This window comes from Lactuca saligna, chromosome 4, assembly GCF_052625555.1.
Source record: "Lactuca saligna cultivar CGN05327 chromosome 4, ASM5262555v1, whole genome shotgun sequence".
Taxonomy (NCBI): domain Eukaryota; kingdom Viridiplantae; phylum Streptophyta; class Magnoliopsida; order Asterales; family Asteraceae; genus Lactuca; species Lactuca saligna.
In genome coordinates this window covers 124,303,919-124,376,007 of record NC_136420.1, presented here as the reverse complement: position 1 = coordinate 124,376,007, position 72,089 = coordinate 124,303,919, and the positions used below count along the sequence as shown (strand labels likewise).

The window sequence follows — 72,089 nt, the reverse complement described above, 5'->3', positions numbered from 1 at the left end:
CTAAGTTCTTGAAGTGTGAGTTTTGGTTACGAGAGGTTCAGTTCCTTGGACACCTCATTAACCAGGACGAGATATTGGTCAATCCGGACAAGATCGAGGTGGTGATGCAGTGGGAGGTTCTGAAACCCCCCTCAGATATTAGGAGTTTCTTGGGGTTGGCAGGTTACTACCGGAGATTCATTCAGGATTTCTCCAAGATTGCGGTACCCCTCACTCGTCTGACGAGGAAAGAGATGGATTTCCAGTGGGGCCCTGAGTAGCAGTCAGCATTTGAGACCCTTTGTCAGAGATTTTGTGAGGCCCCATTTTTGACCCTCCTACAGGGAATTGAGGATTTCATGGTATTCTATAATGCTTCCATCATTGGTTTGGGGGCGGTCCTCATACAGAGAGGTCAAGTGATAGTGTATGCTTTGCGGCTGTTGAAGCCACACAAGAATAGATATCCCACGCATGATATGGAGCTGGGGTAGTGGTTTATGCCTTCAAGATTTGGAGGCCTTATTTGTATGGGGTCTGTTGTACTATCGACATGGATGACAAGAGTTTGAGGCACATTATGGATCAGCTGAACCTGAACTTGAGGCAGCGCATGCGGTTGGACGTAGTTAACGATTATGACTATGAGATCCTTTACTATCCGGGTAAAGCGAATGTAGTGGTGGATTCTTTGAGCCGCAAGTTGGCTAGATCTTCAGATGAGTTATCATGTATGAGGATATCAGTGGATTCCCCACTTTTGGGATTGATTAGGGAGGCACAAGTCGTGGGTATTCGGGAAGAGAACTCGAAGATTGAGAGGATCAAGGGTGATATCTCCAAATTTGTTTCATATAGTCGTGGATTGCTGACTCGTTGTGGTCAGTTATGGGTTCCTATGTCTGGTGGGGTCATACAGATTGTGTTGGAGGAGGCTCATAAGTCTCGCTTTTCTATCCATTCGGGGGCCACCAAGATGTATCGGGATTTGAGATTGAGCTATTGGTGGTCGTGTACGAAGAAGGAGATTGCTTGGTATGTGGAGATGTGCTTAACTTGCAGGATGGTAAGGGTCGAGCATTAGAGGCCGCATGGCAAGATGCAGCCTCTGGAGGTTCCCATGTGGAAATGGAAGTAGATTTTGATGAGCTTCATCACCAAGTTGCTGAGGACGGCAAAGGATTTTGATGCTATTTGGGTCATCGTGGATCGATTGACCAAGAATGCCAATTTCCTGGTGATTCGGGAGAGTTCTTCGGCCAATAAGTTGGCCGATGTGTATATTCGTGAGATCGTTGCTTGCCATAGGGTTTCGGTCTCCATTGTTTCAAACCTTAATGTTCGATTCACCTCTCATTTTTGGCAGAAGTTCCATGAGGAACTGGGCACGAGGTTGCACTTCAGCACAACTTATCATCCATAGACCGATGGCTAGAGTGAGTGGATGATATAGACCCTTGAGGATATGTTGTGAGCTTGTTTCATTGATTTTTGTAGGAGCTAGGACTCCTACCTACATCTTGTGGAGTTCTCTTACAACAACATTTTTCACTCCAGCATTGGTGCTCCACCTTTTGAGCTCTTGTATGGGCGGAGATGTCGTACCCCGGTCTGCTGGGGTGAGGTTGGTCATAGGGTTATGGGGTGAAGCGTGGTGGTCCTTCAGACTACGAAGATGATTCAACGGATCAGGCAGAGATTTCATACTACTCAAAGTCGACAAAAGAGCTATGCTAACCGACGTTGAACCGAGTTGGAGTTCCAGGTCAGCGACATGGTGTTACTGAAGGTCTCACCTTGGAAAGGTGTGACTCGCTTCAGGAAGAGGGGGAAATTGGGTCCCCGATATATTGGGCCATTCCGGATTATTTCCATGGTTGGTACGGTCGCCTGCAAATTGGATCTTCCTAAGGAGATCAGTCAGATTCATAGCATTTTCCATGTTTTGAAGCTACAAAAGTGCGTATTGGATGAGGATGCAGTAGTGTCTTTGGATGATATTCAGGTTGATGAGCACCTGAACTATGTTGAGAGACCAGTGGTTATTCTGGAGCAAAGGTTTTGTGCAGCAAGGAAGTACCTTTGGTAAAGATATGAAGGCAGCATCGAAGGGGCTCTGAGTGGACCTGGGAGCCAGAGGCTGAGATGCGGAAACATTACCTAGATTTTTTTGTTGCAGTAGACTTCGAGGAAAAATTCTAGTTTAAGTGGGGGAGAGTTGTAACATCCCGTGTTTTAGGTATTTTCAATTCCTTCCTTTGATTTTAAAGTTATGTCATTTTGGTCCTTGGATTGTGAAGATCTAGCTCTAAGAAGAACTAGTGGCAAAATGGTAACTTTTGAGCAGGAGATGTACGTTAAGCGTACATGTGAGTACGGTAAGTGTACTAGGGCACACCCTAGTACATTGGGGGTACACGTATGTACGTTGGGCGTACTTATATCCGAGTGACCCCTTAATTTTTAAGGTTTGAGGGTATTTAAACACTTTTATGGATCATTTAGCCTCATCCTTTCAGCCTCCAAGCCTTTGAGTCGTTTTTGGCAAACCCTAACCGCATAAGAGAGTGTTTTGAGCTAAACGTGTGTCCTTTGTGTGCTTAAGGAATAAGGAGTTGCATCAAGGATATTAGAAGGGAAAACAAGCTTGTGGATCTTGGATCATCACCTTCTTGGGAAGCTCCAGAATGTAAAACATTACTATCTTTATTCTTTGTGTGCTTGGATCTCATTGTGATAGTTTTATGATGTTCTTCTTGTCCCAAAAGTTCTATGAAGGGTTCGAAGCCATAAAAATGAGGTCCCTTTAGCTAGTTTGGCTCCATGCTTCTTGTAGAAGGTATTATTGGAGTAATAACATGTATTAAGGACTTTTTTGACATCTAAATTCCGAAATTTGGAGACTTTAGGACTCTGGGGTGTATTTGGACCATGGATCTAAAGTTTGGGCTTAAGTGCTTAAGTCATTAAGCACTTATTGAAGTTTTAGGCTCTACAAGGGTACACCCTGCATAGAAGAGAGTACGCCCTGCATACTCGGTCAATGTCCCCGTAATGTAGTCAATGTGAGGCTTGCATACACTGAGCGTACCTCCAGAGTACCCCCCATATACTCGCATGGTTCAGCCATTTTCGAGTTAACTCTACTGGGTTGACTTGGTTGCCTTGACTTGGTTGGGTTGACTCAGTGGGTTTATGGATTTTCACCAGTTGACCAAGTTTGACCATTTTTTAGCAAGTTTGACTTTTAAGGGTATTTTGGGTATTATTGGGTTTGGATGGAATTGGTCGCTTGATGGTTGTAGGCATTTGAGTTGAGAGCTGAGATTCAGAGTCAAGCCTTATCAGTTATGTGTTGCTTTTGAGGTGAGTTTTCCTCACTATACTTTTGGGTCGAAGGCGCCAAGGTCGGCCCATTGGTTTGATAACATGATATTGTTGATATGTTGAGTATAGGATAGATATGCTTGCTAGTTTTGATATGCTAGTCTGATAGATCTGTAGGAATACTTGTGATACTGTTTGTTTATTTGTATATGATATTATCTGTTATATGTCGATATATTGTATGGGTTGGGTTGAGGTTGTATTGTTCGCGTTGTAGCCAACAAACCCTGGAGCATACCAGTTATGAGTTGAGGGCCAAGTAGGGCATGTCAGACTCATACTGAGGGCTCATGAGCATTCCAGATACGAGCTGAGGGCCGGGAAGGGCATGTCAAAATCGTACTGAGGACTTAGTGGTATTCAGTTTGAGGACTGATAATGCCAGGGAGCAAGCCAGACATAAACTGTGAGTCTAGGGGACAAGTCAGACTTATGTTGTGGACTCAGGGGTAATCCAGTCTATTAGTTGTGGATCCATTTCATGTTGTTATTATATTGGTGTTATTTATAGTGCATTGGTGTTTTAGGGAAACTCACTAAGCGTTTGGCTTACAGCTTTGGATTATGTTTCAAGTACCTCAAAGGATCGCGGGAAGGCGAAAGCGTGATCATGCATCTCCTCATGTTTTGTTTCATGATTTTGGGATTACTCTGATAGTGACATGTTTTTGGAAAACTATTTGTAAACAATGATGATCTTTGGTAGTTATAAAAGTTTAATTTTTTCATGAATTTCATGGATGTTACATTTATTTATAGATTGAAATGAGCATCTCAGGGATTGGAGTCTTTTCTTCAATTAAAAAAATTCAAGGAGATTAAATTTCGAGAAACAAACATGAATCATATATATCAAAACCAGTGGGAGTAACTGGAATGATTGTTTCAATGATAGAATTTAAGAGTTTAAATTTCGAGAATGAGGATGAGCCATATATATGTCAATGCTAATGGGAACACTGTTATCACCCTTGTATTATATATGTAAATATACAATTCATATGAAACGATGTTCTAACTTAGCAAGTGTAACAACTTATCTTAGTTTGGAAGTTGTGTCTCTTTGAAACACATGGGACAAGCAATACGTACCCATACTGAAGGTAAGGATTTGTGGAGATAGACCTGAGTAATTTATTGGATTAAGACAAAGAACATGGAACCTCAAGGAAACTCGGGATGCAAATTTCCAAAAGAGTGTGCTTATAGAAGAATGGCATGACATTGAGCAATGTTAATGTCCTAGTTCTATCGTTGAGCTGGAGAAAATAATTCGAGTCTCACATGCTTTTGGTATGGGATGGATCATATATATATATATATATATGTGTGTGTGTGTGTGTGTGTGTGTGTATGTGTCGTAACGTGTTCTAGAACTAATTACTTGTATGCATTGAGTATGACAAGTTGGATCAGATCAATTTGGTGAGAATCACAAATAGAAATTAAGAACATTCCTAAGTTTCCTAGGAGGACAAAGGAGATGCTATTGTTAGTATGGAAGAGATCAATGTAAATATTAGACTGATGTTAAGTTTCACACTAATAAAGATGATTTTGTTCGCAGTCAAAATTCGTGCTTTTACTGAATGGTGAAGTGTTAGCATGGAAAGAATACAAAATAATACACCATAGTTGATTTAACTTAGAGTATATTGCAATTAGTTATACTGCAAAGAAAATTAGGTGATTAAAAGAGATTTGTTACTGACATTAGTGTTGAAGTTCAATCATTGATGATCATTTTGAAGTTTCTTTGTGATTATAATGGTGAATTTAGATCCAGTATGGATCAAATACACAAGCTCGCATGACACATAATCAATAAATACTAACATCTTTGATAGTTGTTCAAATATGAAGACATCATAGTTAATGAGTTTATTTATTTATCTATAACAACAAACTTACATACCTCCTATTCTACTCCTAAATTTACTCATTTAAAATTCAATTCGAGTTAATGTAATAATAATAATAATAATAATAATAATAATAATAATAATAATAATAATAATAATAATAAGTGGCACATCTTTTATATATATATATTTAGCCAATTTCGTAGTCAAAAAGTAAATTCGCATATGCATTCCTAACCCTAATTTCATAACAAGACAAAAGAGATGCCAAAACCATTTTTGTAGTGGGTCCGATACAAGAACCCAATGGCTCAAAATAACACCATATCAAGCAAATTAGAATTTCGGGATATGTACATGTTTCAATGGTTTTCCTATATGTACTCTATAAAGTATAAACATCAAATAATTTATGAAAATATCTTATTTAATGAATAATAAATGTCCACAGGGTTAAAAAGAATTCATGACACTTCTTTTTGGAATTTATGCCATCTTCCAAATGCAGGCAACTCCATTGTTAAAACAGAGGTACACCAATCCCAAATCGCTTTTTAAGACCCATGCACCGGCTTTCTCTTGACCGGATGACACTTCTTGTTTAGATAACACTTGTTGCTCACATGGCAACTTTACATGAGAACAACCTACATTTAAACATTTCACATTTTATATCGTAAAAATGTGTACAATATGAAATGGTATTTGGCCTTCCACAAGGATATTATATGGTTTTCATCCCCATTAATTATTATGATAAAGTTTAAGTATTATGCAATTTATAAACTAAAGAAACAACACAGATAAATAGCCATAAAAACAATTTCAAAGTAGATCCACAATTTCGCATTGCCCCACGACGAAGCTAGAAAGCACAAAACTATGAATACTTAAATTTGCAGCGGTCCACCGCAAAATCTAAAGAAGGCACAAAACGACAACATATTATGGAAAAAGCAATTATCGGATCAACAATTTTGCTATTGCCCCACGGCAAAAATATGACTATTTTGATACAAAATTTTATTTTTATTTTTGATTATTTTGTAGCGAATGTTTAGCCAACATGACCTGATTTGTCGGAAACTCTCATTTTTTAATAACTTTTATTCAAATTTTACTTGTTTTCACAACACTCAAACAACCTTTTTTTTTTTTTTTTTTTTTTTTTTTTTTTTTTTTTTTTTTTTTTTTTGACATCTACCCTTTAACATGATCATTTGGTTACATTCCGATGATGTGTTTACCATTTTATAATATTAACGTTATTAGTTGTGAAATCTGTATATTATACGGGTTAATTAAAACATAATGTTAAATAGAAGTGATTAAATTAGAAGTTTATTTGAATTTGAAATATGAAATAAATGAAAATTATGGAAAAAAGAAAACATGCAAAAAATAAATTAATTAAAATATTGCGTTTAATTGTTAGACCCGTATACTAAACGAGTTATTATAATAAAATGTTAAATACAAATGTTTAAAGTGTAAATTTATTTGAAATTAAAATTGAAAATTTCAATTTCAAATTTTAAATTTGAAATTAAGTTATTATAGTAGATTTAATTTATGGAAACTAAATTAATGATATAGTGGAAATGAATAATAAAGTAATTAATAAGTGAGAAATTAATATATTTCAAAATTATGACAAAATGACATGTGACCAATTAAATGAGAGAATGACAAATGATAATAATATTTTCATTTATCAGGGTTGATATAATGTTTCATATATTAAATTACAGAAAATTCATAAATCTTACGATTGATTTCTTATATAAATCATTTACAATAATATTTATTATAAAATTGAAGGATGCAAAATTTTCAATTTAGTTAAAACTAAATTTTATTACAACTAGATGTTGGCAATGGGGCGGTTTGGAGCGAATCGATCTTGATCCAAACTCGTTTAACAAATTTCAAAATCCAATCCAAACCCACTCCGTAACCCGTAGGGTTTTGAATAATCAAACTCATAACCTTACACTCGATTGAGTGGCCACGATTTCATACCGCGGTTTTGCCACATGGACCAAGAACACCACCCAGGGTACGGTCAAGGGCGGTTTAGACCTCATAGTGGCTAGAAACAATCGTGGTTTTTGACTGGTGGGTGTGCTTTTGACCATTCAACGGTCCTTTTGTTTAGAAATTAATTTTTTTTAATTTACCCTATATATACTTACATTTTTTTACAAAATTCTCACTCAAATACCATATCAATTTACCATCTTTTCTTCAATTTTTTCAAAATGTCTTCTTCCAAAAGGCCTACCAAAGAAAACACATTCGCTAGAAACACCATAGCCCTAATATCTTCATATGATCAACCGATTTTTTTTGTTTCTGTATTACCATTATGCCAGTATGCTTCCGTATTTTCCACAACGACCAGCACAACCACTACCACCACCACAACCACTACCACAATCCGACTTAGATTTTAGTCTATTTGATTTTTTATCTCAACCTGAGTTTGTTCAACAAACACAAGATCAACCACGTACGGTCGTTTCTGATTTCGAACCGGAATTCGTTGAAGAAATTCAGCGCACTCGAGCAGCAACTAAAAGAAAAGAGAAAGCGCAGGCTAAAGGTTGGGAACCCATCAAAGTGTTAGTGTTGGCACAATCATGGATTGATATTTCAGAAGATGTGACGATTGGAAAAGACCAAAAGCATGGCCATTTTTGGATTCGGGTTTTACATAGGTTCTACAAAGGAATGAACCTTGGAGAGTATCCTGTAAAACATCAAGTGTACTCGAAATCGGGGAAGATGAACAAGGAAGTCATGTTGTTTAATGATTTGTATAGCAACATGAAACCTCAATGAAAAAGTGGAGAAAATGATTATGTGATTTTGCGGAAAGTGTTGAAAGTGTATCAACAAGAAAACTGAAGGCTTTTAAGTTTCTTGAACTTTGGAGTTTTGTTAAATATAACAAGAAATGACAAAACAACAAAACATCAGACGAGCATATCGACAGTGGTTCAAAACGTAGCAGAACATCTGAGTCCGACCACACTACATTAGTTGCTCGTGTTCAATTCGATCTGAACGAAGATGAACTCGTTTCAGTTTCACCACCTTCCCGACCAATGGAAAGAGAAAAAGCAAAAACCAAAGGCAAAGGCAAAACGTCAGATTCAAATGAGTTGAAAGAAATTGGGGCCAATATGAAGGGTATACAAGATGGAATGGACAAGATTTTGCAAATTGCTTCTGAAAGAAAGCTTCAAAAACAAAGGGACAGTGACATAAGAGTACTAGTGGTGGACACGTTGAATATGTTCGGGGATGAGCTTCAAGTTATTTTGGCGATGAATGAGGAAGTAAAAAAACGTTATACCATGATTCTTGTTAATAAACCATCTAGAAGTTTACTCCTCGAGTTCTATGTAAAAATATTTTGGTCTTTGGCTTTTTCTCTTTGGAGTTTCGATTATAATTAAATATAAACTTTAGACATGATAAAATATAAGGGAAATCTGCGAAAAAGTTCCAATATTTTAGGTCAGTTTACGATTTAGTCCCAAATTAAATTTTGTTTAAAAAAAGAACAGATTACCGGCTAAAACTTCGGATTAACCCTTCGTGGCCGGTTTCACAGATTTAGCCGGTATCTCATCTTTTTTCGTTAATTATTCCAAATTTTGGGGCTTTTTCATTAATTAATCAAAATTTTAGGGCTTTTTCATTATTTATTACCAATAAACCAAAATATTTGGACTTTTCTGAAGATTACCTTTAAACTAATATATATTATATGATCTAATTTAATATGTACTATTCCATGTCTTCTTTCTTATGCTCTTCTAGGCTCACCGTGTGTTTTTATCGGTGTCGTCAAACCCAACAACAAAAATCTCACTCACAAGCCTCGTTAACTCCATCGATTTTCCAAAATTATGCATTCATAACTCTATGATCATCTTTCAATCTCCAAATAATGAACGGAGAAAATCCTTGTTGATTACGTGGATGTCCCTATTACCTAACCATGACTTAAATCGTGGTTCCAACACTTGGATGTTCCTGTTACCTAACCATGACTTGAATCCTATTTCGAACCCATATATTATTCACGTTGTCCATAGTGTTGTTCACAACAAAATACGAATCCCGCATGGTTTAACCACAAATACCTTGGCTCAAATCTTACATTACCCTTGCTTCCTTACAATAGGGCTTAAAAACCATGAAGAATGAACCATTAAGCTTAAAAAACTCAACATAGGTAGAAAAATCAACTCGATATTATGTACTGAAAACCATGAAGAATGTTAACTCTAATTGTAAAAAATTGTCAACAAGCTATCCATCATAAACTATTAAAATATTAATTTGGTATACCTACGAGCTACGGTTCCAACACTCGGATGTTCCTATTACCTAACCATGACTTTAACCTTATTTCGAACCCATACACTAATGACATTGTCCATAGTTTTGTTAACAACAAAATATGAATCCCACATGGTTTAACCACTAATACCTTGGCTCAAGTCTTACTTGACCTTTGTTTCTTTACAATAGGTGTAACATCCCGACTCCCACGTATAATATTTAATTAATTTATATTCTTGTTGTCTGATCAACTTGACGAGTTGGAGGCCCCAACTCGCCGAGTAGAGAATGTTAATGGTCGTGTAATTTCTAGAGTCTACTCGACGAGTTGGAGGACCCCAACTTGACGAGTAGGAACTGAGTGTGTAAACCTTAATTTTCAAGGTTTGTGTCCTATTTAAAGGACCTTAAGCCTTCATTTCCGCCTCCCTTATCATCTTAACACTCTGAGAGAAACCCTAATTGAGTTATATGCTTGTAGGAGAGAAAGACGGGCTAATATTGCATATTGTAGTGCATTTTTTAGAAGAAGATTGAGGAGAAAAAGGCTTGGGACGAGAAGGAGATCTTGGATCCATCAATAAGATTGTGTTCCGATCTTTATCAAGAAGTTCATCATTTATTGTTTTTTGTCTTGCCAAAAACTAATGCATTTTGGAAGCCCCAAATAGACTAAAATGTAATAATGACAATTGTTGTGATGTTACGTTTAAGTCATAATGACAATTGGTGTGGTATTACAATAATTATCATTATTACGTTTTAGTCTATTTGGGGTTTCCAAAATGCTTTACTTTTTGACAAAAACAACCAATAAATGATGAATCATGTGGGATTCATCTTACGTTGGGGCTTCTAAAGTGTTGTAAGGAAACAAGGGTCAAGTAAGACTTGAGCCAATGTATGAGTGGTTGAACATGTGAGATTCATCTTCTATTGTTAACAACACTATGGACAACGTCATTAGTGTATGAATTCAAGTCATAGTTAGGTAATAGGAACATCTAAGTGTTGGAACCACGGTTTAAGTCATGGTTAGGTAATAGGGACATCCACGTAATCAACAACGATTTTCTTCGTTCTTTATTTGGAGATTGAAAGATGATCATAGAGTTATGAATGGATAATTTTGGAAAATCGATGGAGTTAACGAGGCTTGTGATTGAGATTTTTGTTGTTGGGTTTGACGACACCGATAAAAACACACGGTGAGCCTAGAAGAACATAAGAAAGAAGACATAGAATAATACATATTAAATTAGATCATATAATATATATTAGTTTAAAAGTAATCTTCAAAAAAGTCCAAATATTTTGGTTTATTGGTAATAATTAATGAAAAGCCTAAAAATTTAATTAATTAATGAAAAAACCCCAAAATTTGGATTAATTAACGAAAAAATACGAGATACCGGCTAAATTTATGAAACCGGCCACGAAGGGTTAATCCGAAGTTTTAGCCGGTAATCTGTCCTTTTTTGTAAACAAAATTTAATTTGTGATTAAATCGTAAACTGCCCTAAAATATTGGAACTTTTTCACAGATTTCCCAAAATATAAACATATAATTCTAAAATTTATACGGGTTATAAATGGATTGTCAGATTGGTGATGATCCATACCCAACTTTTTTAATAAAAATGGTTAGCAAGTACGGATTGTTAACAGGTAAACGAATCAAAAACTATACTCCAAACTCATATAATTTTTAAGGGTTTGGATCGGATCAGGATCAAAACCCACTCCATTATCCGACCTAATTAGTAATTACAACGCTCCATTGTCCGACCTAATTAGTAATTACAACACTCGTCCACATGCAGCATCTTATCTCATCTCATGGTTCAATTTTTCTTTTTATAAAATAGAATCTTTCGGCGACATAAGATGATACAAACTCGAGTATCATTGAATATATTTCATTAGTAAATTAATCATCATTATTTTATTTTTCAGATAACGAATCCAAACTCATCCAGCTTTAAATAAATAAATCGACAATCAACATTTTCTGGCTCCATTTGGCTTTCATGTTCAAGTTGTATGATTTTGATCAAAAATTCTTCTCGCTTACCCTTAAATTGCTCATGTTGTTCATATTTTGTTATTCAGAAGATGAACACTGTTTTTAAGGTATAAAAAATAATTTATTTCCATAACAAAGTCTAAGGTCACTCAAAAGTCAAAATTTACATACAATAATGTCCTCTATGCAATTTCACAATCTTTTTATGTCGACAAATATATAAAAAAAGGACCAATCTTTTTGTACAACTCAAACACGATATTATTAATCAACGCAACAATCCAAGAATTCACTGTCACACCCGAAATCTGTATAATATTTGCAGATTTAAAAGTCATAACCCACTTAATTTGCAATGTACCTTTTTACCTTCTTTTGTAATGATTGACACTACAATGCATTTATCTTTTCTGGAATTAAATTCGCAATAAAAAGTCATTTGCCACTAAAATCAAAACGAATTCATTCTTTTCTGGAGAAATCATGCATATAAAAATGATTGCAACAATATTAATAGATGATCGAATGCCTTAAAAGTCCCAACAATAATTGTAAAGAAAGATGATTTTAGTTTCGTTTGTCCAATCAATCCTTCTTTAAATTGGAGAAACCCATGGATTTCGGAGAATCTTAATTTATCAAACCCAAGATTGATTGATTTGATTTGATTGATCGATCGAATAGTAACACAAAACATTGCTCTAAAAATCAAATTTTTTAATCATCATCATCATCATCTTACACAGTTGTAAATCAAAGGCGTGAAAAGTATTATGGAATGAAGATCAAGACGATGATGAAAAATGTGGACGTGGTGGAGGAGGAAGTAGTTGATGAGTTGGATGCACCTGATTCGCGATGCTATGGTTACCGGCTAAGCCGGTAACAAAAGGGTGACGCAACAGCTGCGCCGCCGTCCACCTCCTCGCCGGGTCCCTCTGTAAACAGCACGCCACAAATTCACGGAACTCACGAGATGCCGTGGGCGGGGCTTCCGGTGGCTGTGACATGCAAATAGCACACATGAGGCTAGCCCAATCGCCTTGTCTTCCCACCGGAAACGGAAAACGCCCTAAATAGAATTCCAAAATGCTAACGCCTAAGCTCCAGATATCGCCGGCGTATCCATCGTATTTTCCGTGATTCAGATCCGTGTTTATTCTCTCGGGACTCATGTAAGCAATGGTACCGACGGATGAATTGCAAGGATCCATGGTTTGTGCTAGGATTCTAGATACCCCGAAGTCGGCAATCTTAACTTGTTTCTTCGAATTTATTAACAGATTGGAGGGTTTAATGTCACGATGAACAATCTTACGCCGGTGGAGGTAATAGAGACCGGAGAGGATCTGACGGGTGAGATCGGCCAAAGAGGGTTCGTGGGAGATGTGTGTACCTTCAAGCGACCCGCAGTCCATGTACTCAAGAAGAACCTGAATCTCTCCGGCGTGATCAAACATATCGTGACACTTGACGACGTTGAGGTTATCGACGTCTCGTAAGATCTCGATTTCTCGACAGATCTGACGGCGAACTTCATCTTCGTGGTTTCCGTAGATTACTTTGAGAGCAAATAGGCGGTTGGTTGGACGGTGGAGAACTTTGTAAACGGTTCCACCGCTGCCGCTGCCGATTCTATTCATACGGTCGAGTTCAGAGAAGTTGATGGGTTGTTGCTGGTGTTGAGCCGGAGGGAGTAGTTGAGAGGAGGTAGTGGTGGCGGAGGAGGGTGGGAGAGGGAGTGGGACAGCTATTTGGGGTTCTCGTTGGGGTAACGGTAGGGTTAGGTCAGGACGGCGGCGAGGGCGATTATTAATCCTGTTAACGGCGGCGGGGGTGGAGGGCTTCATGATTGATTGAAGTTTCCGCCCCTCCAAGAACAGGAGAAGATTGAAGAAGAGAAAAGGAGGGTTTTGCGTTTTGGGGACCGAATGATTGTTATTGAAGATCTTTTTTTCTTAGAAATTTGGCAGAAGAAAAAAAGAAGAAGAAGAAGATGATGAAGAAGAATATACGCAGAAAGAAAAGTTTTATAAAAAATTATTATATGATTTTATTTAATAGCTTTTGGAGGGTTGCTATCACAAAAGAGGGAATCGAGATTTAAAAGGACGGGGGTCACGCGCCGCCATCGAGACTGCCCTATAATCGCCATTCTCAAACAATAATTACATAGGAATTTATGAAGAAATCCCATCTTTTAAAGATTTTCTGAAAAAAAAAGTATATTTAACTCAACAAATCAATGGAATTACAATATAAAATTACGAGGCAGATTGAAATTCATATCGTTATTCCTCACCAAGAACCTTATTGAGTTATTTCGGTTTTCCTTTTGTTTGAAACATAACCTTTAAACAACAATTGTCCTTTTGTTTGGACGCGTGTATCACTCGGTTGAGGCTACACTAAGCAAAGAATTAACAAGATACTTGGTATAGAGATAAGAAGCAAATTGGGTGTTTCATATCCAGTTGGGTGTTTCATCTTGCTATTCAATGCATATTTTTATACCCCATAAATAGAGGTCCGTTGTGGTTCATATCCAATTATGCATCAAAGAATCGGAAGTAAATAATAGATTCTTGTTTTATCATGTTTTATAAGAGTCTTGCATGAAAATAATTTAGAGTAAATTGATCTTGTATTTAATATTTTGGATGGCTTGGTATAAGTTTTGTGTTCTCATTAAATGTATCCGTATGATTTTGTTTATATTATAGATTTTGATATGTCAATAAACAAACCGAAAAAACACGAACGATGATTGTTCATGCTCGTTCGTTTAAGTTACCGAACAAACGAATAGATAAACGAACGAATTTTATTGTCCGTGTTTGTTCGTTTAATAAATTACAATGTTCATGTTCCTTCGTTTATGTTCACGAACATGTTAAACGAAAGGAGATAAACATACATAACTGACCAAATACGAACATAAACAAATATATAATATAATACGATAATCAAATAAATCGAATATATATATATATATATGAGCATAAAATAAACTAAAATGAACGAACATAAAAGAACGTAAACGAATAATAGAAACTAACATTCACGAACATAATTGAACAAACAAGATCATTGTTCATTTTCGTTCATTTAACTAAACGAACGATAATTTTTGTTCGTATTCCTTCATTTATTAATAAACGAACTTTCCGCTGAACACTTCACAAACAATTCGTTTACAACTCTATATTTTGATATGCATAGGTTATGTTTGAAATTTAATGGAGCTCGGATTTTTCTGTTGCGGCGACCTCAATCCATTTTGTAAATTGAATTTTTACGATTGTATTAATAGAATTTTTGTATTGTTGTTTGTTGGTAGATAAATATACAATGTCGATATCACTAACTAACTCCAGTATATACTATCTAATTAAAACGTATTATATGTCACCAATTTAATACATAGGAAACGTACATAAAAATAAGCACGGAAACATAAATAAATTAAATTTTATACCGACACGTACATAAAAATAAGTAAGTATGACATCTTTTTTTTTAAGTTAACAAATAGAAGTTCAAATAATCTAAAACATATTATATCTTACCCAACTCATACATAAGAATCGTACATAAAAATAAGTAAAAAAAAATATTAAAAAAATTACATCGAAACGTAGACAAACTCGAATTTATACGCATACATAAAAAACTATGTGGTTATTTAAAAAGTAATAATAACGAACGAAAGATCTAAATTTATGTCGCAATGTTGTCACTCGAATTCATATTGACACATATATAAAAATAAGCATGTAAAAATAGTTTTAAGTTAACAAATGAATATTATTAAGGAAAATCAAATTATGTATACTACAGGGGATAAACATTAAAAATGGAGGTGATGAAAGTGATATTTTATAAAGTTCAAAATGAAGGTGATCAAAGTGATATTTTAAAAATAAAAGGATAGAAAATGACATTTAACTAAGTAATTAAAAAAGTAGATGGGTTGAAAATCATTTCATACATTGGATGGATGGCAAGTGTTATGAAAACATCCATCAACATTATGTAACATCCTGTTTACTACAATTTATGGGTCGTAGGACAGAAGTCGATTGTGTAAGGATTTGGATCTTAAGGAGGCAAAGTTTAGTCCTTGTGAAATGATGTAATGTTAGTTAAGAGATTTAACTATTAAATTATGTTTTGGGCCGAAAGAGAAAAGTCATAGGTCGGGTTCTTGCATGAAATATTGATTTTTGTTCGAGAAGTTTGTAGTCCAAGATATTTAGATAATATTGTAGAGCTCTTCAACACTTTCCCATGAATATAAAGAACATCGAAAACGGAGTTTGAACGAATAAGTTGCGACCGTTTGAAGTTAGGCGATTTTTGGGTTAGTCATGTACGTTGGGCGTACGGGGAGTACGTTTGGCATACTAGGGCATCCCTGGTACGTTGGGCGTACGCGATCAATGCCCAAACGCTTGGTATAATTTTCAGTATGACGACTGTTAGAGGTTTAGGATTAGGAGTGGTTGAGGCAATCATGGAGGTCTGAGTAAGGAGGAGATCCGTGGGATCATTGCTATAGATCAGTGGTTGAGGCAATCAGGGAGGTTATCCTGGAGTTGTTTGGGTTGGTCAAGACTGCCATGATTGAGCAATTCGCTGATCGCTAATATGCTAATATTTAGTTATATATTTTGTGTAGAATCTTAATACTTTTTGGCTATTTTATTTCAATTAATGAACAAAAGGTACTTACTTATGTTTAAATTATATTTTCAGCCTAAAAGACGTGCTCGGAAGCAAAAGGAGGTGGGAATAGCAATCGGAAGCTCGGGAATTGAAGAAAGAAGAAAAAGAGTAAAAAACCTGAAGAACTCGGCGAGCTGGACACCTACTCGATGAGTAGGCACGAACATTCGCGAACCATTGGGTGCCTTACCGCGTACGGATTCTAAGTGAGCTACTCAGCGAGTCAGTCTATGGACTCGACGAGTTGCCCCTGTTTTCAGAAAACTATATAAAGGGCATTAACTCACGAGACAAGGACTTTTGGTTGGAACCCTTGGAGAGTGAATTCGATTGAGAGTGTTGTTAGATCTCTAGAAATCGAGGATCAACCTTAGCATTCAATTTTGAGGAGATCGAAAGGCACAAATATATTCTCTTTTCTTAATCTAGTGTATTCATCATGTTTAAATCATTAGGTTTAAGTTGTGAGATATTTTCTGCTATGAATATGAGCTAAAAACTCTTTGCTTTTGTTGGGGTAGACAGACTTATAACTATTGTTTGAATTTTATGGCTTGGATTATTTAATTTGGTGAATTTTGTTTTTTTAAGCTTGTTAAAGATCCTCAGCCTCAGGTATTGACAATAACTATTTTTGGTTAATTATCAAGTCTATTGAGTTGCATAAACATCTCTTAATTGCTTGTCTCATATAATTTATGTGAAAGCAATATTATATGCCTAGGAATAATGAACATGAAACTAGGGGTTAATTAGAAGATAGGTAAATCAATGTGTGAGCTTGTGTAACGAACAACCATACAAGAAGTTAATTGAATTAGTAATTTAATTAGCTAACTACAAGTCTTACTTAACCTGAATCAATAAACTAGGAAACTCATTAGTTTAACCAATTGGCCACTGTTTGAATTGATTTGTTTTCTAAGGATTAGTAATAGTGAACATGAACCTAATCACATTAATCGGAAGGCAATGACAAATTAATCCATTGCACTTGCCATAAAATCAACCATAGGAATAAGTAATTTGAACTTGAACAAAAGTCTCCTTTATATTGAATTTAGTTTATTTTTATTTGTTTAGCATTTAATTGTTTTGTTTGCGAGTTAGTTAAGTGATTAAGTTTCTAGTCTTACAAAACTAGAGAAAACCTCTTTTCTTTTATTATTTGTTTTCTTAGATAATCCTAGTAGTTAGTTTAATTACCGTTTCCTGTGTTTGATACCCTGTTTGCTTAACTATACCACCAATTGATAGGTACACTGCCTTTTGTGTGTCTAAACTATATTTAAAAAGTAGGACTAAAACTAGTGCATTCAACACACATCAAGTTTTTGGCGTCGTTGCCGGGGAACGATTCTAAAATAAAATTTAATTGCTAGTGTTATCGATCCTTTGTGTGAGATCTATCTTGCACAAAGTTACTGTTTTAAAAAAAGTAGTTATTAGGTTTAAGTTTTAGTTTTTTTTTTTTATTTTTAGGAATTTCGTTCTATTTTTTTTTTCTGTTTTACCTTTGAACTCGCCGAGTCCAGACGCATCGACTCGATGAGTCCAAAGCAAATTTTCAACTTCATTTTTAGTTTTGTTTTGTTCTTTTTACGTGTGTTTTTTGTTTTCTTATAGGTGTTATATAAACCGAGGCTCAAACACACCTTTGGTTCCTCCATTCGAAGACCCGGAATCCGCTATTAGGAAGAACAAGGATAAAGTCATTGAAGACACTAAACTGCCAAAGAAATCACCTTTCAAAGACCTTAAATCAATATTTGGGAAGAAGAAACGCAAGAAAGTGGGTGAGTCTAGCAATCAAAAGAGCGACGAAATCAAGGTTGAGAGTTTTGAAAAAGATTCCATTCCAAAAGAAACCGAGTTCGAAATCGAAAGGGAAGAAAGCGAAATCGAATCCGAAACAGTAAGCGAGCCAAAAAAAGAACCCGACAACACCATAACGGACATTGCCAACCTCTCGATGGAGGCGTACAAAAATAGAATTCAGACGACACCGGTTCGGGGATTGTGCAACTCGCCATACCCAACACTGCCACATTTGAACTTAAGGGGCACATCCTTACTACATTAAAGGAGATTCCTTTCAACGGAAAGGATCATGAAGACGCTTATAAGCATCTAGATGAAGTTAACGACATCGCCGACTACTTTAACATTCCAAATGTACCAAGAGAAATGTTGTTGTTAAGGATGCTCCCTGTCACTTTTATGGGAGCCGCAAAGGATTGGTTGAAACCACTACCACCGGGTGCGATTACTACATGGGTAAAAATGCATGAGAAATTTTTAGAACAATTTTTCCCACCTTCTAAAGTTGATAAACTCAAAAAGGCCATTGCAAATTTTGAACAACAAATGGGAGAGTCGTTGTACGAAGCATGGGAGCGCTACAAGGTTCTAATTAGAAATTGCCCACAAATTGACCTCAATGTGCAACAAGAAGTGTCGATCTTTTATGACGGGGTAAACGTCACCACTAGACAACTCCTTGAGCCTCAAGGTCCATTAACAAAGAAAAATCCGGCAAAAGTTAGGGAACTCGTTGAAGAATTCTCTAAGCACTCTAGAGAATATCATAACCCAAGGAATGACTCAACTCGAGGGGTGGTAAATTTTATAACCAATGATATGACAACAGTGATGGAAAAATTAGAAAGCATGGTCGAAGAATGACTAAAATGGACCAATCCATCCATGCCATTAGAGTGGGATGTGATAAATGTAGAGGGACTCACCTTAATAAGGATTGTGATCTTGATGAGAACGGGAACCGGAAAGCCCAAGTGTGTTACTCAAGCAGTGATAGATATGATGATGATTGGCGAAAACCCAAGAAAGAATGGCTACCATATGATGAGTACAAGAAGGCGAAGGAAGAAAAGTATAAGCAAAAAGCAAGATGTTTTTATCAAAAGGAGGAGCCTGTGCAAGAAAAGAAATTTGAGTAAGAAGATATGCTTACAAAATTTGCAGTTGCATCCGAGAAAAGGCACAACGATACCGATGCTGCAATAAAAGATCAACAAAACATGTTGAGAGATCAACAGAGCATGATTAAAGAGCACCAAATTATGATGAAAGATCAACAAGCTCTACATAGGAATCAGCAAGCCTTTATTCTCAATATTGAAAAACAACTAGACCAACTTGCACTACAAATATACGAGACACAACTGGGTGGACTTCCTAGTAATACCGAAAAGAACCCAAGAATAGCTCACGTAAACGCAATAACAATAAACCCTGAGAAGGATTTCACTCATTTAAGTCCAATCCAGAAAGAATAATCAAAAGTGGTGCAAGAGAAAAGAGAAAAAAAATCAAGAATCCCATACAGCTATGTCGACTGGACGAGTCCCAGAAAGGTACTCGGCGAGTCCAAGATCTAATGAAAAAACGGCTTTCCTTTAAAACCCTACCAGCATCCCTTGCCATTTCCGAGTCGAGCTATACATGATAAACAGATTCAAGAGTATAGGAAGTTTATAAAGCATATAAGAGCACTCCAAGTGAACATCCCGTTTATTGAAACGATAGTTCAAACGCCAAAATATGCAAGCTGGCTTAAGGGTCTCTTCACAAATAGAAGGAATATGGAAAAAGTGGCTGAAATAGTTTTGAATGAGCTGCCAGAGAAGATAGGTGATCCAGGAAGCATCACTATACCTTGTCAATTTGGAAACCTAATTACCACTCGTGCGTTGACCGATTCGGGGGATGGTATAAATGTTATGCCATATTCTTTCTTCAAAAAGTTAAACCTTCCAGAACCAAATCCTATTCAAATGACAATCCATCTACCCGATAAAACAATAATACATCCAAGGGGAGTATGCAAATATCTTCTCATAAAGGTGGATAAATTAGTGTTCCTTGTTGACTTTATAGTGTTGGATATGGACAAGGACCATAAAGTCCCAATCATTCTTGGTAGACCATTCTTGAATACCGCTTGTGCCTCAGTAGATGTGCACGAATCTAAACTAACACTAAGAGGGTGTGGGATGATTCGGTGATTTTTAATGCTGGCCAAGAGAATAAGCACATAGAGTTAAGTGATGATAAAACTTCCTCAATGGATTTGAATTATGAATTGTTAGAAAAAGAGTTGTCACTTTTGCATGAAAATAATTCAAGCGACTCCACCACTGTCTTTGAAGATAATTTTGATGCTAAAAGGGACCTGAAGGAGATAGAGAGACTGCTTGAGGAAGCCGAATACAAGGAAATAATCAGAAGTGCGAAAAGCCCGACTCACCAAGTAGCATCCACTAACTCGAAGAGTCCATGCGAAGAATCGCAATCAGATGGAGATTTTGGCCTAGACACGATGAATTATCTCTCTGGACTCGAAGTGTTCACCTTACCTGATAAAGTGGAGAAGCTACTTGAAGAGAGTGAAGTTATTAAAGGTTTAAGTAACTTTGAAGAAACGCACTTGGCTTGTCTTGACACGAATTTTCAAAATGATGAGCAATTCAAGATGACAAGAAAGAAAGTTTGAAAGAAGAAGAGAACACTAAGGTTTGGAATAATGATGCGCATAAATCTTCCATTGGGTTACACATTATTTATCAAAGAGTGAAAGAAGATAGGCCAACCAAAATTAAGAAAACCAAGCCTCGAGCTCTAGTCTCTACCACCTTTGAAGTGTTCACTTTTAAACCACTGGATTCTCTAATATATGAAGAAAGCGAGGAAGAATTAGTAACCTCGGGTGATGATGAAATGATGACTGAAAAGGCGATTGGGGTAGATAAAAGAGGAATGGAAATGATGGGGCATAAGGAAGAAGGAAAGAATAAGAAGTCTGGAAAAGGGATAATACATAAATCTAAAGAAAATGCCACAAGGAGAAGAAAGGAGGAGTTGAAAAAGGTGTATAAGAGGAAAATACATGCTTACAAAACAAAGTATAACACATAGAGGATTAAGCAAGAGTTCTTGATTGAGGAAACCGCTGAAACGTAGAGTGGGTAGGAGTCCAGCTAAAGACTCCTAAAAAAGAAGTGCTTATGGGATGCAATCCGATACTAGAGTTTGCTTTCCTTTTACCTTTCTTTTTCATTTTATTTTTCGTCTTTTATTGGTTTTCTTAGGATTTGTTTATCTAAATCTTCTTATTTGTCTAAAATGATTGCTTGAGGACAAGCAAAGTCTGAGTGTGGGGTGTGGTGGATTTATTTTAAAGCGAGTAAAATTTTTGAAAATTTTACAAACAGATAAATGACTCGCTAAGTCAGGTAACCTGCTTGATGAGTCTGTCACGACTCTACTCCACGAGTCGGGGAACCTACTCAACGAGTAGAGTTATTTTTGGGGGAAAAATAATAATAAATTTTACTATTATGTAAAATTAGGGTTTTTACCCTAATTGATAAACATTTGCCTCATTCGTTCCAACCGACACAACCCCCACCCACTCAACGTGCCAAGTTCTTCTCAAGCAACCATCTCTAAATCCTTTGATTTCTTCCAACAAGATAACATTTTTTTGTCTTATTTCTGATAAAGGTTCAATATTTAGTATTTTAATGCCTTTAATTTGTTAATTTGTGAAAAAAATCCGATTTTTGAAATTTACTTCAATACTAGGGTTTTGATTTTGGCCAAATTAGATTGTTATAGTAAAAAAAAATTGTGAATTAACACTTGATATACAACCCTAGACAAACCCCTGAAACAAATTTTGAGTTTCAATGGCTGAATATTCACAAAATTAGAACATGACTCGACTTGTTCTTCCGACTTGCTGAGTCTATTCGTGGACTCAACGAGTCCATGCCGCAGTTGTCTAGATTTTTTTTAACGTTTCTGTGGTATTTTGGTGTTGTTTTGTCTTGTGTTATTTTTCAGAAAATGTTCTGGAGGGGCTAAGGTTTTGGAAGCAGCCAAGGGGATATTCCTCGGTTGAGTTTTTCACAAATAACTTCAAAATCATCATTGGTTCGGGCAAAGAAAAAGTGTGAAATACTGAAGAAGAAAGAGATTTATGTTTCAAATGAAACAAATTAGGAATGGTTAGGGCAGGTTGGATTGGAAGAAGATTTGACCCCGTATTTGGTCAAAACTTTTATGCACAACGGGGTGACCATTACATGTGATGGGTGGAATAGATTGTTTAGGATTCAGGAACTGGTGTACCAGGAATTATGTTGGGTTTTTTTTCTCGACCATTACCTTCCGAGGGGGTTGTGATTATTATAATCCATGTGTCCTTACTTTTTGTCATGGCGGGGAGTATCGCCAATGTAGTATGGTAGAGCTTGGATGAAGGATGGGAATTTATGACCAACCCATGGTCATGTCTGAAGCTTTTGGAGCATTTCTTGAAAACTGCCATAAAGATTTACCGAAGGGTACAGTTGCTTCCACATGGTGGAACACTATAGCTAATCGAGTCTACATTCCCTCGGTAGCTCAAGAGGGAAGCATGCGTTCGCCTATTCACCGTTTGATTCATCGTTTGATCGCTAGTACCATAAATATACGAAAAGATGATGATAAAGCCCCAACCCTTGACATCTTCTATTTATGGTGCATCATTATGCCGAACACATTTTGCAACATTCCTTATAGTTTGGTAAAATATTTGGGTGAGGGAGCGATGAAGAATCGGACCTTCAAAGATAAATGGTCGGATGTTTGTGACCCGTCTACCAAGGACGTATGGTGTGTTGGAAAGAGGAGCCAATAATTTCTTGACTATGGTGCCTACACCTCCATTTAGTATTATGCTTTACCAGAGGGCAAGAATAGTTGAAAATTATGGTGGTGGTCATTTTGCAATTTGAAGAGATGATGAGGTTGAGACACCCGAAGAACCGGGTAGGTGGGTTAGACCAAGACATGAGCATGCACGAGAAGACCCACCGGTAATTCTAGTGGATGATGAGTTGCCTATGAATTGGTATAATATTGAATTAAGAAGTTACCAAGATGACCTTAGAAGAAGCATGAATTATCACAATAGTTCATTTGTTTACTTGTTCAATCACTTAAATATTCGACCAATGGATGGGCTCGAGTACCCGTATGTGAGGAGTTGGGATGAGAGGATAAGTCAAAGACAAAGTGGAGTCGGGGGAAGCGAAATAGGAGATGAAGATGAAGAAGGAGATGACAATTAGATATCCTTTTATTTTTATTTGTGTGGTTGGGTTTGAGATAATTTTCATTTGTTTTTGTTTGCTTTTGGTTGATGTTTGAACTTATAGTAATTAGGATTATGTAGGATGTTTTATTTGTTTTTCCTTTCCTATCACTTGTGTTTGTTTTGATCTTTTCAGTTTGAGGGTTAGGAATGCATGCGAGAGTATGGAGTCAAGGCTAACCAAGAAAAAAAATCGAGTCTATGCAAGAAGAGAAAAAAGAGAAGTTTTGAGTCTAATTATGAGCCTGATAATGAAAGGGGTTATTGAGAGCTTATTTACCGAAGGAAAATGAGGGAAAGTATCAATTTGATATTACCCACATACCTGAGCAACGGACCTGGAGTAGAAACAAAATTTGTCCATTCAGCGATGGACTCGGAGAGTACATATATGGGATCGACAAGTCCAAGTGTAAAAACTCTACTTATCCTAGCATTACGCTTGGAACTCGACGAGTTGACCATTATTTTACTTTTCAAGCCAACGATTTGATGACATTTGACACGACAATTGGCTACATTTTTTAAGATCATTTTCCAAGCGTTTCCAAGAGTTTTTCCGTCTATATTAGGAGATGTACCACATGATATTTGATGCCCAATGCATTGATGAGTTGTTCCCATGCCAAAGTCTGCTGAAGATGGAACTTTACAAAAAGATGGTTAACCTCGCAACTACTATCCCAGGGGAGTTTGTTCCAATTCTCTCTTTATTTTATTGTTCTTTATCATGTATAATATACAATGGGGACATTGCATAAAATAAGTGTGGGGTAGGGGGTTGGTTACATTTAGTCAAAATTTAGAATCTTAGATTAATTTTAAAAAACTTTGCATAAAAATTGCTAGGGTTAATTTAGGAAATTTTGGTAAAAGCAATTAGGGTTCATGCTAGTATTATGTTTAATGATCCTTTAAGGACCCAAATGTTTAGTTGAGATTATACACATTATAATGCATTTGTGGCCTCCTTTATTCTAGTGAAATCATGGGACAAAAATACAACCTCGCTTAGTTTGAGGGATGCAATATGTTTAGCATCGTGTACTTGATATGTATCCAGGAAGACTAGTACCTTTAACCAATAAAGGTTGAAGTTGAGTGCCTTGCTTAAGCATGTAGGTATTGAGTGAAAAAAAAGAGTGAGATATATGTTTAAAAAATAGAGAGAATTACAAGAAAAGGTTGTAAGAATTTTGGAGCAGTCAAAGTATGAAGATCAAAAGATCAAAATTCAGAAGAATCAAAAATTTGAAGATACTAAAAATCAAACAAGAATGTGGCTAAGTCAAAGAAATCAAGATCAAATTATCAATGAAGTGAAAAATTCCAAAGAGCTCCATTGTGGAATCAAAAATTTGTAATTTTCTAGATTATGTATGCTTGGCTTGCTTGACCAAAAATACCTTGAGGTTAAGAAAGTTTTCTGCGGATGGATTCGAAGGGCTGCATAAAACGAGCATTGTTCAAAAGAAGTGGGCAAGTGTTTATGAGGATTGTAAGTATTTAGGATGAGGGTGGTCCTTAGGAAAATTTTAGACACAAATGCATGTGTTGCGGTCTTGGCATAATGGTTGGGTTTGATTGGGATTGTCTTATGTGATGCTAGTGTGCTAAAATTCAGTTTTGCTTGGGGGCAATCAAAAGTCAAGTGTGGGGTATTTTGATATGTGCATATTTAGTTATATGTATTTTTTGTATAATCTTAATACTTTTTGGATATTTTATTTCAATTAATGAAGGTACTTAATTATGTTTAAATTATATTTTCAGCCTAAAAGATGTGCTCGGAAGAAAAAGGAGGCGGGAATAGCGATCGGAAGCTCGGGAATTGAAGAAAGAAGAAAAAGAGTCAAAAACCTGAAGAACTCGACGAGTAGGCACGAACATTCGCGAACCATTGGGTGCTTTACCGTGCACGGATTTTAAGTGAGGGACTCGGCGAGTTGGTCTATGGACTCGATGAGTCGCCCCTGTTTTCAGAAAACTATATAAAGGACATAAACTCACTATACAATGACTTTTGGCTGGAATCCCTGGAGACTGAATTGCGATTGAGAGTGATGCTAGAGCTCTGGAAATCGAGGATCAACCTTAGCATTCAATTTTGAGGAGATCGAAAGGCACAAATATATTCTCTTTTCTTAATCTAGTGTATTCATCATGTTTAAATCATTAGGTTTAAGTTATGAGATATTTTCTGCTATGAATATGAGCTAAAAACTCTTTGCTTATGTTAGGGTTGACAAACTTATAACTATGGTTTGAATTTTATGGCTTGGATTATTAATTTGGTGAATTTTGTTTTGTTAAGCTTGTTAAAGATCCTCATGTGTTGAAAATAACTATTTTTTGTTAATTATCAAGCCTATCAAGCCTAGAAATAGTGAGCATGAAACTAGGGGTTAATTAGAAAATAGGTAAATCAATGTGTGAGCTTGTGTGACGAACAACCATACAAGAAGTTAATTGAATTAGTAATTTAATTATCTAACTACAAGTCTTACTTAACCCGAATCAATAAACTAGGAAACTCCTTAGTTTAGCCAATTGGCCACTGTTTAAATTGATTTGTTTTCTAAAGATTGGTAATAGTGAACATGAATCTAATCGCATTAATCGGTAGCCAATGAAAAATTAATCATTGCACTTTCCATAAAATCAACCGTAGGAATAAGTAAGTTGAACCTGAACAGAAGTCTCCTTTATTATTGAATTTAGTTGATTATATTTGTTTTAGCTTTTAATTGTTTTGTTTAAGTGTTAGTTAAGTGATTAAGTTTCTAGTCTTGCAAAACTAGGGAAAACCTCTTTTCTTTTATTACTTGTTTTTTAGATAATTCTAGTAGTTAGTTTAATATACACTGCTTGATTAACTATACCACCAATTGACAGGTACATCGCCTTTTGTGTGTCTAAACTATATTTAAAAAGTAGGACTAAAACGAGTGCATTCAACACACATCAATCACTATGTTGCACTTTCTATGGTTGTTGTTGTTGCAGCATTAGTGGTAGTTGCTGCCGTAGGGGTTCGAGGAGAGAGAGTTTTCCAGTACCTAGAGTTTGATAATACGAAGCCTCCGGAGTATGATGGGGTCAAGGACCCGATTGTGGTGATGAGATGGTTGTCTGATGTGGAAGGATGTTTCTTCACATGATATTTTCCGGATAACTAGAAGGTCAAGTGCGCGTTAAACCTTCTTAGGTTGGGGGAGAAGGATTGGTCGAGATTGGTGACTAGTTCTTACACTCCTGAGCAAAGGGTTGCAGTGACTTGGGAGCGGGTCTCAGAGTTGTTCCGTACGAGATATGTTCCCCTGGTGGAGTGGGTGAGACTGGCCCAAAAACACGTGGATTTGAGGCAGACGACCGAGTCGGTGACGGAGATCACCAAGATGTTCACTGAGAGGGCTTTGTTCAGTCATTAGTTCGTTACTTTAGAGTAGGCTCAGACGATTCGGTATTTGAGTATACTAAAGATGTATATTCAACAGTTTTATGTCTACCCGACGATACAGTACCCTCGTTGAGCTTTAGGATGTCGCGAGGAGATGAGAGATTGAGATAGAGACCCAAACAAAGGAGCAGAGCCGAGCCAGTTCAATTCTATCCTGTAGCGAAATGGATCAAGTCTGTCGGCCAGAGTTCGGGAGCAGTTAAGGAGAGGTGAAGATCTTTTTATGTCATAGATATGACGAGGAGGTCCATTTTTGTAGAGATTGCAGGCGGAGTGCACGAGTTTGTTTTGATGGGTTTTAGTCATAAGAACATCCTATGTGCTCATACAACCCCTAATGCTTGGATCTAGGTTTCTCTATTGTACATGCAAGTTATCCAAGACTATAAACCCTAATTCTAGCATACAAGTAATCATATTAACATAATAATGGGTTTAAGACATTACCTTGATTGTTATGTAGCAATAACAATCCAATTCCTCCTTGTATTGACTTTAGAAAGCTTAGAGTCACAAATGTCACTCCTCTAATGGTTCACAAACACCAAGAGCAAGAGGATGAAGAGGAGAGAGGATGGAGGCTGTCCCAAAACGTGTGAAACCCTAGAAGGATGCTTAGCCCCATTTTTAGGTCATAAGGAATGTATATATAGTTAGGCTATTAGGGTTATCTAACAAGGAAACCCTAAATTGGATGCTTAAGCCCTAAGCAACCCATAGATTCCTTTCCTTAAGGCCTTGGACGATTTCCTCATGAGCTTTCCCATAGAATTCGTCCACTCCTTAATATAAGGCAATCCATAGCTCAAATTGCAATTATCTTATAATTACAATTCCAGTCCCTTAAGTTTAATTAATCTCTTTTAGTTACAAAACTAATTACCAATTAATTCTTGACTAATATTAATTAAACAATATGATTTCTCCTTTAATATATTATTCTCATAATATATTAATAAATCATATTTAATTCTTTCTCTCCATAATTCATCCTATCAAGTTGCTTTGGTGAAGGCAACCCAAAAGGACCATGCACCATCGGGTCAAGTACATACCAAAATAGCTACATCAGAGATCATTGTCTTTTTATCATTTTCGGTGATGTGTTGGATCCTACACCCTTGGCTTGACAATTACCTGACGTTCGTCATGGTACGACCTAACTCCCGGACACCAAGATTTGAGTTAGCAGTTCTTCTACTTAGCAATCGCCTTATTATATATGTTTTAATTAATTTTTGATTATGTTGGAATTTATGATTGTTTTGTGGGTTCAGATTATCCTATGTATTTGGATATAAGTGATTACGATCAAGTGGTGGAGTTTAGGTTAGTCTGGATATCGAAGGATTGTGAAGTTTTCAAATTCTAGCATATTTCGAGTGGGGGAGAGTGGAACTTCGCAGTAGTAAAACCTTGTGCGAAGGTTCAGTTCTCAGTCAGATTTCTCCAAGTTCAAGACTTCCGCACAGTAGCTGAATCTTTTGATTTTGCGTCAAGATCATTGTCAACTATTGGATTTGTTGGATTAGGTGTCTAAGACAATAACTATAATTGGTATGTACTTGACCCAAGAGTAGCGTGGTCTTTTTGGGTTGCCGTCACCAATGCAATTTGATAGGATGGACTTTTGAGAATAAGGTTGTTTGTGATTTGTTAATATATTACAATTATAATATATTAATATGAAATCATATTATTTAATTAGTATTGATCAATAATTAATTTGGAATTAATTTAGTGATCAAAAGAGACTAATTAAATATATGGGGATTGATTTGGTAAATCAATGATTCTTATAGTATGGGTCAATGATTCATAGTTAATTAGGATGGGCTAAACCAACATGGATAGTCCATGGAGGTTTAACCCATGTAGCCTAACTAATATGAAAGGTCATGGTGCATTAGGGTTTGCGTGGATGTAACCCTAGCACTTGTCACACTATAAAAGGAACTCCCTAGAGCTAAAATTTGTGGCCAATACATTCTTGGAGAGTGTGAACCGATTTTGTGATATATAACTTATTATCTCAAGCCTCCTTTTGCACTTGGTGTTTGTGACACATTAGAGGCATCACATTTGAGGTGCTAAAGCTTTTAAAGGCTAAGAACTATAAGTCCTACTAAGAGGTAAGTTATCTAACTAGTTATATTGTTCGATTGTCAATTTGTATGCTAGTTAGGATGTATGCTTTGGAAAAACAAATTGCATGTATAATTAGAGAAAACATAGATCCAAAGCATCTAGGGTTGCATGTGCACCATAAGGTTGTTAGAGTGCTCAAAACCCTTCAGTGGTATGAGAGCCTAGGATTGTTTTATGTTATACTTGATGCTTGTTAGTTTTTCAAGTTGAAAAAAACGATTTTCTGGCCTCTGACTGACGAACTTTCCGAATCAACTAGTTGAATCGACGAGTGCACTCAGTAAAAGGGCAACTCGACGAGTCAGGATGATGCACTCGATGAGTTGATGGTTGTGGTTGCAGAATTTTGATTTTTTGGGCAGAATTTGATTAGGATCATTACCACAAACTGTTTTTTGAAGCATGAAATCTGTTTTCTTTATATGGTAGTGATCATGCTCATCCAATTAAAAGATAATTGTTAAAATTTCAAGATTTGTATTAGTTTATATGATTAGGCTAATTTCTTGCAAATTGTTGATATGAATTATCTTGACTTATGAGTTTAACTAGATTCTAGATAAGTTATTTGATTGTTTTGTTAATTAAAATATTGATCTAAATGCTTTTAATGAACTCCATAACTTGTCCTCAAGTTATGGAAAATGAAAAGTATTATTTTTAAAAGTCATTAAACTCATAAGTTATGGAAATGAAAAGTTTGAAGAGTTTCAAAACTTAGCCTCAAGTTTTAGAATTTGTAAAGTCACACTTATAAATACTTTAATTCCAAACCCTAGAATTTTAAAAGTTTAAAATGCAACCTTTATACTATTATAATATTAAAACTTTAATAATTATATATATGTATAAGACAAGTCAGTCTTGCCGTTAATATGCCTCATTCATAAAGTCAGTCTATAAGGGGGGTATAAGGTTACTGCCTATAAAATGATGGTCTAATGGGTGTCCACTCTCACCCACCGCTTCCTTGACTAGTGGAGGGTCGTTAGCCGAACGGGTAGGATATGAAATTAATTCTTGTTAAAAGTATAATGATAATTATAAAGTAACTAAAAGTTTTATTAAATTCCCAATCTTAGTTACTTTAGGAAAAATGTGAAATTGATACTAATCCATGAAATTGCACTTTGCACCTTTGCAAGTCGTTAATGGAGCGTGTGTGGTTAGCTGACACATTAACTTGGACTAGTAAGGGTGGCAAATGGTAGCTAGATGTTTGCCATAGATCAATGGAGCGTGTGTGGTCAGTCGACACATTGATTAGGTGATAAATGACATCAAATGTACCAAGCACATTTGCATGGTTATTCATACCTTGTTTGTGATCCTCGATATCTCAGTTACAAACTTGAAGGGAATAATCGAGATTTAAACATGCCATTGAAAAGTTCAATGAATCTCAAAGGAATCTAGGAATTTCAATCCAATTAAAACTTAATCATCAATTTCGTTTTTCATGGTGTAAATTGGTAAATCGTCATTTACCTACCTTCAAATGTTTTGCAATTGGATTACGACATCCCTCGTCCAAATTGGTGTGTGTATGTGTGTGTATGTATGTATATATATATATACATATATATATATATATATATATATATATATATATATATATATAGGTTCATGTATTCTAACTATTTATTGTGTGGATGTAGGAATCAATATGGACCAATCATTTTACAAACCTAAACAAGGGTAAATATATAATCTCTCCTATTATTTTATTTTGGTAACTAAATAATTATTTAATTAATCCTTATTAAATCCTTAAAATATTTATAAATTTTGGTTACCATCGATCTGTCTCGTCCTCTTCAACATTGCCCTACCATCATGCAAACCCTTCAATCTTTGGCAAAAGAAACCAGCAACCATATTACACTAGCCACCCCCATCAGTGCCTGAACAACCCACATCTCTCTCTCTCTCTCTCTCTCTCTCTCCCCCATTATTAGGTGAAACCCTCCATCGGAGATGGAGTCTCCGATCACCAAATGGGAGGCAATGGCCCCTCTCATGTCAAAAAACATAACCCCAAACACCCCTGCAACTTGTTGAAGAGGCACCACCCAAACGCCCCTGTTGCTACTACTTTTCTTTTGACAATGGCTGTCGGATATGAGGCAAAAAGGACGAAGAAAGGATCGCTAGAGATCGGCGACCCTTCCCCTCCTCTACGTGTTTTGCTACCAGACTAGTCAAGAGGCGTCCAGAAACAACCCATCGCCACCATTCCCTTCGCCTTCTCCTTCTTAACAGAATTTCGGGCACCAGAGTAGCTTTTCTGATCCTTCCCGTCATTTTTCCCATTCTTCTTCCTCCTTTCCGTTGACTAAATCAGCCAAACTCCCTCCTAAATCATCAACCACCTTTGTTGTCATTCCCGATAGGTGGTTGTCGATGACTAAATCATGATGCCCGGAAGAATCGTCGGTCTCGACGGACCCCTTATCCCTCTTTTTCACAATGGAATTTCCTCATAGATCCATCTGATTTGCCTCTTAATTCCTCTTCCCTCTGCTCGACAAATGAGCCATTGGAGGCGTTTGTCTACTTCATTCACATTTCTTTTGTTCATTTGTTCCTCTTCTCTAATCAGATCCAAGGTTTTTTGATTTTGATCTTCAACTCTCTTACTTAAATAATCATGTATAAACTGAGGAACCTCATAACAAAGTTCGATTTCATTTCTTTCTTTTAGCCATTCAATTCTTTTTCTAATATTTTACTTTTTGGTTTAGCACCTTCTTGTGATAAGATGGTATACTTGGTATTGTAATGCAGGGCTCAGCTACCTATGAATATACATCAATAGGAAGCACAAATAAAGCAAAGGGATTTTGGGGTGTTTTAGCAAGGAAGGCTAAATCAATCCTTGATGATGATAATGACTCTACTAAACATTTTGATCCTCCTATTAATAGTGTGAAGCCAGGAATAGTCTCAACAAGCAACCAGGTAGATATTAACTTTCACAATTCAAATAAAAAGTATTATTTATTTGTTGTTTGATAATTGACACCACTATCTTGATATTTCCATATATGATGCTTTAACACTCAGGTTGAGCATCATTTTGGCTTGTTTAACATTATAAATCTTCATTTTGCATTGATATATAATATTGGTTAGGGGTTATTCTGCCAGAATTGAATTAAATTCTGGCGGAATGGAATTGGGAATTTCAATTCTGTTGTAATGGAATCATGATATTTCATCACTAATTTGTGCATTTTCTACAATTCTTGGTTATGGATTTTGGTGCAATTCACAGCTCCTTGTTGAGAACATATTCTTTGTTCTCATACCAGTAACCATCCTGATGTTTCTGATCCAATCAGTAAAGTTGGATCCATTAAAGATGACTCTCCCACAAAGATTCATGAGAGAGAAGGAGCTAGTAGGGTTTGAGCCAGAAGCATTGTTATTGGAAGACATCTGAAAAGAAGAGGGAATAGATTAGATTAGATATAGAGATAGTCCTTAATAAAACACCCAAGTGTAATATTAAGGCTAGGACCCAGCACAATATTTTATAAATTAGAAGAGGGATGCTGTAATCTAAGTTATAAGATATTTGAAGGTAGGTGAATGACGATTCACCAATTTCCACCATGAAAACAAAATATTTAATTAGGTTTTTAATTGGTTTAGAAACTCCTAAATTCTTTGAGATTCACTGAACTTTCTTCAATGGCATGTTTCAATCTCGAGGGTGCCCTTCAAATTTTGTGACTGGGATGCCGAGGATCACAAAACAAGGTGTGAAGTAACCATGCAAATTACTTGGTACCCTTAATGTATTACCCCTCAATCGATGTGCCGGTTAACCACACACGCTCCATCGATACTATGATAAACATTAAGTCACCCTTTACTACCTTGTTAAGTTCAAGTTAGTGTGCCAGTTAACCATACACGCTCCACTAACGACTTAAACAAAGTGTAAAGTGTAATTTCATGAATTATCACCTTATTCACATTTTCCTAAAATAACTAAGATTGGGAATTCAATAAAGTTTAGTTAATTAGTATTATCATTATACTTTTAAAGAGAATTTATAAGTCCTTGTCCTATCCGTTCGGCTAACAACCCTCCACTGATCAAGGAAGCGGTGGATGAGAGTGGACACCCATTAAGTTGCCATTTTATAGGCAACAACCTTATACCCCCCTTATAGACCGGCTTCGTGAATGAGGCGTACTAGCGGTAAGACGACTTGATCTTATACATACATACATACATATATATATATATATATATATATATATATATATATATATATATATATATACATACATACATACATATATATATATATATATATATATATATATATATATTAACTAATAATATTATAAAGTATAAGGGTTGAATTTTAACTTATAAAATTCTAAGGGTTGGAACTAAAGCTTTAATCATGACTTTACATGTTCCAAAACTTGAGGGCAAGTTTTGTAAACTTTCAAAACTTTTCATTTCTTATAACTTATAAATTTAATTGAGTATTAAAATGAAGACTCTTTATTTTTCTAACTCTTGTGTTCTTTTAATGGATTTTATTAAAGTGTGACCTTTGGTTTTCCATACCTTGAGGACAAGTTATGGACTCCTTTAAGACACATAATGACCATCAATTAAACTACCAAATAGGTTACAAACAATTCCTATGATCATCTAATCTTCATAAGTTCAAGAACATGAATATGAACATTTCAAGAATCATAAATTACTCATAAAACTTGTAATTTTTTATTATAGCCATTGTAAATGGATTAGCATACACATTACACCATCTAAAACAAGTTTTAATACACCAAAATAGTTTAGGATAATGTTTCTAGTCCATTTCCAGCAGAAAAAGTCGAAAATCTTGCAACGTCCCAAAATACGATACAAAAATTTTTGTTTAATAATTACTAAAAACACCATGATAACATCATAAGGTAAAACTCGTACGTCAATATCTCAAAAACAATAGCAAAGTGTTATGAGTAACTGTATCAAATCCCATCTATTAAAAAAAACTAAGAACAACTCCCAGGACAACTGAAGTTGTGGTGTGTGCGATGCCATCAACCCGAGCTCTTCCCTTTGCTTGCGGAAGTACCTGAAACCAAAACTGAAACTGTAAGCACGAAGCTTAGTGAGCTCCCCCAAACTACCACATACCATACAATAACATATAAACACATATTGGGCCTTGCCCACTGCATCGGGACAAAGCCCGGAAACTGCATCGGACCGAAGTCCGGAACTGACTGGGACCTTGTCCCCTGCATCGGACCAAAGTCCGGAACTAACTGCATCGGACCGAAGTCCGGAACTGACTGGGACCTTGTCCCCTGCATCGGACCGAAGTCTGGGACTAACTGCATCAGAACGAAGTCCAGAACTAACTGCATCGGACCGAAGTCCGGAACTGACTGGGCATAGCATAACATAGCAAAAACATATATCAAATAGCATAACACACATGATCATAAACTCATATACTGCATACTACGCCAGGCCGTAGCCCATAACACTTAACACATAAATCCTGTCTGAGCCACGAAGGCATCAAACAAACTAACAACTGCATCGGACCAAAGTCCGGAAACTACTGCTACTAAACGGGCCAACATTGTGCCCTTAGACCCGTTCCTACTGGAAGGAAACTCACCTCGTGATCTGGCTGCTGAGTGTGTGGCTCCGGGAACTATCTGCTGCTGCTCCGGTATCTCCCCGGCTAAAAATCCACAATTACACTCAATCAAATTATTAATAATTGTATTGGGGTAAATGACTCCTTTACCCCTGGCTAAAGTCAACTCTCCTGGTCAAAGTTAACTTTATAGTTGACCTGACTCGCCGAGTTGGGCCGCCAACTCGCCGAGTCCTTACTCTCATTTCTCACCTTACTCGCTGCTACTCGTCGAGTATGGCATCAACTCGACGAGTTCCCTTTCGAATCTAAAACTTCAGGCAATCTGCATCAGACTCGCCGAGCCGTATGAACAACTCGACGAGTTGTTCTTCGAGCTAAGAAGATTGCCTTGGACTCGCCGAGTTGTATGAACAACTCGCCGAGTCCCTCTATTACTGAGTCTAACCACAACTCACTGAGTCCCCTCCATCACTCACTGGTCTCACTCGGCATCACTCAAAAAGGGAAAAATCGGGGACTCGCGGCTCGACTCGCCGAGTCGTTCTTCCGACTCGCCGAGTCGTTTGCATGCAGCAACTCAAAACTTGATTCTGCTTGAATCCATTGCATAAAACTTATAGATCTGGACTCCCTTAACTCGATTAGCACGTAAAGATTCTATCTTTACGTGCCCATATGCATTCATGAAGATAAAATAGCTCAAAAAGCATAATAAAGGCTAGATCTAGGGTTTCCATGCAAAGTATCTTCATAAAGGCAATAGATCTGGGCTCTGAAACTTCTCAATGAATAGATCTAAGGATATCTCGACTTATTAGAGCATTCATACAATCATAAGGTTTGGGAAAAGCATCAACTAGATCTAGAAGAGTTCTAATGGAGGTTTAAAGCATAAAACAAGAGGGAAATCCGAAGAATACCTCAAATAACTCTGATTTGCCCTTGGATCTTTGCACTACTCCTCTTCTCCTTGCTCCTTTCTTCTTCTCCTTCTTCAAGCCTTCACAAATCACACAAGAACACTTAGATCACTCAAGGATGGATTAGGGTTTTCTCACAGCGTTCTGAGGGTGAAGGAGGCGAGAATGGGGGCTATAAGGTGGATTAAATAGTGAGCAACCCGAAGATTTAGGGTTTCAACCTGGCAGGCCGACTCGTCGAGTCCCGAATATGGACTTGCCAAGTCGCCGATCTATACGCTGATCAACAACGCGACCCTACTCGACGAGTTGGGACATAGACTCGCCGAGTTCCTCCGTTAACTTCAAAAATAAGTACTAAGAACCACATACCAGGGGCGGGTCGTTACAATTCTCCCCCACTTGACTCAGACTTCGTCCTTGAAGTCTGCTGCTGCATCTGCAAATAACCCGGGATAATGTTCTCTCATTTCGTCTTCAGCCTCCCACGTCCACTCAGACCCCTTCCGGTGCTCCCACTGCACCTTCACTAGCTGAATTACCTTGTTCCTCAAGGTCTTTGCTTTCCGGTCCAGAATCGCGACCGACCTCTCAATATAATTCAAGCTGCTATCCACCTGGATATCCTCTAAAGGAACAACTGCTGACTCGTCCACCAAACACTTCCTTAACTGAGACACATGGAAAGTGTTGTGGATCTAGCTAAGCTCTGCCGGAAGATCTAACCGATAAGCAACCCGACCCACCCGGGCCAAAACCCTGAAAGGACCAATAAACCTGGGACCCAACTTGCCCCTTTTCCCGGAACCTGATAACACCCTTCCAAGGTGAGACCTTCAAAAGAACCATGTCACCCACCCGGAACTCCAAGTCTGAATGCCTCCTATCGGCTTAACTCTTCTGCCAACTCTGCGCAGTCTGCAGTCTACTACGGACCTGCTGGATCAACTCGGTCGTCTTGAGCACCACCTCTGTGCTCCCAATGACTCGCTGACCCACCTCGCCCCAACAAATCGGGGTCCTGCACTTCCTCCCATAAAGCATCTCAAAGGGAGGTCGATCGATGCTCGCATGATAACTGTTGTTATATGAAAATTCCGCTAACGGAAGATACGTATCCCAACTGCCACCAAAATCCAAAACGCATGCCCTAAGCATGTCCTCGAGAGTCTGAATCGTCCTCTCACTCTGCCCGTCCGTCTGAGGGTGAAAAGCAGTGCTGAAGTGGAGACGAGTACCCATCTCGTCATGGAACCGCTTCCAGAATCGGGAGGTAAAACGGACATCTCGGTCTGACACCACCGATACCGGCACTCCATGACGTGCCACAATCTCACGCACATAGATATCGGCTAACTTTTCTGCCGATATACTCTCCTGGATCGGGATAAAATGGGCACTCTTCGTCAACCGATCCACTACTACCCATATCGAATCTACTCCTCGTGCGGTCCTAGGAAGCTTGGTGATAAAATCCATAGTGATGTCCTCCCATTTCCACACGGGAATGTCTAACGGCTGCATCTTGCCGTGAGGCCTCTGATGTTCTGCCTTGACCTTCCTGCAGGTCAGACACCTCTCCACATACCAAGCAACATCCCGCTTCATGCAGGGCCACCAATAATCGGGTCGAAGATCTCTATACATCTTCGTTGCCCCTGGATGGATAGAAAATCGAGACTTATGAGCCTCGTCCATCAACACCTATTGTACCACGCCTCCATACGGTACCCACACTCTCCCATGAAGAGTTAACAACCCTCGACTATCATAATCGAACGCAGCTACTCGACCTACAATCCTCTCACATTTCTGCTTCTCTTCCTTGAGGCCCTCAACCTGAGCCTCCCTGATCTGTTCCAACAACGGAGTAATCACAGTCATTCTCAAACACAAATCTCTGATAGGGGCTGCTGTCACCTTCCGACTTAAGGCATCGGCCACTACATTGGCCTTCCCTGGGTGATAAAGGATTTCACAATCATAATCCTTCAGCACATCCAACCATCTCCTCTGCCTCATGTTTAGACTCGGTTGATCCATAAGGTATCTCAAGCTCTTTTGATCCGTGTAGATGGTACAACGGACCCCATAAAGATAATGTCTCCAAATCTTGAGGGCAAACACCACTGCCCCCAGCTCCAAGTCGTGCGTAGGATAATTAGCCTCGTGAGGCTTCAACTGTCTCGAGGCGTAGGCTATCACATGCCCCCGCTGCATCAACACTGCTCCCATACCTGTGATTGAGGCATCACAGTAGACTACAAAATCCTCTATCCCCTCGGGCAGGGAAAGAATCGGAGCCTCGCATAACCTTTGCCTAAGGGTCTCGAATGCCGTCTGCTGCTCAGGACCCCAACGAAACACCACCGACTTCCTAGTCAGTCGGGTGAGCAGTACTGCAATCTTGGAGAAATCCTAAATGAACCTCCGGTAATACCCTGCCAACCCCAGGAAACTCCGAATCTCGGTTGGAGACCTCGGGACTTCCCACTGCATCACGGCCTCTATCTTGGCCGGATCTACCAATATACCCTTCTGGTTGATGAGGTGACCAAGGAACTGCACCTCACGCAACCAAAACTCGCACTTGGAGAACTTCGCGAAAAGCCTCTCCCTTCTCAACACTTCTAGCACCTCCCTCAGGTGCTCCTCATGTTGCTCCTGAGTCTTGGAGTACACCAAGATATCATCTATGAATACTATCACAGACCGATCCAGCATCGGTCTGCATATGCGATTCATGAGGTCCATGAATGCGGCTGGAGCATTAGTGAGCCCAAAGGGCATCACTACAAACTCATAATGACCATATCGGGTCCTGAAAGCAGTGTTCTGCACATCTTCGCCTCTAACTCGCATCTGGTGATATCCGGAGCGTAAATCGATCTTGGAGAACCAAGAAGCTCCCTGCAGCTGATCAAACAAATCATCTATCCTCTGGAGAGGGTAACGGTTCTTCACCGTTACCTTATTCAGCTCCCGGTAGTCGATGCACATACGGTGCGACCCATCCTTCTTCTTCACAAATAAGATCGGCGCCCCCCAGGGTGAACTACTCGGCCGAATAAAACCCTTGTCCAGCAACTCCTGCAGCTGCGTAGACAACTCCTGCATCTCAGGGGGAGCTAGCCGATACGGTGCCTTGGCTATCGGAGCCGCACCAGGAATTAGGTCAATCCCAAACTCGACCTGTCTCTCGGGAGGTATTCCAGGTAAATCCTCCGGGAATACATCCGGAAAGTCTCGCACTACCGGAACATCGTCCATTGTCGACTTGCCCTCCTCCCGGGCATCCATAACGTAGGCTACATAGCCTGCGCAACCCTGCTGAAAATAGCATCTCGCCCTCGTGGCTGAACAAAGAACTGGTCCATGTTGTGGCCTCTTGCCCTGAATCACTAACTCACGACCACTGGGAGTGCGAATCCTCACTAGCTGTAACTCGCAATCAATCACGGCCCCGTTGGGGCTCAACCAATCCATGCCTACTATAACCTTATTTCCTCGCAGGGGAATAGGGACCAAATCCACCAAAAACTGCTCATCAAACAACTGAAGAGAACATCCTCGATGTACTCTGGCAACCCTCACGGTCCTATCAACTGCTATCTCAACCTCTAGTGGACAATCCAGCTCCCCAGGAGCTCTACTAAATCTCTTGCTAAGCGCTAGCGATACAAACGATCGGGTAGCCCCCGAATCAAATAGTACTGTAGTAGAGATGCCGTTCACAGAGAACGACCCTATACAAAACATATAACCATAAGCAATACTCAATAGTAATAACAATAATGTAGAGATGAAGGGAAAAATACATACCCGTCACCACATCTGGAGTCGCTCGCGCCTCCTCTGCTGTCAACTGAAAAGCTCGACTCCTAGCCACTGGTGTCTCTGCTCGGCCCTGACGGCCATCTGTAATCCTCAAAGTAGCAGGGGCAGGTGCAACCACCTTCCCTGCTGCAGCTAAACTTGGACACTGGGACTTTTTATGTCCCTTCTGATTGCACTGAAAGCAAATCAGATATGATGCTACAACAGCAGTAGCAGGGGCTGTACAATCCCTGCTCAAATGCCCAGTCCGACCGCACTTGTAGCAGCCGGAACTCCCTGCCTTTCACGTTCCCTCGTGCAATCTCCCACACTTGCCACATCGACCATGGCTCTGCCGACTCCTGGACCTGTGATCAGATACCTTGGGCTTTTTGCCCGAACCTCCTGAACCCGAAACCGCCTCTGGTTTCCTCTTCTTCTCCATCTCTAGGTCAATCTCCCTCTCCCAAGCTCTAGCAATCATGTCATCCAGCGTTTTACAGCTGGACCGGCTCACAAACATGCGGATATCACTCCGCAACATCTCATGATAACGGGCCTTCTTCATCTCCTCATCGGATGCATACTGAGGAACAAGAAGAGCCCTCTCCCTGAACTTGGCGGTGATCTCCGCCACGGTCTCTGTAGTCTGGGTGAGGTCCTGAAACTCTCGGGCTAACTGCTGTACCTCAATAACTGGTGCAAACTCTGCCCTGAACCTGGTAGAGAAATCGACCCAGGTCATGGCATCTAACGCTGCATCATCTCCAATGATATGACCGACCTCCTCCCACTAATCCCGTGCCCTGTCCTTCAGAAGACAGGACACCAATCTAACCTTGTCCCCCTCGGGACACCTGCTAGTGCGGAATGCGTTGGCCACATCTGCCAACCATCTCGTGCTCGCTATGGGGTCCCACGCCCCATGGTAGTCTGGAGCTCCACATGCCCTGAACTCCCAGAATGTAAGTGTGCGCGACCCCATCATGGCCGCCATCTCGGCACGGAAAATGCCCAATCTCTCATCCATCAGCTCTAAAATACCCTCCTTGATCGAACCGAAGATCACAGGAGTCTGCTCCAGTATGATGCGGGTAACCTCAGAAGAAAGGAACTCTCTGGTCTGCTCATCCATCTGCCCGGCCTCCGGGCCTGATCCTAATCCTGATCCCCCTCCGGCATCTGAACTGCCGACTGCTGGTCTCTAACGCAAAACTACCATTCTGAAACATATCATAACAACATCAGAAAACTGAAATATCTCAAGGGATCATGATACTACTACTAGCTTCCTGGTCTTGTCTTGGCCTTCCTTGATTCGAGTACGGATCCTCTGCTTTCAGTAGTACGGGCCCATACTACCTTCCACATCTATCCGTACTTTCCTCAAGAACTGCCTCAACTCCACCAAGTCACTTCTACTACTGCTGCTCTCTGCTACTCTCATCCTAGGCTTGCCCTAGGGAAATCTATGACTCTATTCAAAACAGTCCTCAGCTGCTAAAGGCCTCCTTGTGACAATAATTAGTCATCACCTGAATACCATCACATGTGATGAGGCTCAGATAATCCTTCGAGTAAAGGACTCGTCCCTACAACGGTTAGACTCAAACAAGAGCTGCGCAATAGAGCCAAATCCAACACTCTGAGATTATTCAACCCTGGTCACATTTGATGTGTCGTATTCACCTAATGACTAACTCCCGTCACTCAGAGTCCCACAAAGTACGAAGCAAGCAACATTCAGATACAGGAAATTACTAAAGCAAATCTATTCTCATAACGAAATATTGTTCTAGCATACAATGCTAAACTCATACTATCAAGCATAACCTAAACAGGCTATCCTACTACTGTCTACTTCAATACTAGCATGCAGATCTCGTAAAGCTGAAACACATAAAGCAGGCACATAAGGCATCCTCCTAGATCCTTAGTCCTATTCTAGCATGCTATTCTACTGAAACTAAAACTGATAAACATAAAGTAACATGTATGGGTAATTTGAGAGTACTTACTTGAGCTCGGTTGATCGCATACGCCACACCATTTTCCTTTTATCAAACCTCTTCTTTTTTTTCTAAGTTCTTTTTCAAAATCATTTTCAAAAACATTTTTCCCTTGAAGGTCTTTACCGTTTCCTTAGTTTGAGTTCAGACACACCCGAAAGTATATCCGAATCCCTCAAACCAAGGCTCTGATACCAACTTGCAACGTCCCAAAATACGACCCAAAAATTTTTGTTTAATAATTACTAAAAACACCATGATAACATCATAAGGTAAAACTCGTACGTCAATATCTCAAAAACAATAGCAAAGTGTTATGAGTAACTGTATCAATACTGTATCAAATCCCATCTATAAAAAAAACTAAGAACAACTCCCAGGATAACTGAAGTTGTGGTGTGTGCGATGCCATCAACCCGAACTCTTCCCTTTGCTTGCGGAAGTACCTGAAACCAAAACTGAAACTGTAAGCACGAATCTTAGTGAGCTCCCCCAAACTACCACATACCATACAATAACATATAAACACATATTGGGCCTTGCCCACTGCATCGGGACGAAGCCCGGAAACTGCATCGGACCGAAGTCCGGAACTGATTGGGACCTTGTCCCCTGCATCGGACCAAAGTCCGGAACTGACTGGGACCTTATCCCCTGCATCGGACCGAAGTCCGGGACTAACTGCATCGGACCGAAGTCCGGAACTAACTGCATCGGACCAAAGTCCGGAACTGACTGGGCATAGCATAGCATAGCAAAAACATATATCAAATAGCATAACACACATGATCATAAACTCATATACTGCATACTACATCAGGCCGTAGCCCATAACACTTAACACATAAATCCTGTCTGAGCCACGAAGGCATCAAACAAACTAACAACTGCATCGGACCAAAGTCCGGAAACTACTGCTACTAAACGGGCCGGCATTGTGGCCTTAGACCCCTTCCTACTGGAAGGAAACTCACCTCGTGATCTGGCTGCTGAGTGTGTGGCTCCGGGAACTATCTGCTGCTGCTCCGGTATCTCCCCGGCTACAAATCCACAATTACACTCAATCAAATTATTAATAACTGTATTGGGGTAAATGACTCCTTTACCCCTGGCTAAAGTCAACTCTCCTGGTCAAAGTCAACTTTACAGTTGACCTGACTCGCCGAGTTGGGCCGCCAACTCGCCGAGTCCTTACTCTCATTTCTCACCCTACTCGCTGCTACTCGTCGAGTATGGCATCAACTCGACGAGTTCCCTTTCGAATCTAAAACTTCAGGCAATTTGCATCAGACTCGCCGAGCCGTATGAACAACTCGACGAGTTGTTCTTCGAGCTAAGAAGATTGCCTTGGACTCGCCGAGTTGTATGAACAACTCGCCGAGTCCCTCTATTACTGAGTCTAACCACAACTCACTGAGTCCCCTCCATCACTCACTGGTCTCACTCGGCATCACTCAAAAAGGGAAAAATCGGGGACTCGCGGCTCGACTCGCCGAGTCGTTCTTCCGACTCGCCGAGTCGTTTGCATGCAGCAACTCAAAACTTGATTCTGCTTGAATCCATTGCATAAAACTTATAGATCTGGACTCCCTTAACTCGATTAGCACGTAAAGATTCTATCTTTACGTGCCCATATGCATTCATGAAGATAAAATAGCTCAAAAAGCATAATAAAGGCTAGATCTAGGGTTTCCATGCAAAGTATCTTCATAAAGGCAATAGATCTGGGCTCTGAAACTTCTCAATGAATAGATCTAAGGATATCTCGACTTATTAGAGCATTCATACAATCATAAGGTTTGGGAAAAGCATCAACTAGATCTAGAAGAGTTCTAATGGAGGTTTAAAGCATAAAACAAGAGGGAAATCCGAAGAATACCTCAAATAACTCTGATTTGCCCTTGGATCTTTGCACTACTCCTCTTCTCCTTGCTCCTTTCTTCTTCTCCTTCTTCAAGCCTTCACAAATCACACAAGAACACTTAGATCACTCAAGGATGGATTAGGGTTTTCTCACAGCGTTCTGAGGGTGAATGAGGCGAGAATGGGGGCTATAAGGTGGATTAAATAGTGAGCAACCCAAAGATTTAGGGTTTCAACCTGGCAGGCCGACTCATTGAGTCCCGAATATGGACTTGCCGAGTCGCCAATCTATACGCTGATCAACAACGCGACCCTACTCGACGAGTCGGGACATAGACTCGTCGATTTCCTCCGTTAACTTCAAAAATAAGTACTAAGAACCACATACCAGGGGCGGGTCGTTACAATATCTGCATTATGAAGCTTCTCCTCGTCGAGTGCACGAACCTACTCGCCGAGTAGGATGAATTTGGTCATGGACTCGACGAGTTCATCATGAAGACAACAATAAAATCGACTTTTTTTTTCACTATTTCTCATCAAGTATCAAACAAACAAGCCTAGGCTCTAATACCACTGATGGGTTTTGAGCATTCTAACACTCCTATGGTGTACATGCAACCCTAGAAACCTTGGATCTATGTTTGACTAAGATACATGCAAATAATTATTTTTCCAAGGTTCTTATCCTATCTAGCATGGCATGGGGATCTTGAATCAAATAAAGTTAGTAGAATTACTTACCTTGTAGTTGTAGTTGATTGCTTGGAGTTTTAGAGCCTAGCACCAATAGTGTAGATGCCTCAAATGGAAATCACAAATCACCACAAACTTTGGAACCTTGAGAGAATAGTCACAACTATCTTAAAATTGGCCCTCTTAATTTACTCACCACAACTAGTGTGATTTCAAGAACCAAAGTCTCCTTTATATAGTGTGATGGATTAGGGTTACATCTATGTAAACCCTAATACCCATGTCTTTTCATTTCCATGAGATCCATGGGTTAAAGCTCCATGGAGTATCCATGGACTTTCCATTCAAGCCTAGCCCACACTATATAAATACAAGAGCCCATATTCAATTAATCATACTTTTGATCTCCAAATTAATCCTAGATTAATTATAGATCAATACTAATTAAATAATATGATTTTATGTTAATATATTAGAACTTATAATATATTAATAAATCATAACTTATACTATTCTCAAAAGATTATCTATAAATTGTTCGGGTGAAGTGCAACCCAAATGGACCATGCCGGGTCGGGTCAAGTAAATACCAAATATAGTTATGGACTTAGACACTCTATCCAACAGAATCATCTTCTTGATTTGACAACTTCAACAATTCATAGCTCATCTTCTTAGCTATCAGAATACACTTAGAGGATGAATTGTGATAAGGTCTCTTAATGATTAAGATGATCATATAACATGATACTAAATTCCTCTCCCATCTTTTCAGAATTGAGAAACTTTTATCCTTCTGCCTAATTTGATTCTTCTCATTCGTTCTGCCATACATCGAAATTTTATTCAATGTATCAAAATTACACTTAAACTTGTAAGTGTAACCATATTTACTAAACTTTAGTAAGACATGACGAATAGTCTTATAGATATTTTGTGGTGAACTTGATAAGTGCACAACAATGTGTACTCAATCCCTTAGTCCTTCACTTGACTCACATATAAATATGAACAAGGAACTAGTCTTAATTTTCCAAAGCCGAAAGTTCTCATTCATCATACTGTACAACTTGTATGATTCCAAGTTTCTATCCAACTGAAAACTTGGATGATGAGAAGCTTTCCTTATTTGGTAAATTTAGACACTACCACAAATGAAATAGTCAAATTCATATTTTCAATATTGCTAGAAACATACAAACATCAAGTTTTCATAAATGCCATTGCAAGAAGATATAAAATAAAGTAAAATAAACTTTTATTTATTTATAAAATGCAGAAAAAAACTTTTCCTTACAATGCAACTTTAACTGAAAACTATGCTATTACATGTTTCCTCACAATCTATCATAACTCATAAGAGTAGCTCAAGAATCCGATCTTCAATCAAGCGATAGAAATCCATATTCGCGGTCAGATGCAACATACTTTTCTTTAAGTTTCCTTTAATTTTCCTTTGATTCTTAAAACATCAACATGTGACCCAGTCATATCATGTAATAAGAATCTCATAATAAAAACTTAATCGAGTTAGATAGTAGACTTTACCTGAGGTAGAGTCAAACTTATTGACTTTACCAGCCTTTTGATCTTTCAGGTAAAATTGGTAGCTTCGTAACCAATACCCTTTCCTTTTGGCAATATAACCATATGGACCCTTTGGGAATGGCACATACCATTTGGTCAACCGAGTTGATTATGACCAATCCCTTTCCATTAGGAAGAGAAAGCTTTTATTGGGTATCCAATGCAACCTTTGTCAATGTCCATTGAAGGTTTGGAAAGTTGATCTACTAATAAAATTTGTTTTACCAAAGCTCCAAATCATTGTTGATTCAGCAGTACCAAGAAAATAGATATGATAATTTAGGGTCATTTCATAGTCTATTTCATAGTAGTCCCAAAGGTAACTCACTATGTGACTTAAAAAGTGATTGAACATCCAACTTTCTTAAGACTTTGACACCTAACTCTCCCGGCTTGTCAATATGTGACTTCATCTCCAAGATGTGAGCACACATAGACCTTGATTTCCATTAGGGCTTGAGTGACCTTGAACTTGTGGGTAAGGGAGGATAATTGGAAGAGATGGAGGAAGTGAAGTTCCAAGAGATTTGGGAAGATCATAGATGTTTGAACTAGACATCTTTTGGGAGATATTCAAGATAGTTGATTTAAAGTCCTTAATATAACACCCAATATGGAATATTAAGGCTAGGACCCAACACAATATTTTATAACTTAGAAGAGGGATGTCGTAATCCAAGCTATAAAATATTTGAAGGTAGGTGAATGACGATTCACCAATTTCCACCATGAAAAATGAAATAATTTATTAGGTTTTAATTGGATTTGAAAATCCTAGATCTTTTGAGATTCATTAAACTTTTCAATGGCATGTTTCAATCTTGATTGTGCCCTATCAAGTTTTGTGATTGGGATGTTGAGGATCACAAAACAAGGTGTGAATAACCATGCAAATATACTTGGTACTCTTAATATTTACCCCTCAATCGATGTGTCGATTAACCACACACACTCCACCGATACTGTGATAAACATTAAGTTACCCTTTTCCTAGCTTGGTAAATCAAGCTAGTGTTTCGGTTAACCACGCACGCTCCACTAACCGACTTAAGCAAAGTGCAAAGTGTAATTTCATGGGTTAGCACCAAATTCACATTTTCCTAAGTAACTAAGATTGGGTATTAACAAGAGTTTAGTTACTTAGCATTTATTATTAATACTTTTAATGAATGGAGAATTATAGTCTTTGTCCTACCCGTTCGGCTAACGACCCTCTACCAGTCAAGGAAGCGATGGGTGAAAGTGAACACCCATTAAACTGCTGTTTTATAGGCAGTAACCTTATACCCCCCTTATAGACCGACTTCGTGAATGAGGCCTACTAATGGTAAGACGACTTGCTCTTATACATATATATATATATATATATATATATATATATATATATATATATATATATATATATATATATATATATATATTATTAGCTTATAATATTATAAAGTATAAGGGTTGAATTTTAACTTTTAAAATTCTAAGGGCTTAGATTGGAATTAAAGTATTCATAAGGGAAAACTTTTCAAATTCCAAAACTTGAGGGAAAGTTTTGAAACTATTCAAAACTCTTGGATTTTCATAACTTATGAGTTTAATTAAAGTATTACAAAACTTTTAATGAAGAGACTCTTGAACATCCATATCTTGAGGACAAGTTATGGAGCCATAAAAACTATTTATAAGAAAATGACTCTTCATTTTTTGTAACCTAAGGCACTTTTATGAGTTTTAAGATTCATAAATGTGAATTTTCATATAACTTGAGGACAAGTTACAAAAACACATTTTATGAACAACTTTTAGATTAATTTGGATGGAAAACAACTAAAACATATTTTTCATTAATATAAAATAACTTATAAAACAAGGTAACACAAAAAAAAAAACTTTTGGTAATACATAACTTGAGGACAAATTATGGACTCCATTAAAATACATTTAGATCAAGAATTAACTAACAAACACTTTTGTAAATAATTCCTATGATCTACCAACACTCATAAGCATGAACAATCCATATCAAAAATTCCAAAAATTACATAAATCTTGAAATTTTGATTTTAACCTTGAAATTGGTTTACTATAATCATTACCGCTTTAAAAACAGGTTTTAAAAGTCCAAAACAGCTTAAGGTAATGATTCTAGACCATTTCCAGCTTTAAAACTTGCAGATATGTTGTCAAGGGGTCCAACTCGTCGAGTACATGAACGAACTCGGCGAGTTAGATGAGTTTGTACTTGGACTCGTCAAGTCCTTTCATGGACTCATCGAGCCCCCTGTCCAGACAGCACAAATCTTCGATTTTTCAGCAATTTAAGCAAGTATAACAAGAAAACAAGTCTAGGCTCTGATACCACTGTTGGGTTTTGAGCATTCTAACACTCCTAAGTGTACATGCAACCCTAAATACCATGGATCTATGTTTTCTCTATTATAGATGGAAATATGAATATTCCAAGGTATTAGCATATCTAACATACAATCTTTTGATACTTGAATAATAAACTAGATAGAAATACATACCTTGTTGATGTAGCTTAACTCCATGAAGCTTGAGAGCCTAGTTCCCCAAGTGTGACACCTCAAATGGTTCACACAACATCATCAACACTTGGAATAACCATGAGAAGAAGACCCTTCATGCTCAAATCGGCTAGCCATCATATATGTGTCACCAGTGCCAATTTCTTGAACTAAAGGGGTCCTTATATAGTGTGCATATTAGGGTTACACCATGTAACCCATAACTTTACCCATTCCTTATGCTTCATGTGTTTTAATCTCCATGGAGTATCCATGGGTCACCACATGGGTTAAACCCAACATAAGGAATCATGGATCATAAGCCCACATATATAAGAATGAATGATTTACACAATCAATCCCCATATATTTAATTAGTCTCTTTTGATCACTAAATTAAGTCCAAATTAATTATTGATCAATACTAATTAAATAACATGATTTCATATTAATATATTAGAACTTATAATATATTAATATGTCACAAATGTTCTCTTCTCACAAACGGTCTATCCAAATGTTCCGATGTCATGCAACCCAAATGGACCATGTCGAGTCGGGTCAAGTACATATCAATTATAGTTATGGACTTAGACATTAATCCAACAATAGTATGTCAGACTCCGGTCCGATGTCGAGGTTAGCCCGATGCAGCTTATGTGTTCCGGAATTCGGTCTGATGTCGGGATGGTCCCGAGAAGTAGTTATGTATGCGTGATGTCTCTGTGATTCATGCATGTTATATGTTATGTGTTATGTGTTCTGGGCTTCGTTCCAATGGCAGGGCAAGCCCGATGTATGTTAGTTTATGAGTTCTGGGGCAAGCCCGATGTCTGCTAGTTTGTATGTTATATGTTATATGTTCCGGGCTTCGGTCCGATGCCGGGGCAAGCCCGATGCAGATTATGTGATTATGTTATGTGTTTATAATGTATGTTATGTTGTGTATGTGTCGGGTTAAGTCTGATGTCGGGGCAAGCCCAATGTCGGGGTGAGCCTGATGCCGATGCGATCGGATACCGGGGTAAGCCCGATGTCAGACAGGAGTCCGATGTCGGGTAAGCCGATGTCGAGTTCGTCCCAATGTAGTTGGGCGGTGTCCTATAGTTGTTTTATGTGTGTTATGTTATATGTATGGTATGTGGTGGTTTGGGGGAGCTCACTAATCTTTGTGCTTATAGTTCCAGGTACTTCAGTTGACAAAGAGAAGGGCTCGGATCGATCACATGACACACCACAGTTTTTCTTAGCCTGGAAGTTTACTCTGATATTTTATATGAGATTGTGACATGTTGACAGATTTTATGAGATTTTGAGATACATCGTTTATGATTTTATACTATGGTGATGATATTTATGTTTTATTCATGATTTAAAAATAAAATTTTTAGACCGTATTTTTGGGATGTTTCAAGTTGGTATCAGAGTCTTGGTTCGAGGGATTCGAGCATACTCTCGGGTGTGTTTGAACTCAAACTAAGGACTTGGTATGTAAATTTTCAAAAGAGAATCATTTTATAAAAAGAATTTTGAAATGAGAATAGAATTTTGAAAAAGAGAAGAACTTTGAAAAGAGAAAAGGGTATGGTACATGCAATCAACCGAGATCAAGTAAGTCTCCTAAATTACCCATACAAGTTTATGTTATGTTATGATATAAGTATGAGAACTGCATGCTAGATTAGAGTTGAGGATCTAGGAAGAGATAACTTTGTATGCTTTTATGAGCTAATAGCATTGCATGCTAGAATTGATCAACCAATGGTAGGATAGTCTGTTTAGGTTATGCCTGAAACATGTGTATGAACTTTATGAATTGCATGCTAGTATACATTCCTGATTAGAGGATAGATGATTGGATTGGAATATAATGATTAGATTTTCCATTGTCTGAATGTTGTTTGCTTTGTGCTTTGTGGGACTTTGAGTGATGGGAGTTAACTACTAGATAAATATGTTAAGTCACATATGACCAGGGTTGAATAATCTCAGAGTGATGGATTTGACCCTATTGCAAAACTCTCGTTTGAGTCTAACCGTTGTAGGGATGAGTCCTTTACTCAAATGATTATCCGAGCCTCGTTATATGTGATGCTATTCATGTAGTGGTTAATTGGCATCATGAAAAGTCTTTCAGCAACGGAGGACGGGGTGGGTTCGAGAACCTAGGAAAGCCTAGGATATGTTTCAGTGAGATAGGAGTGAGGTTTAGTGAGACTGGGTGTATTAGTTTGAGGAAGTGACTTGGAGGATTCTGGAGTATTGTTGAGGAAAGTATGGATAGGTGTGGAAGGTAGTATTGGGCTCGTACTATTGAAAGCACAGGATGCCATACTCAAATCGATGAGAGTCTTGGAGAATCTGAGAAGCTTTAGGGAAGAGTTTGTGACCCGGTTTGGGGACAGAGGATGTTCCAGTTAATGCAGCTTAGCCATCGGCAAGTGAGCTAGTGAGCATGCCTGGGTGTCAAACCCTGGAGGATATGACTTTTAAGTCCGAGGATGTGAGATTGATTTGGAGTACCCTGGAAAGAGAGGGTTGTGCTAGGTGCGTATAGTAGAGGGTCCCGGGAAGAGATCCATGACTTCTGATCATCGGGTGAAAGGCCAGCGGGGCCGGAGTCAGTATAGCATGTACGGGAAAGTGCACAGGGAGTTTGTCGCTCCAAGGGTTTAGGCCGCTACAGGGTAGCGGGGTTTGTCATGTCAGCAGAAGGTGATTAGGATTCCTCTAGATATTACGGGTACGTCATCTTCTATTACTATTAGATGGATGTTGGGAATACATATCGCTTTGGAATTGTGAGTAAGTTTGGATAAGTCAGATCTCAGGTCAGTTTTCTGTTAGTGTTTGGGTTATCAAGGATCATATATGCCATCTTGGCATGCCAAAAAGTCCTTGATGAACCCACAGAGGGACGTATCTTGCAGAGTGGGTTCCGCGCTTACCGTTATCATTTTGGATCTTTGACGGGATCTATGCAGGAGTATTATTTAGAGGATACTCGATCAAGGTTAGAGTTGTAGTTCACCAGTGAAGTAAGCGTTCAGTGGTTCTATCATAGTTCAGGTATGGTCGACAATTGTCTATGGATGAACTTTGGAGTTCAAGGCACTACCATTGCTAGGACAGGACTGGTAACATGAAGAGGGTAGTGTCAGTTGCGGGTGTTAGATACATAAGTGGTTGGTCATTGTATGTTCAAGAGAATTGTATTTTCGCATGGGCTGTGTTCGGTTAGAGTTCAATGGTGCTGCGAGATTGGAAGTGGGAACGAGGACTCGTCAACCATAGTAAAGATTAAGGCCTCCAGTTATCAGCATGGGAGGTAGATTGAGGTGTCAGACTAGACCAGATTTCAAGAGTACTCATCAAGATTTACGAGGACGGGCGATCTCAAGGTTTGACCGATGACTGATCGTTAGTATTGGTAAGCTCAGGTTTCATCACAAATACTCCGGCCGAGAAGGGGAGTTCAGGTTCCAAACGCTCTTCGTTTCGCAGGAAGTCAAGATCGAGCCGAAATAGATCGCCGCTGGTTTGTAATGTGAATTCTCCTTTCTGTAATGATATTATTGTTATGGTGCTACATCAATGTTAGTAAATGTACTTTAGAATTATGTTTCATGCTTGTGATTGAGTTATATTTCATCTGCATACCATGGATTATAGAGTAGTACTTCGAAGACGTCTTCTTCTAAAGCAGGTTCTTAGGATGCAGTAACTGTATAAAGCATGATTGGAACTTGGGATGTGTCTCGCTAGTTTCGAGAAAGGTATTATTTGTTGTTGGTCAGTTAGATCCCTAGCGGTGGTGGTGGTGGGCGTCGGATTACCAGCCGATCATTTTATATATTTATATATTTAAAAATATATAAATATATTTTTAAAGGCAATCCAATACCTTTGAGTACCTAATGCTTTATTGTGTACAAAAACACAAGTTTCCACAAATCACTCATAACCCAATACCAAGAAAACTTCAATTACATATATCATTTTGCACCACCAAGAAACAATGCTGGATTATAGAAATAATCTGATACAAAACCACTATCCAGGGCAACTACTTGAATCAATCATCAAGAGTTTCAATCTTCAAGATTTGTTTATGTACCAAGATATGGCCCATGAACAGCTGTAGGAGGACCATATGAATATCTCCATTCCCCACAAGCCACACATCGATCTTTTGCTACCGAGTTTTGCAATGTACAGAATTTGCATGACCAAATCTTCATCTTCTTCTTCTCTTCTATTCTTGGAGTTCCACAAGCTTCACATGTCAAAAGCAATGGCTGAAACAGTAAACACCATTCTTAGATTCTTCATCATATTATATTGCAATCATAAATAAGAAATCTGATCAAATATACCTGGTTTAATAGTGTACAGGTACCACATTGCCATGATGATGCTTTTGGTTCTCCTTCACTTGAACTTATGTTTTGTGAGACAGATGCTTCAGAAGTTCCAGAAGGTTCTTGAAAAGATTTAGAAGCACACCATAAATCATCATGTAGTCTTCTTTCTGCAGCCATGGCAGCAGCTTGAACTGGGCTCAGGGCAGTCTTCATGCTGCTATCTCCACCAAGGCGATGTGGGCCAGAAGGCAGCAGTGTCCCCATCTGAGCTCTATTTTGTGCAGCAGATAAGGCTTTCTGGCGGAGTGATGATGGAGTTTGTTGTTGACGAAAATACCCTCCTAATCTTCTCCCAGGAAGATCAAATCCTCGCCCTGTTCCCGTTATGCCCTTGGCCATCAATTCTTCACATTCCTGTATGTTGTATGGAAGATTGAAATGTTTGGATATGAACAACATAAAAGTGACAAGCTTTTTACCTTTCTGATTTCATCTAGTAGATTGTAGAAATCGGCATTATGTGGGCCATATTGATTGTGGCAAAGCTCATGAAGCATGGTGTCAAGAATTTGCTCGTAAGGGAAGAAGTCCCACTCATTGTTTTGTCTACGAAGTCTCAGCTTTACCTCTGCACCTCCATTTATGTTTAGACCAAGAAGAGCAGGATTGGGAGGGCTGCATGTTGAAATTTTATTATGAAAACAGAAAACATAAATGAAGGAAACAAGAGACATCATATGAGAATGAAGTATACCAAAATTCGGAGAGGATATTAACTTTCCATTTATGTTTTCGCATGATGGGTTGAACTTGCTTTGCTATTTTTTCAAGAATTTCTTTTGCTTCATCTTCTCGAACCTTCTTCAGAGGTTTGACTTCCCAGACTTTGTTAAGATCATTAAGATCCATGGTGGATTTGAAAGACTGACACAAACTTAGCAAGATACAAAACTACTTCACCTGTTTGTATAATGATGTCATTTTAATACAGACAAGATGTTTCCATGTAATTTGATGAACCGAAGTATCTATAATCACGTATTCAAATACCTGTACGAATAGTTTTTTCCAAAAGTTTTGTGTAAAATACAGGTAAAATTAAGCAATATCCTGACTAGAAGTAAAACCCCAATCACGAAAATCTACAGACTCCCAATTATTCAAGTCCGGATAGAGAATGACATGGTGTTGGAACATACCTATAAGAGAGAAGAAGAATTCGAAGCAGATGATGAAACACTGTTAACGGAGCTTCGCCTGTGTTCGAATTCGTCGAGAATCTGCATGTATTGGATTGGAATTTGGTGAAGCAGCGTTAATATGATTAATAGAGCCCTAATTATCTTTTCTCACAAGAAACTCTCGTCACCCGTCAGCGATGATGTGATTTTCTAGATAATACTCGCATCCTTGACTTGAAGTTTGAACGGTTGAACCAATATATGTAGAAATATTATTGACCAATATGGTGTCAATGTAAAAATTGGGTCATGGGTTATTTAATTCTTCAAAAAATGTTATATGGTAACTATGTGTAGTATTCATGGTTACTATTTTTGGAATTTAACCCATCGATGTCTTTGAACCTGTGTATTTTATTATACTAGTTTTAAATTACACAACAATAATAATAATGATTTAAAAGGATAATATATATTTTGATTTGTATATATTTAGTCATTGATTTTTTTTTTTTCGTTCATATTTACACCTTCAACTTGTTAAATTGTACATATTTAGTCCTTATGACTAGTTACTCCTAGTTAGCCGGTAAAAATAACTTAATAGAGTAATGTATTTCTCATTTGGTACACACTTTGTGCTTAATATTTTTGTACATATTTAGTCCTTAATATTTTTTTGTTGCAAAATAAATCATTTTTGTTTTTGTACTCATTCAGTACTTATGAATGATTTTCTTAGGTTTTTCTCACGAAATCTTACGTGGGATAACCATATGGTGGTGGGATAGGTTGAGGTGGTCCTGCTATATGATATAGGCCAAGATACCTGGTGCGGGCCAACTGTAAGTCGTAGGCACGGAGGCTCGAGAAAAGCGGTTAGGTTAAGGCGGCATGCCAACAAACTCGGGGTATTCTAGTTCGATAACTGATTCGACATGTAGAGATGGCAAAAAAAACCGTACCCGATGGGTACCCAAAACCCTAACCCGAGTTGATCGGGTAAATCCCCGAGTTGACCGGGGACGGGGACGGAGATGGGTATTACCCGAATATAAAAAGCGGGGATGAGGATGGGGATGGTTCTACCTGTCGGGTACCCATACCCGTACCCGAAACCGGCCCTGATGGGTACCCGATATATATATATATATATATATATATATATATATATATATATATATATATATATATATATATATATATATATATAGTATTACTCGTGTTTTTATTTTTAATAATGCATAAGCAAATTTTCAATAGACAAAGTAATATTTTTTAACAATCAAACGTATAGTTTTGGGAAGAATTTTTATGTCTTTTTTTGCAAAAAATGATTTGAATGTTATTGTTCGTCTTTGAAGACATTCAATGATTATAGTGTTTTATATTAGTTCTGATAGTTTTTGTTTTGTTGGTTAATATATAATTATTAGTTATTTTTCATAAAAGTTCAAAACTTTGTAATGGGGAAAAATCTCCGATTACCCATTGGGGATGGGGATGGGGATATATTTTTAATTCCCCGATGGGGATGGGGTCGGGTACAGGTACGGGGATGGGGATTCGGGTACGGGGATGGGGATTCGGGTACGGGGATGGGGAGCATGAAACCCGGTATACCCGTACCCATTGCCATCCCTATCGACATGTTGTATGTTGACATTCCAGTCTAATGACTGATTGGGACAAGGTATTCCAATCTTATGAGTGTAGGCTCGTTATGCATGATAATACGTTTGTTTTATCTGGTATTTTGGGGCAAACTCACTAAACTTTGTGCTTACCCGGTTGTTTATGTTTTTTAGGTTCTATCATTGATCATGAGAATGTGAATGCATGACTGTACACACTCATCGACAATATGTTTTCAGGTTCTATCATTGATCGTGGAATAAACGTTTTTTCTTAATAATAGATTTATAATTAGGGACTTTTTCCTTATTTAAAAATAAAAAATTTTGGTTGTGAAAATGAGACGTTACACATAAAAATCAACAATCACACACACTTCATCAATGATTGTTCCACGTAAGTTTTCGCGAGAAAAACCTATAAAGAAATCATTCATAAGTACTGAATGAATAGAAAAACAAAAATGACTTATTTTGAAACAAAAAATTATTAAGGACTAAATGTGTACAAAAATATTAAGGACTAAATGTGTACAAAATAAAAAATATATATATATTACCATATTAAGTTATTTTTCTTGGCTAACCTGAAGTAACTAGTCATAAGGACTGAATGTGTATAGTTTAACAGTTGAAGGGGTAAATATGGATGAAAAAAATCAGTGACCAAATGTGTACAAATCGAAAAATATATTACCCGTTTAAGCCATTATCCCATTATAAAATGAAACTCTCTGGCAAGCTGCTGCACCTCTATCATGTGTGCAAACTCGGCCTTGAACCGGGTCATAAAGTCACTCCATGTCATGGCATCAAGAGCTACATCATCATCCATGGCATGTCCGACCTCTTCCCACCAGTCACGTGTCCTGTCCTTCAGAAGATAGGACGCAAGTCGGACCTTGTCCCCCTCGGGACATCTACTGGTGTGGAACGCATTGGCGACATCCGCCAACCAACTGGTACTCATAATGGGGTCTTGAGCCCCATGGTAGTCGGGAACTCCACAAGCCCTGAACTCTATGAAAGTCAGTGTACGCAACCCCATGATGACCGCCACCTCAGTGCGAAAAGCACTCAACCACTCATCTAAAAGCTCCAAAATACGCTCCTTGATCGTGGCGAAGATCACAGGAGTCTGATCCAGGATATTACGCATGATATCTGAGGAGATGAACTCCCTAGTCTGGTCGTCTAGCTGCAAGGCTCCTGAATATAAGCCTAATCCCTCATCAGCACCTGAACCGCCATGGTCTAGGGCGTAAAACCACCATTCTGAAAAAAAACATCATAACAAACATTAGAATTGTAACACCCAAATTTTTGAAGGCCAAGAAAGGAAAGAAAAGCCCTAATTTAAGGGTAGACTCGGCGAGTCCAAGGGGGGACACGGCGAGTCCGAGCGGGATCCGGGTCGAGGAGTAAGCGACCGACTCGGCGAGTCGGCCAAGGTGACTCGGCGAGTCTGGTCTGAACGAGGAAAACCCTAATCCCGGGAGTTGTATCCCATTTAATGGGTGTTATGTCCCTCCCTCAGCCCCCATATCACCCTAGAGAGCCAGTGCACCCTTGATTTCGTGAGAGCTTCCATCATTTTGAGAGTTAAAGCTTAGAGGAAGGAACTTTGGGGAAAGGAACTTGAAGATCAAGTAGATTGCTTCAATGAGGAGGTGTAAATCCGAGATCTACTTCAGTGGTGTTCATCTTAGAGGTAACAAGCTGCTATCTCCCCTCATTTGCACCTAGATCTTTGTGTGTGTTTTGGGCATTCTTGGCTTAAGAGTAACCTTTGAGCTAGAGGTTCGGATCTGAGGTTGCTACCTCAGATCCATGCTTATTTTGGTCTAGAATTCCGTAAAGTATCAGCTCTTGAGTGGATCATGGAGCCTTTTTGCCTTAAGCCCTAGTTTATAGCATATTTTGCCTAGATCTCCTTCTCTACACATAAAGTTTGCAACTTTACGTGGGGAAAAGGCTTGGGAAGGGTGGATCTACAGTTTGGAGTTCATGCATGACTCAAATGTCCTCTGCATGTAAGGAGATCTGAAGGGACTCGGCGAGTCCTTTGAGTGGACTCGGCGAGTAGCATGAAGTTGTGGAGAAACTCGACGAGTGGGATGAACAACTCGTCGAGTCGTATGAAGATTGCCTTGTACTCGGCGAGTCTGTTCTTGGACTCGGCGAGTCAGGTCGCGAAACCCCAAACCCTTCGAGTTGAGACTCGAATCAGTGAGTCGGGTGGAGACTCAGTGAGTTGGATAGGTCTGGACTCAGAAATCGGTAGACTCGGCGAGTCGAGTTGCGAATGGAAGGAATCTGAACATTATGAACTTGGCGAGTCAGTAGGGTGACTCGGCGAGTAGGGTTGACCTGGAAGGTTGACTTTAACCAGGACTTTGACCTTGGACCAGGGTGGACTTGGTTGTATTTCGAGGGTCAGTTAGACTCAGTGTTGCATTGATATTGGTAGTTCGGGGAGCAAGGGGAGCAGGAGTTCCGTGAGTTGTCGGGCAGCAACTAGTGAGATCATCAGCAAGTTCAGCCAATGCATGTGAGTTTCCCTTTGTGTGAATGGGTCTAAGGCCATAATGTCGGCCCATGTAGTTATGAGTAGAAGACCCGGGGGTTAGCCCTGGGCACGTTATGCTATTATGATATTCAGGATGAGGTCCAGTAGTAGCGGGCGGGTGCCCAAGGATTCGTTTATATAGATTATACTTGTTGTCTGTGTGATACATGTATGTGCCTGGTAGAGAGGTGAGTGTGGGCGAGGTCCCGTATCTCACCAATAGTAGAGTGTGAATGGGGTTCCATATCTCATTAGTAGCAGAACAGGGGCGAGGCCCAAACTAGAACAGGAGTGATAGTGGGCTAGGCCCGTACCTCACTACCATTAGGAGCGTGGATGGGGTTCCATGACTCATCAGTAGCAAGACATGGGCGAGGCCCAGGATAGGCGAGGCCTTAGGACAGAACCAGTTGTATGTGTTAGTTATGTGTTGTGAAATGTTTATGTGTTATTATTTGTTGATGAGCGAGGCCCTGTGACAGGTGAGGCCTAAGTAAAATAGATTTGTATCCGAGCGGGGCTCAAAGCCAGGAAGGGCCTGGAGCGGCGGGGCCGTTGTAGCAGGCGAGGCCTGAGGTAGGGGGCGTGGCCCAGTATGTGCAGTATGTGGTTATGCATGATATGTGGTAGGGTGGGTAACTCACTAAGCTTCTCGCTTACGGTTTTCAGTTTTGGTTTCAGGTACTTCTGGTAGCGGAGGGAAGAGCTCGGGGTGATCGCATGGCACACACCATAGATTAGACAGCCTGGGAATGCTTACTCTGATAATGAACATGTGTTTTGAAAACTTATACTCATATTATGTTTTGGAATGATGACTTTACTTTAAGTAATGATCTATTAAAAGAAATTTTTGGTCTTAAATTTTGGGTCGTTACAAGTTGGTATCAGAGCCTTGGTTTGAGGGATTCGGACATGCTCTCGGGTGTGTCTGAACTCAAACTGAGGAATTGGTAAGGAAGTTTTCAAAATGGAAAGACTGTTTTGTAAAAAGAGTTTTGAGAAAGAAAATGGTTTTATAAAAGTAAAAAGAATTCAAAAAGAAAAGAACTTTGAAAAGAGAAAAGAGGTGTAGTGCATGCAATCAACCGAGCTCAAGTAAGTACCCAAAAATACCCATACAAGTTTATGGTTTGATTATCAGTTAATAGAACAGCATGCTAGATTAGGACTAAGGATCTAGGGAGGATGCCTTATGTGCCTGTTATATGTGCTTTTGATCTGCATGATAGTGCTGAATAGTCAGTAGTAGGATAGCCTGATTAGGTTATGCCTGAGTTTATGAGTTGTGTTGCATGCTAGTTCAGATTCTTGCTATGTGGATATGATTGCTTGAGTATGTTATGGTTAGATTTTCCCTTGTCTGAATGCTGCTTGCTTTGTGAATTGTGGGATTCTAAGTGATGGGAGTTAGCCATTAGGTGGATACGCCACGTCATATGTGATCAGGGTTGAATAATCTCATAGTGTTGGATTTGGTCCTATTGCGCAGCTCTTGTTTGAGTCCAACCGTTGTAGGAACGAGTCTTATACTTGAAATATTATCTGAGCCTCGTCACATGTGATGGTATCCAGGTGATGGCTAATTGGCATTGCGAGGAGGCCTTCAGTAGCTGAGGACTGGTTTGAGTTGAGTCAAAGGTTTCCCTAGGGTAAGCCTAGGATGAGGTAGTGCTTGGAGCAGTAGTAGTAGAAAAGGGACCTGGTGGAGTCAAAGCAGTTCTTGAGGAAAGTACGAATAGATGTGGAAGGTAGTATGGGCCCGTACTACTGAAAGTAGAGGATCCGTACTCGATTCGGGAAAGGCCGAGACAAGACCGGGAACCTGGTAGTAAGTATGTTGGTCTCGCGGTAATGAGGAGTATTCTGATAATGGTTATGTTATATGTTTCGGTATGGTGACATTGCAAGAGGGACCAGCGGGTGGATCAGGCGCTAGAGAGGGATTGGGCTCGGGTTTAGGGGCCGAGCAGTTCGAGGAGCGGATGAGAGAGTTGATATCAGCCGAGGTGACGTGCAATGTTCTAGCTCAGACTCCTGTGATCTTTGTCACGGTCAAGGAGGGTATATTGGAGATTTTGGATGAGAGGCTGGGCGCCTTCCGTACTGAGATGATGCCCTTGCTGGGAGCGCGTACCTTGACATTTCGGGAGTTCAGGGCTTGCGGGGCACCCGATTATCATGGGGCTAGGGACCCCATCGCTAGCGGCAGATGGTTGGATGATGTTGCCAACGCATTCCGTACGAGCCGGTGTCCTGAGGAGGATAAGGTCAGACTCGCTTCCTGTCTTCTGAAGGACATAGCGAGGGATTGGTGAGAGGAGATTGGTCATGCTTTGGGTGATGATGCCGCGTTGGACGCGATGACTTGGAGTGATTTCTCAGCTAGGTTCAGAGTGGAGTTTTTGCCGATTATTGAGGTGCAGCAGTTGGCCCGGGAGTTTCAGGATTTGACGCAAACTACTGAGACTGTGGCGGAGATCACCGCTAAGTTCAGAGAGAGAGCCCTTCTTGTTCCGTAGTATGTCGCGGATGAGGAGATGAAGAAGGCACGATATCACGAGATGCTGAGGGATGACATCAGGGAGTTCGTGAGCAGGTCCGGTTGTAAGACGCTGGAGGATATGATTTCTCGGGCCAGGGAGAGGGAAATTGATTTGGAGCAGATCCGGAAGAGGAAGTCGGATGAGGTTCAGGTAGCCGTAAGTTCGGGAAAAAGGCCCAAGGGATCGGAGTCGAGATCGAGGGATTATCAGGACCGCAGTCGATGCAGAAGGTGTGGCAGGACACACGTGGGTGCGTGCAGGAGTGGTAGTGGTGGTGAGTCTGGCTGTTTCAGGTGCGGTCGGACTGGTCATTTTAGCAGAGATTGTACTGTTACCATCACCCAGGGATCAAACTTGATATGTTTTCACTGCAATCAGCGGAGCCACAAGAAGGCCCAGTGCCCCAGTTTGCTTTCAGCAGGACGGGTGATGGCACCTGCCCCTGCAACTTTGAGGATCACAGACGGCCATCAGGGCCGTGCGGAGGCGCCTGCAGTTGGAGGCGGGGCTTTTCAGATGGCTACTTTGGAGACGCGAGCAACACCGGACGTTGCAGGTATGCGAATTCCGTTTTCAGTTCTTTTATTTTGTGCATGATTATATTGTTATGGTTCTGCATCATTATCTGTATAAGTATTTTATTTTTGAGCGGATTGATTATGATCGAGTTATATGCCATCTGCATACCTTGGATATTGGTTAGTAATTAAGGGATGGGTTGTATCGAAGAAGGTTACTTAGGGTGCAGTATCTGTAGCATGCCTTGGAGAGACTCGGTATGTCTCGCTAGTTCGGAGCCGTATAAGTTTTAGAATGGTCAGGTTAGACCCTTAGCTATGGTAAGCTTGGGATTCCTCAGCGGATTGATTATGGTAGCAAGGATTGGGATTTCTCTTCATCGAGCATCGAGGTGTAAGCAGGATCAAAGTGGGGAGAATCCTCCGAGTGTATAAGGGTAAGGGCACGCAAATCCAGATCGGGTATATGATTTCTGAGAAGGAAAGGAGGTAGTTCAGCGTTTGACGGATTGAGTAGTTCAGGGTTGGGAGTTTGAGAACTTCCCATCAGTGCGTGCGTGTAAAGGGTAATGGTGGGTATGTGGTTTGGATTCAGGTTAAAGGGTCACATGTAGGACTCGTGTGAGTCGGAATGGAGATCTTGAGGTCAGATAGCAGGAGATGTTTTCGTGTTAGCAGTCAGTGGTGGAAAGTGATGTAAGACTATGGGGCGGCCGTAGCATTCACTAGCCGTTAGTGGTGGAAGTGTTGTCAGACTATGGGGCAGCCGTAGCATTCTGTAGTAGCTTCGTTGGCGGAGTCGGGGCGAGGCCCTTATCTCCTAGCATTCAGATAGGGATCGGGAATGGGGAATGGGTTAGAATGGTATGGAGTTGCCTGTATAGCCATTGAGAGATGAGACCTTGGAAGAGGCCGCTCTAGGATATAGTCGGGTGAGACCCGTGGGCGAGGCCCGTATGAGGATAACAGTATAGGTGAGATCTGCGAGCAGGGTTGCTCAGTAGTATGGTTAAGTGAGACCCGTGGGCGAGGCCTGCGAGTTTTAGCAGTGCAGGTGGAACCTGGTAAGGATCTTAGTGTCTAGATAGGGGGTCGAGGATCCCAGAATATTGTAGTGCCAGCCTGGTAGAATAGATTGAGAAGTATAGGTGGCGGGAGTTTCTTCGAATGTCACTGGGAGCGACTAGTGGTTGTGTTGGGTCAGCAATCGGTGAGAGTTGGTAATCCAGATATTGATAGGTTGGTAGGGACCAGGATGGTCTTAGTTTATCCGGAAGCCAGATAAGGAATAGTAGAATTTCTAGTTAGTAGTGGTGCGGGGATGCAGAGTATGGTGGAATTCAGTTAGTCGGTCGAGGGTTGCTCGGCACCGAACGATAGTAGAAAGAACGCCAAGTGGATACTGGCAATGATGACCCGTACTGAGTAGCGGGAGTAATAGATTGGGTGAAGACAGGGTCTTCACAGTGGCAGAGGAGATAAATGGTTATGGAGCGTTGCCTTGGGAAGGCAAGGAAATCGCGCAAGGAAAGAAGGGGTGAACCCCTATGTTGCAGTACACGGAGAGTACCAGAAAGATTGTCGGTTGAGTAAGTTGTGTTTCCAGGATGTTCAGGGTCAGGGTGCACCCGAGATCATTATCGGCAAGGATTGACGTTAGTCTGAATGACTGAGTGGAGGGCCAGCAAAGTTAGGCAGCTGGTGTTAGAACGAATGGTGAGGTATTGGAGGCAGATCGTAGGCAGTGGAGTATAGTAAACTTCGAGGACGAAGTTTAGTTTAAGTGGGGGAGAGTTGTAACACCCAAAGTTTCGAAGGCCAAGAAAGGAAAGAAAAGCCCTAATTTAAGGGTAGACTCGACAAGTCCAAGGGGGGACTCGGCGAGTCCGAGCGGGATCCGGGTCGAGGAGTAAGCGACCAACTCGGCGAGTCGGCCAAGGTGACTCGGCGAGTCTGGTCTGAACGAGGAAAACCCTAATCCTGGGAGTTGTATCCCATTTAAATGGTGTTATGTCCCTCCCTCAGCCCCCATATCACCATAGAGAGCCAGTGCACCCTTGATTTCGTGAAAGCTTCCATCATTTTGAGAGTTAAAGCTTAGATGAAGGAACTTTAGGGAAAGGAACTTGAAGATCAAGTAGGTTGCTTCAAGGAGGAGGTGTAAATCCGAGATCTACTGTAACGACCCGTTCCCGGTATGTTGATTTATTGGTAATTATAGTGAGTTTTTCAAGAGGGACTCAGCGAGTTCTAGCCTGACTCGCCGAGTAGGGTCGCGCCTGAGGGCACGCGTGAGCCGGGGACTCGGCGAGTCCATCTGTCTGGGTGAAACCCTAAAATCCCCGGGTTGCCCACTATTTATACCACCTTATAGCCCCCATCCTCGCCTCCCTCACCCTGAGAACGCAGTGTTAGAACCCTAAACCTCCCTTGAAGAGCTTATATGTGTTTTGGTGCCATTTTGTGAAGGTGTGAAGAAGGAGAAGAAGGAAGAAGCAAGGAGAAGTGTTGTAGCGCAAAGATCCAAGGCCAAATCAGAGTTAATTGAGGTATTTTCGGAGTTCCATCTTGTTATATGCTTTAAACTTCCATTAGAGCTCTCCTAAGAGCTAGTTGATGCTTGTTCCAAGCCTTACACTTGCATGAACGCCTTATTAAGTCGTAATAGCTATGGATCTGAATGTTGGGGTGTTGTAGAGCCCAGATCTACTGTCTTTTTGGAGTTATATTGCATGATAACCATAGATCTACCCATTTTGTGCATCTTTTAGCCTTATTTCCCTTATTCATGAGGTTGTACACGTAAAGTTGGAAACTTTACGTGGTAAATCAGCTTATTGGACCCAGATCTATCAATTGTATGTGTTGGATTCAAACAAAATCAAGTAAAAATCAGTTGCATGGCGGCAACTCGGCGAGTCGGAAGAACGACTCGACGAGTTGGGTCGCGAGTCCCGAGTTCTTCAGTTTTATCAGTGTCGAGTGTACGAGGTGAGTTAGGGAGTGGACTCAGCGAGTTGAGGGTAAACTCAGTGATGGAGGGACTCGGCGAGTTGTTCATCAACTCGGCGAGTCCAAGGCAATCTTCTTAAAGATCAAGAACAACTCGTCGAGTTTGTTCATCCGGCTCGGCGAGTCGGATGAAGATTGTCTGAGTTCTTGGATCAAGAGGGTACTCGTCGAGTCGATGCCAGACTCGACGAGTAGTAGTGAGTAAGAGTGTAAAGGAGAGTGGGACTCGGCGAGTTGGGTGGCCCAACTCGGCGAGTCAGCCCAAAAGATAATTGACTTTGACCGAGGGTAAAAGAGTTATTTTACCCCAAGCGCAGTGTTTAGTATTTGATTGAGTGTGTTTATGGACTTATAGCCGAGGAGATTCAGGAGCAGCCGCCGTTAGCTTTCCGAGCCACACACTCAGCAGCCAGCTTACGAGGTGAGTTTCCTTCCAGTAGGAACGGGTCTAAGGCCACAATGCCGGCCCGTTCAGTTAGCAGTAGTTTCCGGATTTAGGTCCGATGCAGTAGTTAGTATGTTCGATGCCTTCGTGGCTCGAACAGGATTTGTGTGCTATGTTTCATGTGTTAAGTATTATGTGTTCCGGGCCACGGCCCGATGTAGCATGTCGTATATGTGTTATGCTAGTTGATGTGTTATGCTATGCCATGTTCAGTCAGTCAGTTCCGGACTTCGGTCCGATGCAGTTAGTTCCGGACTTCGGTCCGATGCAGGGGACAAGGTCCCAGTCAGTTCCGGACTTCGGTCCGATACAGTTAGTTCTGGACTTCGGTCCGATGCAGGGGACAAGGTCCCAGTCAGTTCCGGACTTCGGTCCGATGCAGTCAGTTCCGGACTTCGGTCCGATGCAGTTAGTTCTGGACTTCGGTCCGATGCAGGGGACAAGGTCCCAATCAGTTCCGGACTTCGGTCCGATGCAGTTTCCGGGCTTCGGCCCGATGCAGTGGGCAAGGCCCAATATGTGTTTATATGTTATTGTATGGTATGTGGTAGTTTGGGGGAGCTCACTAAGCTTCGTGCTTACAGTTTCAGTTTGGTTTCAGGTACTTCCGCAAGCAAAAGGAAGAGCTCGGGGTGACAGCATCGCACACACCACAGTATAGCTTTTATCCTGGGGATGTCTCTTGATGTTTTGGATTGATGTAGTATGATACAGTTTTCCGCACAGTATTTTATTATGTTTTGGGGATACATCGCGTATGTTTTATGTTATGATACTTATATTATGGTTTTGATTATATGGAAAAACGAAAATTTTTGGGTCGTGTTTTTGGGTCGTTTCAAGTTGGTATCAGAGCCCTGGTTTGAGGGATTCGGATACACTTCCGGGTGTATCTGAACTCAAACTAAGGGAAATAAAAGATTTTAGTAAAATAAAAATGTTTTACAAAAAGAATTTTGAAAGCACTTGGAAAGAAAGAATTGTTTTTAACAAGATAGAGGTGTGTGCATGCGGTCAGCCGAGCTCAAGTAAGTACTCCCAAATTACCCATACAAGTTATTTGTTCAGTTTCAGTTTCAGTAGAACAGCATGCTAGTATAGGGCTAAGGATCTAGGAGAATGCCTTATGTGCCTGCTTATGTGTTACAGCTTTATGAGTATTGCATGCTAGAATTGAGTAGACATCAGTAGGATAGCCTGTTTAGGTCATGCCTGATAGTATGAGCTTAGCATCCTATGCTAGTGCAGTTTCTTGTTATAAGAATAGTTTTGCCTGAGTTTATTTCCCTTGTCCGAATGCTGCTTGCTTCGTGCTTGGTGGGGTTCTGAGTACTGGGAGTTAGCCATTAGGTGAACACGTCACACCACATGTAATCAGGTTTGAATAATCCCAGAGTGCTGGAACTGGCCCTATTGCGCAGCTCTTGTTTGAGTCCAACCGTTGTAGGGACGGATCTTTTACTTGAAGGATTATCTGATCCTCATCACATGTGATGGTGTTTAGGTGGTGGCTAGCTGGCATTATGAGGAGACCTACAGCAGCTGAGGACCAGTCGTGTTGAGCTTGAGGTTTCTCTAGGGCAAGCCTAGGATGAGAGTAGCAGAGAATAGCAGCGGTAGAAGTGACTTGGTGGAGTCAAGGCAGTTCTTGAGGAAAGTACGAATAGATGTGGAAGGTAGTAGGGGCCCATACTACTGAAAGCAGAGGATCCGTACTCGAATCAAGGAAGGCCAAGACAAGACCAGGAAGCTAGTAGTAGTATCATGATCCCTTGAGATATTTCAGTGTTCTGATGTGGTTATGATATGTTTCAGAATGGTAGTTTTGCGTCCGAGACCAGCAGTCGGCAGCTCAGATGCCGGAGGGGGATCAGGATCGGGATCAGGCCCGGAGGTCGGGCAGATGGATGAGCAGACTAGAGAGTTCCTTTCTTCTGAGGTTACCCGCATCATACTGGATCAGACTCCTATGATCTTCGGTTCGATCAAGGAGGGTATTTTAGAGCTGATGGATGAGAGATTGAGTACTTTCCGTGCTGAGATGGCGGCCGTGATGGGGTCGCGCACACTTACGTTCAGGGAGTTCAGGGCATGCGGGGCTCCAGACTATCATGGGGCGCGGGACCCCATAGTGAGTACCAGATGGTTGGCAGATGTGGCCAACGCTTTCCGCACTAGCAGGTGTCCCGAGGGGGACAAGGTCAGATTGGCGTCCTGTCTTCTGAAGGACAGGGCACGGGATTGGTGGGAGGAGGTCGGACATGCCATCGGGGATGATGTGGCATTGGATGCCATGACCTGGGCTGATTTCTCTACCAGGTTCAGGGCGGAGTTTGCACCAGTCATTGAGGTGCAGCAGTTAGCTAGGGAGTTTCAGGACCTTACCCAGACTACAGAGACAGTGGCGGAGATCACCACCAAGTTCAGGGAAAGGGCCCTTCTTGTTCCTCAGTATGCAGCCGATGAGGAGATGAAGAAGGCCCGTTATCATGAGATGTTGCGGAGTGACATTCGCATGTTTGTGATCCGGTCCAGTTGTAAAACGCTGGACGACATGATTGCCAGAGCTAGAGAGAGGGAGATTGATCTCGAGATGGAGAAGAAGAGGAAACCGGAGGCGTTTTCGGGTTCAGGCAGTGTGGGCAAAAAGCCCAAGGTTTCAGATCACAGGTCTAGGGGTCAGCAGAGCCACGATCGGTGTGGCAAGTGTGGGAGATTGCACGAGGGGGCGTGCAAGGCAGGGAGTTCCGGCTGCTACAAGTGCGGTCGGACTGGGCATTTGAGTAGGGATTGTACGGCCCCTGCTACTACGGTTACAGCATCAGATCTGATTTGCTTTCAGTGCAATCAGAGGGGACATAAAAGGTCCCAGTGTCCCAGTTTAGCTGCAGCAGGGAAGGTGGTTGCACCTGCCCCTGCCACCTTGAGGATTACGGATGGCCGGCAGGGCCGATCTGATGCGCCAGTGGCGAAGAGCAGGGCATTTCAGATGACAGCAGAGGAGGCGCGAGCGACTCCTAATGTGGTGACGGGTATGTATCTTTCCTCCATCTTTTAATTGTTATAATATCGTTTGAATATTACTTGATGATATGTTTTATTTAGGGTCGTTCTCGGTGAACGGCATCCCTGCTTTGGTATTGTTTGATTCGGGGGCTACCCGATCATTTGTATCGCTTGCGCTTATCAAGAGATTTAGCAAAGCTCCAGGGGAGCTGGATTGTCCATTAGAGGTTGAGATAGCAGATGATAGGACCATGAGGGTCGGCAGAGTACATAGAGGGTGTTCCCTTCAGATATTTGATGAGCAGTTTTCAGTGGACCTGGTTCCTATTCCCCTGCGTGGGAATAAAGTTATTGTGGGCATGGATTGGCTGAGCCCCAATGGGGTGGTGATTGATTGTGAGCTTCAGCTAGTGAGGGTTCGCACTCCCAGTGGGGGAGAGATAGTGATTCAGGGCGAGAGGCCCCAACGAGGACCGATCTTTTGTTCCGCCGCAAGGGCGAGGCACTATGTTCAGTAGGGTTGCGCAGGTTTTGTAGCTTACGTCTTGGATGCCCGGGAGAAGGGCAAGACGACGATTGATGATGTTCCTATTGTTCGTGACTACCCGGATGTGTTTCCCGAGGATTTGCTGGGGATACCTCCAGAGAGGCAGGTTGAGTTCAGGATCGACCTAGTTCCTGGTGCGGCTCCGATAGCCAAAGCACCGTATCGACTTGCTCCCCCTGAGATGCAGGAGTTGTCTACACAGCTTCAGGAGCTGTTAGACAAGGGTTTCATTCGGCCGAGCAGTTCGCCTTGGGGAGCGCCGATCTTATTTGTGAGGAAGAAGGATGGGTCGCATCGTATGTGCATTGATTATCGGGAGTTGAACAAAGTAACGGTGAAGAACCGTTACCCACTTCCGAGGATAGATGACTTGTTTGATCAGCTTCAGGGAGTGTCTTGGTTCTCCAAGATCGATCTACGCTCCGGTTATCATCAGATGAGGGTTAGAGATGAGGATGTACAGAAGACTGCTTTCAGGACCCGGTATGGTCATTATGAGTTCGTGGTGATGCCATTTGGGCTCACCAATGCCCCAGCCGCGTTCATGGATCTCATGAACCGCGTGTGCAGACCGATGCTGGATCGGTCGGTGATAGTGTTTATAGATGACATCTTGGTGTATTCCAAGACACAGGGGCAGCACGAGGAGCACCTGCGGGAGGTGTTGGAGACTTTGAGGAGGGAGAGACTTTTCGCAAAGTTCTCCAAGTGTGAATTCTGGTTGCGCGAGGTGCAGTTTCTTGGTCATCTCGTCAACCAGAAGGGTATTTTGGTAGATCCGGCCAAGATTGAGGCCGTGATGCAGTGGGAGGTCCCGAGGTCTCCATCTGAGATTCGGAGCTTCCTGGGGCTGGCAGGGTATTATCGGAGATTTATTCAGGACTTCTCCAAGATAGCAGTGCCGCTCACCCGGCTAACCAAGAAGTCGGTGGTTTTTCGTTGGGGGCCTGAGCAGCAGGCGGCGTTCGAGACTCTCAGGCAGAGATTGTGCGAGGCTCCGATCCTTACCTTGCCAGAAGGAGTAGAGGATTTCGTAGTCTATTGTGATGCATCGATCACAGGTATGGGAGTAGTATTGATGCAACGAGGCCATGTAGTAGCTTATGCCTCGAGACAGTTGAAGCCTCACGAGGCTAATTATCCTACCCACGATTTGGAGCTGGGGGCAGTTGTGTTTGCCCTCAAGATTTGGAGACATTACCTTTATGGGGTCCGCTGTACTATTTACACGGATCACAAGAGTTTGCGATATCTTATGGATCAGCCGAGTTTGAACATGAGACAGAGGAGATGGTTAGACGTGCTGAAGGACTATGACTGTGAGATCCTTTATCATCCAGGGAAGGCCAATGTGGTGGCCGACGCCCTGAGCTGCAAGGTGTCGACGGCCCCTATCAGAGATCTGTGTATGAGGGTGACAGTGATCACTCCGTTGTTGGAGCGGATCAAGGAGGCTCAGATGGAGGGCCTCAAGGAGGAGAGGCAGAAGTGCGAGAGGATAGTGGGCCGAGTAGCTTCGTTTGATTACGACAGTCGGGGTTTGTTGACGCTTCATGGTAGGGTGTGGGTACCGTACTGGGGTGGGGTACAGCAAGTATTGATGGACGAGGCTCATAAGTCTCGATTTTCTATCCACCCAGGAGCGACGAAGATGTATCGAGATCTTCGACCTGATTATTGGTGGCCCTGCATGAAGCGAGATGTCGCTTGGTATGTGGAGAGATGTTTGACCTGCCGGAAGGTCAAGGCGGAGCACCAGAGACCTCACGGAAAGATGCAGCCGTTAGACATTCCCGTGTGGAAGTGGGAGGATATCACCATGGATTTTGTCACCAAACTCCCTAGGACCGCACGCGGGGTGGACTCGATATGGGTAGTAGTGGATCGGTTGACGAAGAGTGCCCCTTTTATTCCGATTCAGGAGAGTATATCGGCGGAAAAGTTAGCCGATATCTATGTGCGAGAGATTGTGGCACGTCATGGAGTGCCGGTATCGGTGGTGTCGGACCGAGATGTTCGTTTCACGTCCAGATTCTGGAAGCGATTCCATGACGAGATGGGTACTCGTCTCCATTTCAGCACCGCTTTTCATCCTCAGACTGACGGGCAGAGCGAGAGGACGATTCAGACTCTTGAGGACATGCTTAGGGCATGTGTTCTAGATTTTGGGGGCAGTTGGGATACGTATCTTCCGTTAGCGGAATTCTCGTATAACAACAGTTATCATGCGAGTATTGATCGACCTCCTTTTGAGATGTTATATGGCAGGAAGTGCAGGACCCCGATTTGTTGGGGAGAGGTCGGTCAGCGAGTTATAGGGAGCACCGAAGTGGTGCTCAAGACGACGGAATTGATCCAGCAGGTCCGTAGTAGGCTGCAGACTGCGCAGAGTCGGCAGAAGAGCTACGCCGACAGGAGGCGTTCGGACTTGGAGTTCCAGGTGGGAGATATGGTTCTTCTGAAAGTCTCACCTTGGAAAGGTGTCATCAGGTTCCGGAAGAGGGGCAAATTGGGCCCCAGATTTATTGGTCCTTTCAGGGTTTTGGCCCGGGTGGGTCGGGTTGCTTATCGGTTAGATCTCCCTGAGGAGCTTAGTCAGATACACAACACCTTCCACGTGTCGCAGTTGAGGAAGTGTTTGGTGGATGAGACAGCAGTCGTTCCCTTAGAGGACATTCAGGTTGATAGTGGCCTAAATTATATCGAGAAGCCGGTCGCGATTCTGGAACGAAAGACCAAGACCTTGAGGAACAAGGTAATTCAGCTAGTAAAGGTGCAGTGGCAGCACCGGAAGGGGTCTGAATGGACGTGGGAGGCTGAAGAGGAAATGAGAGCGCACTACCCGGAGTTATTTGCAGATCCAGCCGTAGCAGACTTCGAGGACGAAGTCTGAGACAAGTGGGGGAGAATTGTAACGACCCGTTCCCGGTATGTTGATTTATTGGTAATTATAGTGAGTTTTTCAAGAGGGACTCGGCGAGTTCTAGCCTGACTCGCCGAGTAGGGTCGCGCCTGAGGGCACGCGTGAGCCGGGGACTCGGCGAGTCCATATCCCTGACTCGGCGAGTCCATCTGTCTGGGTGAAACCCCAAAATCCCCGGGTTGCCCACTATTTATACCACCTTATAGCCCCCACCCTCGCCTCCCTCACCCTGAGAACGCAGTGTTAGAACCCTAAACCTCCCTTGAAGAGCTTATATGTGTTTTGGTGCCATTTTGTGAAGGTGTGAAGAAGGAGAAGAAGGAAGAAGCATGGAGAAGTGTTGTAGCGCAAAGATCCAAGGCCAAATCAGAGTTAATTGAGGTATTTTCGGAGTTCCATCTTGTTATATGCTTTAAACTTCCATTAGAGCTCTCCTAAGAGCTAGTTGATGCTTGTTCAAAGCCTTACACTTGCATGAATGCCTTATTAAGTCGTAATAGCTATGGATCTGAATGTTGGGGTGTTGTAGAGCCCAGATCTACTGTCTTTTTGGAGTTATATTGCATGATAACCATAGATCTACCCATTTTGTGCATCTTTTAGCCTTATTTCCCTTATTCATGAGGTTGTACACGTAAAGTTGGAAACTTTACGTGGTAAATCAGCTTATTGGACCCAGATCTATCAATTGTATGTGTTGGATTCAAACAAAATCAAGTAAAAATCAGTTGCATGGCGGCAACTCGGCGAGTCGGAAGAACGACTCGACGAGTTGGGTCGCGAGTCCCGAGTTCTTCAGTTTTATCAGTGTCGAGTGTACGAGGTGAGTTAGGGAGTGGACTCAACGAGTGTAGGGTAAACTCAGTGATGGAGGGACTCGGTGAGTTGTTCATCAACTCGGCGAGTCCAAGGCAATCTTCTTAAAGATCAAGAACAACTCGTCGAGTTTGTTCATCCGGCTCGGCGAGTCGGATGAAGATTGTCTGAGTTCTTGGATCAAGAGGGTACTCGTCGAGTCGATGCCAGACTCGACGAGTAGCAGTGAGTAAGAGTGTAAAGGAGAGTGGGACTCGGCGAGTTGGGTGGCCCAACTCGGCGAGTCAGCCCAAAAGATAATTGACTTTGACCGAGGGTAAAAGAGTCATTTTACCCCAAGCGCAGTG

General features: G+C 40.5%; 2 protein-coding genes and 1 non-coding gene across 4 annotated transcripts; all 3 read right to left on the bottom strand.

The window, feature by feature from the left end:
* Positions 1 to 12,247: 12,247 nt before the first annotated feature.
* MKK5 (MAP kinase kinase 5) lies at positions 12,248 to 13,650 on the bottom strand. Its single transcript, XM_078991233.1, has one exon. It carries the CDS (start codon positions 13,461 to 13,463, stop codon positions 12,399 to 12,401), a length of 1,065 nt encoding a protein of 354 aa, XP_078847359.1. The 5' UTR covers positions 13,464 to 13,650; the 3' UTR covers positions 12,248 to 12,398.
* Positions 13,651 to 18,672: 5,022 nt separating this feature from the next.
* LOC145044481 (small nucleolar RNA R71) lies at positions 18,673 to 18,779 on the bottom strand. Its single transcript, XR_013681430.1, has one exon. It is a non-coding gene; the product is annotated as a small nucleolar RNA R71 (small nucleolar RNA).
* Positions 18,780 to 52,125: 33,346 nt separating this feature from the next.
* LOC145042756 (DNA-dependent metalloprotease WSS1-like) lies at positions 52,126 to 53,971 on the bottom strand. 2 transcript variants are annotated; one of them, XM_078991232.1, is made up of 5 exons: positions 53,745 to 53,971; positions 53,300 to 53,595; positions 53,025 to 53,220; positions 52,558 to 52,959; positions 52,126 to 52,479 (listed from the first exon to the last, which is right to left on the bottom strand). In XM_078991232.1, exons 2-5 carry the CDS (start codon positions 53,452 to 53,454, stop codon positions 52,291 to 52,293), a joined length of 942 nt encoding a protein of 313 aa, XP_078847358.1. In that variant the 5' UTR covers positions 53,455 to 53,595; positions 53,745 to 53,971; the 3' UTR covers positions 52,126 to 52,290. The 2 variants fall into 2 exon arrangements, with proteins under 2 accessions (XP_078847358.1, XP_078847356.1); XM_078991230.1 differs by having other exon boundaries at positions 53,300 to 53,505.
* Positions 53,972 to 72,089: the final 18,118 nt, after the last annotated feature.

Bases quoted from the DNA above. Each gene is read 5' to 3' on its own strand.
- MKK5 (XM_078991233.1), bottom strand. From the start codon at position 13,463: ATGAAGCCCTCCACCCCCGCCGCCGTTAACAGGATTAATAATCGCCCT.
- LOC145042756 (XM_078991232.1), bottom strand. From the start codon at position 53,454: ATGGATCTTAATGATCTTAACAAAGTCTGGGAAGTCAAACCTCTGAAG. The intron at 53,221-53,299 runs GTATACTTCATT...TTCAACATGCAG, and splicing joins AATATCCTCTCCGAATTTTG to CCCTCCCAATCCTGCTCTTC. The intron at 52,480-52,557 runs GTATATTTGATC...TTACTGTTTCAG, and splicing joins CCTGTACACTATTAAACCAG to CCATTGCTTTTGACATGTGA.